We start from the raw sequence: 71,507 nt of genomic DNA on the forward strand, positions 1-71,507 counted from the left end.
CCAGTTCCCAGATGGTAAAACTAGAAGCACACAGCACCATCCCCACCTGATCTCTTAACTTCATGTCCATCAGCCATAAAGCCTGAACTCGTAGACCTCTTTGTACAAACACAATAAATACCCTCTTGAGAGTTAATGAATATTTCCCATGAATTAATTACTGTAAGATGTGCTCTGGGCATTTATAGACATACCGAGATAAGGGGAAATCTTCATCCCTTGAGCTTGCTGCTATGGCTTAGAACATGAACTGTGAGATCTTGGATGGAATCCAACTCTACTGCTTAGTGGTTTTGCTTCCTAATGTTGAGCGTGTCGAAACCTCTGCGAGTTTCATTAAAATGAAAGCGAAATCTAGCAGGGTCATTGTGAGGAATAAGTAAGTAATGTCTAGGATTTACTTTGTTGATTTTCCTCTGTAAGCATTCAATAAATTGTTATTAAACAACTACGGAGTTAAGAGCCGACTGTGAAGCTGGTTTCCTGAGAAGGAGCTACCTATCTAGGGTTCCAGCGTCCTCATCTGATCTCTGAAAGAACTGCTTATGGCCAAGGGTTCAGAGAATGTGTGGGGCCTGGATTCCACTCCCAGCCCCCACCCATCAGCCCAAGAATATAGTTGCTCACCCTAGGAAAAAAAAAGAAAAGAAAAGAAATTAGGGCTGGGACATAGGTCATAATGGAGTGCTTGGCAAGCATGTTCAAGGCCCTGGTCTTGATCCTGACAGAGGCTGGTCAGAGACTGAGAATGCCCCCAGGAGGCGTGGCTAACCTTTTGACAATGTTGTCACCTACAGATTTCACACTTGAGAACTGCCCAGTCTAGTTACAAATAAATAAATTGTGAAAAAAGAAATATCAATGTTTTGTGATTAGGATTTGGGCAGCCTGTATTCATACTATTCTTGGCTGCCTGTGGCCCTTGGGTCACAAGCTGGATGCTTCTGGAAGGGGTTTGGTCAGAATGTGATTAGGAAACTCAAAATCTTATTATCTTTCTATTATTTTTGTCTCTGTTGCTCTACTACCAAGTCATATCTCTGAGCCCAGAATCTAAACTCTTACTATCAAACTTGCCAAATGATGACTTCCACAGTCACATCTATTAATTAGCTGCTAGCAGATTTTCTCTTTTTATTCGTTTAACTTTCTCATCTGTCCTGAGAGCTCACTGTTTCCAGGCCTGCTTTAGTTTTGGACTTTATTAAGGAGCCTGTACTTTCGGCATATCTTCTGAGATGCTTGCCTACAAAGCTTTAAGAGAAAGCAGAATCAGAGAGCAACCAAGACACTTGCAAGTCACTGACTCTCTCCTCTCTCAGACTAAATCCTGTTAGTGATTTCTTAGGTTGCATGTGCCTAAGGTTGATTGTGTAAAAATTGACCATTGCCTTCCATGTAAATTATTAATTAAACTCACAAAGCCATCCCTGATTTCTCCCCATTAATTGTGAAATGAGTGTAAATGCTGCTTTGCATAGCACCCAGACAGTGTGAATATAAATTAATCATTTGGAAACAAGTTATAGATTCTAGGAGAAAAGATTGAAATTTATCAAAATCTTTGGTTGATATTTAACCCAACCTCCTGAGGAGTTAAACAGTTTTCAGAAGAAAATAATCAATATATGCTTTTAAGTACACATAGTTTTCAACACTGTAGTAGGCGTGTGGGAGATGTACAAAGCATTCCCCTTGTCTTGCAAAAGCTTGTATTATGGTAAGAGAAAGTTATTAACACAAATTGTAGCAGCCAAATCAACATGTACATTTTGGTTCTAAATACAGTAAAAGCATGATACATTATCACTGGGTGGTGAATGGAAACAAAAAGTGTCACTGGGTGGGTGACTCTACAAAGCTCTTAACCTTCTCAAGCTTTCACTGGATGAAGGATTGATTTCTCCTTTTCAGAGATGCAGGTCCTGGACCAAATTAGAACAAATAACAAAGTCCTTCTAAACAAATTCTAAAATTCTTGTTACTATATTGAGGAGGGCTTCAGGGCTTGTCACAGATGTCCCTTCTGGACATATGGTGGGATTATACCCACCATATGGGACCTAAACTCGGTCCATCCATGGATGAGTGGGCATGAGACACATTGTTCTGGCAGAAGCATCAGGAGTCAGTCCACGTATCACCTGGATTCCTCTTTCCCCTGTCACATCACATTCCTTTGATGGGGACTATTCAGTCCATCTTCCATCCTCAGATGAAGACAACACTCATCACAGTCTCCATCCAAACTTCAGTAAAAATGTAGAATGGGAAATAAGATGTTTTTACTGTAAGCACTGAGTGTTAAGATTTGGATTTTTTTGAAAGATTTATTTAGTATGTATATAGTGTTCTGTCTGCATGTGTCCCTACAGGCTAGAAGATGGCACCAATTCTCATTACAAGTGATTGTCAGCCACCATGTGGTTGTTGGGAATTGAACTCAGGACCTCTGGAAGAGCGGTCAGTGCTCCCAACCACTGAGCCATTCTCCAACCCCAAGTCTCAGATTTTAAATCTCCCCTGGGACTTGTGTGTTGAATAAAAGCCTTCAGGAACTAGGACTTACTAGGATATTAGGTCACTGAGTGCATGTCCTTGGAGTAGCTGTTGGGATCTGGGATTTCCTTCTCTTTTTCCAGGTTATAGCAAAGTGAACATCTTTGATTCATGACAGGTTGCCCACCATAATGTTCCTCCTTGCCACAGACCTGAAAACACTTCAAGCAACCCCAAAGGAACCTTTCCTCCTTAAAGCTGGCTTTCTCAGAGGTTTTTGTCACACCAGCATAAATCTAGCATGCTAAGATTTGCTCTGATTTTTGCTTGTTTTATTAATTTTTGTTTGTTTGTTTGTTTTGAGAGAGAGGATCTCCCTGTGAACTCTAGGTTGGCTTTCAGTGTTGTACAGGTCAGAATGGCCTTGAACTGGCATTCCTCTCGTCTCAGCTTCATGAGTTCTAAGATCACTCACATGACCACTAAACAAGCCCTATTAATTTTAGTAATTTAAAGCAACCAAACTTGACTTGTTGGGACTAGAAATAAGATACTTATGCTAGCTTGTTTGCTTTGTTTTGTTTGCTTGTAAAAATGGCACAGGCTAGAATCATCTGAGGGAAAAGAAAAAGAAAAAAAGCCTCTATAAGATCAAGCTTGGGTGAAGCCTATGGGGAACTTTCTTGATTAAAGATTATGTGGGAGGGCCCAGACCATTCCAGGTGATGCTAACCCTAGGCAGTGTTAGGTCTCAGGCTAAGACCTAACACACAGGTAGTCCCAGGGTATAAGGAAACAAACTGGGCAAGCCAGGAGGAGCAAGCCAGGAGACATCACTCCTCTATGGCTTTGCTTCAGTATCTGCCTTGAGCTCCTGCCTGACTTTTTTCAGTGATGAACTGCAATGTGGAACTCTAAGATAAAACAAACCTTTTCCTCCCTAAGTTGCTTTTCTTTTCTTTTTTTAACTCTCAGCAATAGAAACTCTAACAGAGACATTGCTGCTCTCATCCAGGCCAGCAAATCATTCTTTAATATGGCTCGGTGTAGACCTTCTATCATAGTTTGTAGGCCTCCAGTAACTGCAATAAAAGCAAGAATTAATTAAGGAAACTTATTGAAGACTAAAAATCTGGGAGAGACGAATTATGTTTGTCTCATAATTTATAAGGCAGCTATTGTATTTTACGATGTTACAACTGTAAAGAAGGGTAATAAATTGGTAGGTGTTGGTGGCACATGCCTTTAATCCCAGCACTCGGGGGTAGAGGCAGGGGGATCTCTGTGAGTTCAAGGCCAGCCTGGTCTACAGAGCTAGTTCCAGGACAGGCTCCAAAGCAATATAGAGAAACCCTGTCTTGAAAAACAAACAAACAAATAAAGAAACAAGCAAAACAAAAGAAAAGAAGTTGGACTCATGACTGAAGTTGACAAGGACTACAAGAAAGAAATGACTTTAGCAAAGACTAGCTCAGCTTCTCAGTTTTGTTTGTTTTGGTCTGGTTTATTTTGGATTTGATTTTTTTTTTTTTTTCAAGATAAAATCATGGCCTCAAATTCATGATCCCCCTGCCTCCATCTCCATACTGCTACAATCATATGCCACCATGCCTATCTACCAAGTACACTTTAGTTACAACAAAAGGGGATTAAGACCATACATTTGGAGACTCGATGGCAACTTTGTAGAGAAGGACTTGGAGAATAAAGTCTAATTAGACTGCAGCTTTGTGGTAAGATCAAATCACGTTGCTGGCCATAACCTCAGAGTGGATTAATATATTGCTCAACTGCCTCTTTCACTTAGATACTTAGATACAACGGCTTAAGGAATAGCTCTTCCATGAATTTTAGCGAGCCTGACATGCCCAGAACTAAATTGAGAAAGAGCTAAGTGATGCAAGGAAGAAACGTGGATGCAACTGTTGACACACAGACGTGAGAAATAGAGCAGAGCCTGACTACATTTTGAAACCATTGGCCTAGATTAAGAAACAAATCTAAGGCTAAAATAATGACTGTTGCATCCCTAATCTTCTGCAGTATAGAAAACTGGTCACTAGCCCAATGCCCAATAACAAATCAGTATGACAGCCTAAAATATGCCACTCTGGCACAAAGGTTATTTTGAGCTGAAGACGCTTGAGGAAAAGCAAACAGAAGACAACCTCTCTTCTCTCCCCCACTCCAAGAAAACATAGCTTCATTATCCATGAAGGATTTCCCTAACAGAAAGTGAAGAGTAACCCTTATCACCAAAGATGAACATAGCAGAATAGTCTACATGAAAAGACTCCCAAATAACCAAAACTATAGAAACGGTGCTACAAGAAAGAGCTACACATAAAAAAATTAATGAAATACTGTGCATCCTTCAAATTAACTGATTAAAAAAATCCGATAGTGCCAAGTCTTAGCTTGATGCGGAGTGTGACTCACTTTCTTTGATGGTGTTGGTGTAAAATGTTTCAAAAATATTTTTTTCACAGTTTGGCATTATCTAGCAAAATCAGATTCAAGAATCTGGTCCAGTCAAAGAAATAAGACCACATGATCAGTGAAAATAAGATATAATGACTGTAACAATATGAATGAGCATTAAAGTGAATTACAAGAAATAAAACCTAATACAAAAGAATACAGACCTTGAATCGTGTTCAGTGGTTATCACTCTCATACATATAAAGAACACACAAAATCAAAGGATCCATATCATCTGAAAGACTCATTTATTTACACCAAGTGCAAAACCATACCAATCTTCCATATTTGGAAACACATATGTGGGCACTGCAACTATATATGAACAAAGTATCACGATCATCAATGCCTCTGGGGGCTGGGGAGGGGTTTTTATGGATGAAAGACACACAGGGTCTGGGTCACCTGCCATCTCTATAGAAATAAGGAGTGATTTTTGCAAATATTCTCTGTACAATACCAAATCAGTGTTCAGTCCCTCTTCCTTTGAGAAAAGTAAAGTCTGGGCACCAGCATTAGACCCATGACTGTGAGTAATGTCAAAAATGTTATTTTTGTCAAAGGCTAATCTGTGGTGTTTTCAAGACCATAATGGGATCCAGGCATGGTGGTATAATGGAGGATGTCCTTCTGTATATATGCTTCTCTTATTGGTTGATGAATAAAAAACACTGTTTGGCCAATAGAGGTAGGAAGATAGGTGGGACTAGGAGACAAGGAGAATTCTGGGAAAGATAGGCAAAGAGACTCTGAGGAGACGCCATGTAGACCACAAAGGATAACAGGTCCAGGTATTCTCTGGTAAGCCAAGACCACATGGAAATACATAGATTTATAGAAATAGGTTAATAATTAAACAGAGCTAGCCAATAAGAATCCCTAGCCATCAGCCAACAGTTTAATAATTAATACAAGTATTTGTGTGTTTATTTGGGGCTAAATGGCTTTGGGACCAGGCTGGAAAGAGAAGCTCCAGCAATACTGGCACACACCTTTGATCCCAGGACTCAGAGGCAGGCATATTTCTATGAGTTCAAGGCCAGCCTGGTCTATAAGTTCCAGGACAACAGGGCTGTTTCACAGAGAAACCATGTCTCAAACAACAAAACAAAAATCACAATAATAAGGGAAAGAGGGAACCGAATAAATGGTCATGCTCAGAATTAAATTGAGAAAGAGCTAAGTGGTGTTCAAATAACATCTTTGTATTTTAAGGTGAAGTTCTTTGGTTTGTAACACATTTCCTTTAAGGGAAATAATAATAAATAATATTAACATAAGAACTATAAGAATACATGAAAATGACCTTGGGATGGGTTAGGAAACAAAGTGAGACAGGCTCTCACCATGCAATCCAAGCTGGCCTTAAACTCATGACTTTTTTCTTTTTCTTTTTTTCTTTCTTTTTTCTTTTTCTTTCTTTCTTTTTTTTTTTTGTTTTTGTTTTTTGTTTGTTTGTTTGTTTGTTTTTTCTTTTGCCTCAGTCTTCCAAGGATTGAACTAGGCATGAACCTAGGGACTTGTCCCTGTCAGAGCACAGTGTGTCCCAACCCTTAATGAACATGTTTTTGCTATTAAAATTTTATGTCATTTTCTCCTTGCCCTGATATTTATTTTTCATTTCTTCCCACTGGGAATGGGAGGTGCTTTATGTAGTCAAGTGAAATCTCTTGTTTCTCATGCACCATGTGTATAGGGTCCATGTCTGAATAGAGAAGTGGGCATCTCAGAATCTTATTGAATGGTAGGTTTCATAGCATCCGTTGTCTTTCCTGGGGTTGGCTCTTTGGGGTAAGGCTCATGGGTCATTAGGAGTAAGGTTCTATATGTTTATATGTGATGAGAGATGTTATTCTGTAAATATGTTTCTCTTATTGGTTAATGAATAAAGCACTGTTGGCCAATAGGAGAGCAAGATAGGCAGGACTAGGAGACAAGGAATATTCGGGGTAGGTAGTAGGAGAGTCAACATGTAAGACCAAGAGAGATCAACTCCGGACCCTCTCTCCAGTAAGATAAGACCACATGGAAACACTTAGATAGATAGAAATGGGTTAATATTTAGGACAGAGCTAGCCAATAAAAAACTCTAGTAACAGGCCAACAGCTTTTATCTAATACAGTGTCTCGGTGTGTTATTTGGTGCTGTCATGGCTCTGGGACTAGGCTGGTGGGAAAACTGCTCGTAACATATATGAGACATCATAAGTGACTAGAGTAAGGCTCCGAGAGTTCAAGTTATACTGTTGACATGTGAGAACTCTGGCTTTTGTTTTTTGGCTCTTTTGGATCTAGTCTCCACTTCCATCCTTCTCTGACACATCAACAAGGGCAGATCACCAACAAGGAGCAAACACCATCTTCTGCAGTTCCATAAGAGCAGAGAAGGTAGTGGCATGGCCGATTTGTCATAGTGTTATGGGATGGAAGCACAAAGGGTTCCAGTGACATTTTGGAGAGTGGAGGGAATGGTTATTAAAAGAAGTTCAAGGCCAGACTGTGACATCACTTGTCTGTCTTAGTTACTGTTCTATTGCTATGGGATGAGAAGAAATTGTGACCAAGTCAGTTTATAAGAGGAAGTATTTAATTAGAGGCTTGTTTACAGTTTCAGAGGGTGAGTCCACGGCCATCGTGGTAGAAAGCATGGGGTCAGATAAGTAGGTATGGCACTAGAGATGTAGCTGACAGCTCACATCTGATCTAAGTTTCAGGCAGAGAGAGAGAGAGAGAGAGAGAGAGAGAGAGAGAGAGAGAGAGAGAGAGAGAGGCTGGGCCTGTCTGGCATAGGCTTTTGAAATCTTGAAGCCCACCCCTAGTGACACTCCTCTTCCAACAAAACCACACTTCCTAATTCTAAATACTAGGAAGCATACATTCAAATATATAATTCAATTACAGCAAGTCCACCAGAGATGACCATTCAGACAGTTTGTAGCCAATTAAAATTCTTTATTGCTGTCAGCTAGGACTACACTCAAGTATTTAAGACCCTATTTAAGACCCAGGTGTAGTGCCTGGTGTTTACAGTAAGAACTTTTTAAAGATAAAACCCACAAACTGACATTTCACTGAGCAGCTACAGGAGGAAGTTTAGTGCAAGCAAGCAGTTTAACAGAAGCTAAGATAAGTTATCTGGGGCAGCTTGTCCTCAGCTTCCTAGAAGAGAGTTGGATAATTTTCTATAGGATTCTCCATCAAGGAAATCAAATTCCAGTTAATCTAAAGTGACCCCAGCAAGAGTTTAACATGAAGGAACCTCTGCTTTATCTTGCCCTGTTACAAGACAATGGGAGCCACCCTCATTAAAACTCCACAAGGTCCTTAATGGCAGGAGACAAGAGCCAACATCATTGGCAATACTTGATATCACAGGAGCTTAATGGCCTACAGTCTGGAAGATGCCAATTATATGAAAGGGTATATAAGGAAGGGCTGAAAAGGAGACTTAAGCTGATAGACCAAGAGAGAGTAACCAGAAAAGCAAGCTCCTGCATGTTCTTCCTGAGGGACCATCCCTCAGAGATACTTTGTCTTAAGTCAGATGTCTCTTCTGACAGCCTTTTAGCATCTCACGCTATCCCCAGACACAGCCATCTTCAGGGTCAAACAGATAACACCTAGGCTTTTGTCTGCATGTCAAGATCATGGTGGTTTGGGAGTGCTGCTCAGGCTAGAGAAGCAATCCTCAAGGGTATCAGGGGCCACTGAGAAGCTATTTAGCTAATTTGACCTATAAGTTACAGTAAGCATAAGATGCTGCTGATATGTGACACTATTTGCAGGGGGAGACATGAATGAAATGTCTAACTATCCCAGACAGGGAACAAACAACCTACCAACGTGTGGACACTGGTGAACCAATGAGCCTTATTGAGGTTACTTATAGAAATGGGCAAGGAGTTTCTCACAAGAGCGGAAATGATGCATAAATAGCTGCACCACAAAAGCCCATGCCTGAATCAGGAGCATCCTGCACGGCCTGTACACAGCTCAACAAGCTGGGGAATGTTTCCTTCAGAAAACTCATCATCAGAGCCTTTTCCAGGCAGCTCAATTTGTCTGGGGTCCAGTTCCCCACAGTATTTACAGATTATTTCCACTTGGGGAAGAGGCCTAGTGGATTTGGTCAGTTTCAGGGACTTCCTGAAGCTATAGAGTTGTTTGCTTCTTGAGTGTAACCAGCTTCCCTATAGCATCGTTTCCCTTCACTTTAGAAGGCCCCATGTCTCAAAGAGCTTCCTTCTGACATAGAAAATAAACTGCTATGCAACAGAATCCAGTCTGAGCTGGTTTATTCCAGTTTTTTTGCCTGCCACAATGCTAGTCCCACTCGGGGAGACATGAACAGCCCCTTAGTGTAAAATTAAGTTTATATTTTGTTATATTGTGTGAAATCTTTCCACTTACGATGTTTTATGCACATTATTTTTTACCATATTCTATGTATGTATACTTTTCTTGTATTCAAGACATTTTGTATATTGATACAATTTGGGATATTTATCATGCTGCCCTTTATAGTTCTACCTCTTGTCTTGACATTTCTATTCTACCTCTATTTTAGGGATTTATATGTATGTATATGTATATAGCTATATTGTGTAAGTATTTGTTCCTGCTTTACTCAGGAAAGTTTCAATCAGTTTTTTAGCTAAGTTCCTGAGTATTACAGATTATCTTCACTCATGTTTCCTGTACCTATGAGATTAGTCAGTTATAGATACTTAATCTTCAATCACTTCATAGACATGCAGAGCATGACATTTAAATGTTTTAATATTAGTACTCCGTTGACATGAGACACTGTTGCTCCTGACAGCACCGTGCACTTTCCCGAAAATATGTTGAACACTGTTGTTGCTCCTGTTGGAGTTCATTCTCGCCTCAGCTAATGGCCTGTTGGGCAAAGAATTGCCCCCACCTTGACCACTGATTTGGACATGCAGTCCTATGTGCTTGCAGGAGACAAATATAGAAGACTGCTGGACCTTGCCAAGTCAGGGTAAGACAGCCATTCTACCTCCCTGCTGTTGTTGTGGTCTGTCAAGTTCTCTTGGCCTTAGCCAAAACTGGGTGTACCAACGTTGCTGTGAGACCTAGGGTGACTGTCCAGGTGTCTTGCTGTTTCTGTCCGTGCTGCACCTTTTGGAAGTTGTCCATCCACACTTCCTGTCTACTCTAGTATCATTATTTTCCTTCTCAGGTCTTGATAAGGTTGAAGATTAAACTATCACAACTATTATTCTCTCTTCCTAGTTAGATATATTAGGTACTAGACTTACGTTTTCAAGCTTAGGACAACTCCATTGTAAACTCCGTTATGCCTTCACCCTAGGACTAGATATGTAGGTCATTTTGTTCTCGATTTTCCTTTTCTTAGAGCACACTTGTTATTCACTATTTTGTATATAGTTTTGTATTAAGCCTAAATCTTTTCTTTAGACTAAAAGGGGAATTGTAGTGAGATAGTCCTTCTGTGGCACTGACCACTCCCATTGGGGGTGGAGCCATGGGTGGAAGTGACCTGTGGAAGGAGGTCGGAGGAAGAGCTCTCTTGCTGGCGGGACTCGGACAGGAGAGCATCAGGTGGAATTTCCTGGTGTTCATCTGTCTAAGTTGTAAGTTATTTCTCCCTGAATAAACATCTATTCGGCCTATTTGTTTACCCTGATCCTTGTTTAACCGTGATATCTTAGGTCAAGAGATCCTGAACGGGTAAAGGAGGGGCTGGTTGTTAAGGAAAATTTGGATATCAAGAACAGTGAAGGCAATGGTACAGGTACTGGTCCATTAGCTTGTAGACAACGCCCCTAGCTGCAGAGCCTAGGTGAGAGCAATTAAGTCAGATTTTGGAGTTGACACACTGGAATTTTCTAGAAGGGATCCAGACTCTATGACTCCTCTCTACGAGGCTCATGATTGCATACCTTAAACTACCACCATTTATGTAGCAGGTTACCACAGCTTGGGGAAGTGGAGGGACTCTTACATCTTTGATTTAGTACGGCAGGTGAAGTCAATGTTTCTATGCAGGAATATCACAGATTGGCCCCCATTAGGCCCCCGGGGGCAAAGTAGCTCTGCCAGGAAAACTTCTTGCCATACAAGCCTGGTGACTTTAAGCTTGATCCATGGAGATCAAGTGAAGGTAGGAGAGAGAACCCACTTCACAAGGCTGTCCTTGGCCACTACACTGCTGTGGCTAGTTGTTGCAGCTCTGGAGTTTATTAAGCTGTTCATTCTGCCGAGCTCCAGTAGAAGGCCCTAAGTTGGGAGTTTTATCGTTTGTTTTTTTGTTTTTTTCCCAGTTGAGAGGTTTAAGATCTTGATAAGGTATATAAACCATCAGACTTACCCCAAAGTTAATTTAGAGATCTCCTCAATCAAAAGAGCCATAGCTGCCAAGTGCCTTGAGGCAAGGGGACCAGCCTGTGCTACCAGGTCTAAGGACTTGAGAAGATATGTTCTTAGCACAGGGAGTGCCCCAGAGTTTGAGTTCAATTCCCCAGTACTGTCCCTGTAAAAAGGGTTAGTAAGACCAGAAAGAGCAGCTAGAGTGGGAGTGAGCAAGTTCATGCTCTCCAGGGTGCCCAGAGCCAGGGTCATCGCAGAAGTCCAATCGGATGCTTCTTCCCCTGATCCCTTTAAGGCCTCATAGAGCATTAGCATCAGGTAAAACTGAGAAGTCTGGACTCTGCCACCATGCCCAAGAAGGTCTTTAGTTGTTTTGTGAGTAGGGTCCCCACAGTTAAAATGAAATCCTTGAGTGACTGGAAAGGCCCGTGATGCCTGTGGTTGGAATAAGTCCCAAGAACCAGACTCCCTCCCGCCTTTTTTTTTCTTCTTCTAAGCTTCTGAAATAGACAACCTATCCACATGTAGCTAGCTTTTGAAGTTGGGTAATATTTACTCTGGGTGGGATTTGTATGAACTACAGATTAATAAGTTATCGACAAACTGAGGGAGATTACTCCCACAGAGAATTCAAAGGAGGACAGGTCTTTAGAGAGGCCTGTCCAAAACAATAAAAACAACGGGTGCCATCCCAAAGGTGCTAAGGTGAGGCGGTCCATCTGAGATGCTAAGTAATCTGGGTGGAGGGGCCTGGTCAGGGTGGACAGGAATACAAAAGAAAGCATTCTTGAAAATAGCATCATGGCCAGGCAGTGGTGGTGCACACCTTTAATCCCAGCACTTGAGAGGTAGAGGTAGGTGGTAGTCTGTGATTTGGAGGCCAGCCTGGTCTACAGAGCAAGTTCCAGGACAGGCTCCAAAGCCACACAAAGAAACCTTGTTTCGAACCCCCCTCCCTGCCCCAGGCCAAAATCTAGCATAATGAATGAAAATGTATTAGCCCTCTCTGGGGAGCATCAGATCCCAATATGGCTGGTTGTCAACCACCATGTGGGTGCTAGAAATTAAACTCAGGACCTCTGCATACACAGAGAAAAATAATCATTTTCTAAAGAGATATTTTGATAGGAATGTTAAAATAGTAACAAACCATGTTTAAGTCTGGAGCATATGGGACCTTTCTCCTTTCATATATATAAACCTGCAGCTTTCTAGGACTCTCCTGAGAACCCTTTTCAGGAGACGATATTCCTTAATCCTAAAAAACCCTTCTGGCCTATGGTTGTACCTTATCAGACAGCATCTGATGTATGTGGGTTTCTATGTGTAGCCCTGGCTGTCCTGGAACTCCCTCCATAGACCATGCTGGCCTCAAACTTAGAGATCTGCCTGTCTCTGCCTTCCTAGTACTAGGATTAAAGGCATGTGCCATTGCACCCTGCTTATTCCTTGGTATTTTGACTGAACTGTAGATGTTAGTTAAGTCCATTTTATTTATAATGTCATTTAATTTCAGTTTTTCTTAATTCCCTTTTAAAAAGATATGATCTGTTTAAATATGACAGTGTAGTATTAAAGTTACCCACTACTACTGTGTTGGCATAATGTGTTATTTGAAACCTAGTAATGATTGTCTTATGAAGTTAGGTGAGCCTGTATCCAGACCATGTGTATTTAAAATTGTAATTTATTCTTGAAGGTTTCCCCTTGATCAGTATGTAGTAATCCTTTTCTCCCTTATGACAAGATTTGGTTTGAATCCTACTTTTCTAGTTAATAGAATTGCAGCACCTGTTGTTTCCTGGCTCCATTTGATTTACGCTCTTCCCCACTCTTTTGCCTTTAAGCCGTGTTTATCTTTGATGTGTTTCTTGAGGCAGCAAAAGGAGAGGTCCTGTTTTCCAAATCAATCTGTTAGTCTGTGTCTTTCGATGGGTGAACTGAGAACATTTATATTCAGCGTTATTATAGAAAGGTATGCATCGCTTCCTGTCATCATGTTCATTTTGTAGTGTTTGGGACTTTCCGAATCCCCTTTTGTTTAATGAGTGTCTTCAGATCATTTGGGTTTTTCTGCTGTCATCTCTTGAGTGTGTTTCTCTTCAGACTGTAGTATTCCCTCCAATATCCTCTGTAGGGCTGGCTTTGTGGTTACAGATTCTGTTAGCCTGATTTTATCCTGAAAAGTTTTCCTTTCACTTTCTATTATAACAGATAGTTTTGCTGGGTATATTAGACTGGGTTGGCAATTGTGGTTTTCCACAATTGAAAAGCATCAGTCTAAGACTTTTCATGATTTAAATGAAAAAGTCAGCAACTGCTGGGCAGTAGTGTCCCATGTCATTAATCCTAGCACTCAGGAAGTAAAGACAGATCTCTGGGAGTTCAAGGCTAGCCTGGTCTACAGAGCAAGTTCCAGGACAGCCAGGGCTACACAGAGAAATCCTGTCTCAGAAAACAAAAACAAAATAAAAGTCTGCAATTATTCCGATGAACCTGCCTTTGTCTCCAACTTGGTTCTTTTCCTGTACAGCTCTCAATACACCTTCTTTGTGCCTTTCTCTGTACATTAGTGTTTTAAGTATAATATGACATATATATGAATATAATGTGTGTTTCTTGTATCTGGATGGGCTTCTCTTTCCCTATAGTTGGGAAATTTTATAATATGATTTCATTAAAAATATTTTCTATGCCTTTCATGTGAAATTCTTCTCCTTGTATAATTTGTATAATTGGCTTTTTCATAGGATCTCAAAGTTCTTATATGTTCCATTCATACATTTAAAAATTTTTATGACTAACCTTGACTCAATTGTCCAATTCCTATATTTTGTCTTCATACACTTGCAATGGAATAATCCTCTGGTACACTGTAAAGATTTGTCACTCAAATTGGTTTAATACAATGCTGATTGTCCAGTAGCCAGGCAGGAAGTATAGGCAGGATCACTAAACTAAGCATGATGGGAAGGAGAAGGGCGGAGTCTGAGGAGTCGCCAGGCAGACACAGAGGGAGCAAGAGATAAGCATGCTATGCTAATAAAGGTGCCACTAGTGGCAGAGTGTAAATAAGGAATATGGGTTAACTTGAAATGTAAGAGTTGGCTGGTAGCAAGCCTGAGCTACCAGCTGAGTATAATTAACATAAGCCTCTGAGTGTTTATTGGAGTGTGGCTGTGGGACACAGAAACTTCCACTTACATACACTGATATTCTTTCTTCCACATAATCTATTCTATTAAAGGCTTTCCACTTTTATTGGACCTATTGTGTTTTTCATTTCTCTCATGATTTTGTTTTAGATTTTCTTCAGTTGCCTTCTTCAAACCCGCATGGCTTGGTCCTAGAACCCTGATTAGAGGTGTCAAAGGATAAAAAGAAAGGACAGACATATGTATAGAAAATCTGGGGTCAAGTGAATTGTGTACACTCCATCGGAGTGGTACTATTAGCACCACAGCCCAGAACCTCAGTGTGTTTACTGTGAATAGCACAGCGGGAGGTGTTAGCTGACCTCAATTGGTCTTAGTAGGCCATTGTTCTCAGGCTGTGAGGATTTGGGAGGAGGAAGTTGCAGTTTCTTCTTCTTCTTCTTCTTCTTCTTCTTCTTCTTCTTCTTCTTCTTCTTCTTCTTCTTCTTCTTCTTCTTCTCCTTCTTCCCTCCTCCTTCTTCTCCTCCTCCTTCGGCTCCTGAGGGAAGCTTTGCCGTCCCTCTGAGCCTCACCTGGGAAGACTCTGCCACACCCATGGTGCTGAGGTATTGGAGTCCTTGACATAACCATGCCTATGTCCTTGATAAAAATTCTCTCAGGACTTAACTCAGGACCTGCCCCTCTCCCTATAGTTAGTATTTCTATCTCATTGTTTTAGTTTTATTTTCATATTGTGGATTAACTGATACTTTCATTCAGCTATCTGAATGAGTTGTTTGTCCATATTTATAGTCATTCTTTGGAATTCTGCATCTGGAATTTTGTCCAGGTTGTTTTCTCTGAGGCTTGGTTGGTAATGTGGGGAGGGGAAAAGCTGACTTGATTTTTCATATTACTTTTGTTTCTGCAGGGAGGTCTGCCCATCAGTAAGTGGTTCCTTAAGGCAGAGTTTGTTGTTGTTTTGGTTTTTGCTTCTATTCCAGTTGTTTTTCTTCTTTAAATGGACATATTTGCAGTGTTCAGGACAGATGGGGTTGTAGTAATATTTAATCTGTTAAACTGATGTCCCAGGTACTATCTCCAATCTGTCCCTGTGGCAGCTGTCTGTAGCAGCAGTCAGTATCCGGCAATAATACACTCTAATAATAGGTGGTAGGTGACTTCTGTTAAAAATAGTCTTGGTGTCACACGAAGAAACACCCCAAAGTGAAAGTATCTCAAAAGACAAACTTTTACTCTTTGTCAAGAGGGTGCATTACCCACAAAAATGTGAGCTCGGCAAGGCAGGTTGAAACCTTGGTTTTCATTCTAATGCAGGAGGTGGCTCTGTTTTTTGTCTCTTGGCTGGGGCCTGACCTCACAGCCTTTCATGACAGGCTAGTTTAAAAAGAATCAGTTCAAAGGAAATTAGGGACAACAGGAAGGGGTTGGTCACTTAAGACCTGAAAACACTGCAGAGCCGTGGTGTAAACAAAAGCTTTGGAGTAGAGAGAGGGACCATTAAAATATTTGCATAAAGGTTTTATGGGAGGGGGGTGAATTCCTTGTCTAGAATCAAAGTTTTACAGTGTTTGACAGCAAAGACAAACACTTCAGGCTTCTTACACCAATTGTTAGAGAGTGAAGGGGCTACAATAATTTCTGTATATTTTAATAGGTTGATGTGAGCGGGGAGATAAGAAAACAAGTAAGCAGTCACGGAGAGGCCAGAAATAAGCATTATGTTGTTAGATGGGAAGTAGAGGAGAGGGATGGGCAAAGGGGGTGGGAGGTGACTGAGGCAAAGGGAAAAAACAGGGTGGGTATTCAGGGTTTGGGCTAATGGTAGTCTAAAAGGAAGAGGTAAAGCTTTGCATCCAGATTTCGTACAATAGGTCAGCCTCTGGGCTTTGGGAGATGTAACAGTTAAGAGGAACGGGGCATGGGGAAGGAGAAGAAAGAGAGTAAAAGGCATGGACAGCTGAGAACATCTGCTGCAATGCCTGCTACACCTGTGCCCATCAGGGTTTCTTGAAGAAATTAAACCGAATTAAACTCATATGGAATTTCAAACTGCCAGAGTCAGCCAGGCTATCTTAAAGAAGAATCATACAATTTGGTTCAGCAGATGAGGGTGCTTTGCCACCAAGCCTGATGGCCTGAGTTCAATCCCTGAGGCCCACATAGTAGAAAAAGAGCCCACTCTTAGAAATTGTCCTATGAACTCCATAGTTCACTACAGCGTGGACATGTGGACACACACACACAAATAAAAGATAAAAACTATAATACAATTATGCTTTGTGCATTTGTTTGTATTATTGATGCAAATCAATTGAAAAACAAAAATCAAGAAATCTTGCAAGACTCCCCTATTTATAATGAAAGTTAACACACTTGCTGGGTGGTGGTGGCACAAACCTTTAATCCCAGCATTTGGGAGACAGAGGCAGGTGACCCTCTGGGGGTTCAAAGCCAGACTGGTCTATAAAGAGTCAAAACAGTCAGAACTACATGGTGAAACCCTGTCTCAATAAAATAAAATGGATTCTGCCCGCATAATTCTGCCTCTGTGTGTGTGTGTGTGTGTGTGTGTGTGTGTGTGTGTGTGCGTACTGGGGACAGAATGCATGGTTTCAGACTTGCTAAGCAAGCACTCTACTAGTGAATTACATTGTCACTGTCATCCTCATCCTCAACACAGCCTCTGAAATAGTCTCTGACTCTGCATCTTTCAGATGTCCTGTTATTAAAGATGACTTTTTGAGGAGCCCCCTTGTAAAGTTTTTGTTAAAGGATAACTCTTAGCTGTAAGAAAAAACTTTGGTATCTGAATTAACTCCTTTGCTGTTGCTGTGATAAAACACACAAAGGCAACTTATACAGAGAAGGGTTTATTATTGGCCCAGAGGAATGAGTCCTTCATCTTCATGTGGGGATGATGGCAGGCAGACATGGATCTGGGGCAGCACGGTGGGGACTTGCATATTGGTCCACAAGCACCAGGCAGAAACGGTGAAATGAGAATGAGGCATGGATTTTGAAACCTTAAAGCCTGCCTCCAGTAAGGTCACAGCGCCACTGACTGGGGACCAAAAATTCAAATAGCTATACCTGCAGGGGACATTTCTCATTCAAACCGTCCCAGCATTCAAACAATACACAGAGCCAGATACACTGATAGCCTTTTAGAAGTTTTATTTTTTAGCCTAATCTCAAAGTTTAAGTCCCATCTTCCCCAGATTTAACCTCCAGGAGACATGCTCATCTTCCCACCACCACCTGCTCTCTGAGAGTCCCATGAATGGACTCTCTTCCACTGTGATCTTTCCTTGTGGAGTTCCCTGTGTGAAGGAGCCCCTACCCTGTTTCTCCTTAAGAAAGTAGAGTCTGAAGTCCAGACATTCGCACCCAGTAGCCAATCAGAGGCATTCCCATCCACTAGCCAATCAGAGAATCAAATTGTGTGATTGGATGGGGCAAAAGAATGTTCACAAGGTCACAGAGGGTTAACTCAGTCCCTTTCCAGCTTCGATCCTGAAAGGCAAGTGAAGAAACAAATGAACGCCAGAAGGCACGAAGGCCTTAATTTCCAAGAGCGCTGTCCTAAGAGCTAGGGCCCTCAACACAACATGGTTCTCACTCCTTCACGTTTCTTTTTCTGTCTACCCCATGAGTGTTTATACAATGAAACTGTATTATATAAAATAGGAAAAGTCCATTTTTTCTAAGCCAATAGAACAGTTACACAGGGAGGCTATGAAGATGGCTCAGTCAGCAAAGCCCTTGCCTTTTGACATAAGGAACATAAGGGTTCATTTCCCATAATCCACCTGCATTCCCCGTGATGGGAAGGTGGAGACAGGAGGGCCCCTAGGGCCCACTGGCCAGCCAACCTAGACTACATGGTGAGCTCCAGACACATGACAGACCATCTCTCAAAATAAATAAATAACTAGGTAGAAAGGTTGTCCTCTGCCCGCCCCCGACAGGAGGCAAATATACATACATAAAGACAGACATACAGACAGAAAGATATATATACCCATAGACACACCCTCACAATACACTCACAATCATACAGAAACCATCCCACAAATGCCACTATTAGTTTTTTTTCTGATGTGAACTATGGAGACATTGTGCTCTCTTCATGACTTTAGGACAGTGTGGCACTTGGGAAACTGGGGAAGGAGGTTTTCAAGTTCAAGGCCAGCCTGAGCCACATAGCAAGTCACCAAAAATAAAAAATAAAAAAAAAAAAGTTTCCAAAGACAACAACAGTATCCCAAAAGAGAGTTCTCTCCCTGGAAGGTCCGCTGCCCTGAAGTCCTCTTCCTTCTGAATGGTACCACCCCACCCTGAACTTGACTTCTTTCTCTGCTGGACTCACCTCATTCACAAGGATCAGAGTACTGAGCCATTGCCTGTTCATCTGCGAAATGAATTGACATGTTATTCTTGGGGGAGTTCAGAGGTGATGATCCTTCAGAGGTAAAAGTTCAGCTTTAGCCACATTCAGCCGTCTCCATGTGTGGGGAGTACATAGAGCCACAGGCCCTTTCAGTCCCTAACGCTGTGTGTTACAGTGAGTTATTAATGACATCAGAAGCATCAGCACTCATCAGTCCCCTGAGGACAGTGTGTTCCTTTGGTCTAATGACCACAGCATGGAAAATGCCTCTTCTGTAGACGAGCTTTTATTTATTAGCTATTGATTTTATTATTTATTTCATTTGTTTTGAAACAGAGTCTTGTATAGCCTAGGCTGGCCTCAGACTCTCTATGTAGCTGAAGCTAGCCCTTTCCGCTTTTGCCTTCTAAGTACTGAGATCACAGGCATCTACCACCATGCTTGGCCCCCTTCACTCCCACCTCCATCCCCAGTACTGGGATTGAACACAGGGCCTTGTGAATGCTAGTCAAGAGCTCTATTGGTAAGCTATAGCTACAGTTTTTTTAGACGGACTTTAAAAAAATGTTTTAGGTCATGTAATATGATTGCATGCTGCCTGTCTTAGGGAGGAATATGTGCAAAATTAAGAGCATGAGGTCATAAAAGTGAGATAAAACCGGGCTGGGAGATGCATGTAGGCTCCTCATACTCACCCAGCAGATAGTAGTCATAGACTTTGATGGTTGCAGGTTTCAGGTTGGTGACCAACACACTTTGGATGATGGTCAAAGTGTAAGTTTGAGTCTTCTTACTGAGCTGTGGGGAACAGATCAAGCACATCAAAATGAGGGGGCCAGAGAGGTGGCTCAGTGGTTAGGCTCTGCTGCTCTTCCAGAGGACCTGAGTTGGGTGCTCAGACACATGTTGGATGGCTCACAATTACTTGTCACTCCAGCTGTAGTGGATTCAAGGAACCCTTCTGGCCTTCAGAGGCACCCACAGGCATATCACACACACACACACACACACACACACACACACACACACACACACACACACACCCCACAGATCGGGCAGTAGTGGCGCTCACTTTTAATCCCAGCACTTAGGAGGCAGAGGCAGGTGGATTTCTATGAATTTGAAGCCAGCCTGGTCTACAGAGTAAACTCTGGGATGCCTAGTACTGTTACACAGAGAAACTCTGTCTCAAAAAACAAAACAAAACAAAACAAAAAAAAATCCCAAAAGTACATTTAAAAAAAAGACAGCTAAAAAGAACCAGGTGTCATGACAGCATGGTGACACACATCTGCACTCAGGAGGCTGAGATAAGAGAATCAAGAGTCCAAGCTGAACCTGGGTGATGCAAGACCCTGTTTCAAGGAGAAGGGGAGGAGGGAGAAGAGGGAGAAGAAAAAAAGTGAAAAAGGGGACAGAGTACAGCTCAGTGGTGGGATGTACAGCTCAGTGGTGGGATGTATAGCTCAGTGGTGGGATGTATAGCTCAGTGGTGGGATGTATAACTCAGTGGTAGGATGTATAGCTCAGTGGTGGGATGTATAGCTCAGTGGTGGGATGTATAGCTCAGTGATGGGATGTATAGCTCAGTGGTGGGATGTATAGCTCAGTGGTGGGATGTATAGCTCAGTGATGGGATGTATAGCTCAGTGGTGGGATGTATAGCTCAGTGGTGGGATGTACAGCTCAGTGGTAGGATGTATAGCTCAGTGGTGGGATGTATAGCTCAGTGGTGGGATGTATAGCTCAGTGGTGGGATGTATAGCTCAGTGGTGGGATGTATAGCTCAGTGGTGGGATGTATAGCTCAGTGGTGGGATGTATAGCTCAGTGGTGGGATGTATAGCTCAGTGGTAAGATGTATAGCTCAGTGGTGGGATGTATAGCTCAGTGGTGGGATGTATAGCTCAGTGGTGGGATGAATAGCTCAGTGCTAGAATGCTTGCTGAGCACATATGAGGCTGTAGGTGTGATCCTCTTGGCTACAAGTAAATAAACCAATGTGTCTTTCTGGAAGTTGAATGGGCTGGACAGAGGGTTGAAAATGGAGCATGGATATTCACAGTGAAAGTAAATTTTAATTTGGCACGCTCTTTTCTGTTGGCTATAAAACAAAGGTAACTTTATTCCCTGTGTGAGACAAAATTTGAGGAAAAGTAGAGTTGTATCAAAGTTTAGACTGTTTACTAGGTCCTTGGGAACTTCTAAGTTTATTGAAATAAAAACAAGTTGAATTAAAATTAATCTTAGTATTAAAATAAAATAATATGGACATATAACATGTATTGAGGCTCTTAAGTTTCATTTAAATCAACATGAAACATTTAACTTCTCATTTCAACGAAGCTCAAATTTGCCAAGGATTAGTAATACAATGCTAATTTTCATCATATTCTGTTTCTTTTCTTGCATGTGCCTATTAGAACTCTGGAAACATCTCAGGGCATCAATCTGTGGGAGGACATTGTCTGCAGGGACAGATTGCTTCGAGGGTACCATCGTGGAGCAGACCTCCTCTTACATTGTGCACTCCCAGGCCCTGCTGCAGTCTATGAGTAGAACACGAAGATTTGAAGGGAAGTCAGTGGATACACACATAATCTGGCTCTTTGGCTAGTTCTGAACACCTACCTCCTCCAAGTAAATGTTAAGTGTGTCTTTGCCGGACTCAACCTTCTTCACCAAGGGTTGCTGCAGAAGCTAGATTTTAAAAGGAGGAAAGAAAGAGGTTAGAAGCCAGAGTCAGGCTCTGTACTATCCCGGGGGTAAAGTATTTTATTCAATTTTAAACTCCCAACATTTCAGTTTTACTATGAGGTAAGTTCTAACAAGTATGTATTCTTTTTTTTTCTTGACTGAACCTTTGAATTCCAGCATGTTTTACATACTGTTGTACATGGCCAGCATGACCATGCTCTTTCTGGCCAATTTCAAGTGCTCCAGAAGAAAAATAAACAAGGCATGTAGGCCAAATGTACAGTATTTGCCTAGTATGTGCAAGGCCCTGGGTTCCATCCACAGCACAGGATAAGAATAGAAACAAAAACTATTACTGCATCCATTTTATATATCTGATATACTTCAACAGCCCTTTCAGATGGTCTGATCTTGAGCTGTGAATGTGTGCACATAGATATATAGGATGATGCATGTACATAGATAGATAGGCCAACTTCACCAGGTTTTGGATCATCAATAATGCTAGGCTCCCTAAGAGATAGTTAGAAGAAATAGTGGGAAGAAATAGAAGCCACCTACTAACTGCTTGGTGCCTTCTACGGGACTGAACCCAGACAGCATCTTCACCTCCACAATGGCCATGTTGGAAGAGCTGCGGCTCCCCACGTAACTGAGGGCAGGAAGAAGCAGACTTGTGTCAACGTATTTCCACTCTTGCTACACTCTGCACACACACACACACACACACACACACACACACACACACACACACACACGGGGGGGGCACATATGTACACCCCCATTCCACCTACCCTCTCCACACACAAATTCAGTTCCCAAGACCCAGGTGCACCCGTCTTCCTTGCCTGGTATGTATAGTGAGAGTCAAGGACCGAGGCCTAGTGAGTTTTTCACAGCTGTCTTTCCCGGGTTCCACTTGGAGGCTAAAGGTCTCTGGAATGTTAGCAGGGAAAACGTTGTATCTCAACACCGTCTGGGGAAAAGAGATAACCAAATCAGAATAAGGAAGGACTTCAAATTTTTGTACCTCAAATTGCTAAAAACAGAGAGAGAGAGAGAGGTACACACAGAGGGAGGGTGGAGAGAGGGGGAGAGGGAGAGAAGAAGGAGGGGGGGAGGGAGGTAAGGAAAAGGAGAGGGGAAGGGGAGGTACCAAAGGAGCAAAGGGAGAGGAGGGAGGGAGGGGGGAGTAAGTATCTGAGGAGAGAATTCTCTGATGCTGTTTTCCCAAGCACTCCATTCTCCTGGCCTTCTGCTTGCCTGCACGTAGACACAGCCCTGGCCCGAGGCCTCCACAGTGTACACTCCAGGGATCGTGGGCAGCGCCTCCTGCTGCAGGACCAGTCGGTTGGCACACTTTATGTTGAAAGTGCGATGGAAATTCTCAGTGGATTTTACAACCACGCTGACTTCCTCAGATGGCACGTAGGCAATTGCTGCATACTTGGCAAGTGCTTGGAGGGCAACTACAGTATCCTGAAGTAAAACAATTATAGTGTATTGGTTTGTGAACCACCCACATTAACCTGAAGGACTCTGTAACCAATGCCTGATAGCTGGAGCTAGCTTGAGTGACAGCACTCCTAAGTATATAGAGAACTGTATTCACCTCTTCTGGGAAAGCTGATAGGGAAACCCCGACAAAGCTGTATCGACAATCATCACCAACAAGTTGTTATTGAACAACATTAGGTCATCTGGCCATTCCGGTGAATTTATACTTAGAAATAGAACTTGGCTTCAAAGGGGTTTATTTATAGAATCAAGTGGATAATAGCTTATGGTACATTTCTTGTTGGAGGAATAGCAACTACTTGATCCCTCAGAAAGTTCATACCTTCTGCAGCCATTTATTCTGTGCTGGAGAGGGTACCAGGACCCTTGGATAATCTTTCCTTTCAGTCCAAGGCTTCTTAGCTACTGGGGCACATGGTATCTTTTCTTTAACTCTGAATAAGACAGACTGTCACTAAAGCACATTGCATTGTATAGCCTGAAGCTTTCCATTTCAAAACTGACACTTATATAAATTACAACAAAGAGGGAGAAAATAAGATGCCCAGGAAAACTGCTATATTCTGCTCTCTACTGTGAGAATTTCTACATGCTTGACATTGTCGAATACACATTACATAATAAAGAACCTCACTTTCAATATCCCAAAGCGACCAAAAGAACATGCATGTTTAGATAGCATTGCTGCCCTATGAAGTAGGAAGGTAGAGTAGCCCTGTGGAGGATGCAAACTCGCTTCCCCAGTAAAGCTCTGCTTCCCTTTGTGAGCTGGAGCCATTGTGTTACTGTTTCAACACACTGAAGCAATTACTTCAACAGGACATCCCATGGGCTGAAGATTCAGGGTGTGTGTGTGTGTGTGTGTTTGTGTATATATGTGATATGTGTATGACTGTGTGTGTATGTGATTGTATATGTATGAGTATGTATGTGTGTGTATGGTTGTGCATATGTGTGTGGGAGCTTATGATTGTGTGTATGTGTGTGAGTGCTTGTGTGTGAACACATGTATGTATTTGTGATTGTGCGTATGTGTGAGTGTGTGTGAGTACATGTGTGTGATGGTGTATATGTGCATGAGTCTGAGTATGTGTGATTGTGTGTGTGAGTGTTTGTGCATGTGTATGTGTGTGTGAGAGAGAAAGACTTTTTTTTTTTTAATCCATTAAGGATTTTAGTGAAAAAAATTCTGACAGGCATTTGTCTCTCATAGCTCTGAAGATTTCTCTCATTGTTTGCAGAATATTTATATATATTCTAATTACTCAGGGCTAGAAAACAAGAACTCTTTCCTGATCGAGAATGTCCCAGAGGAGCTGGGGTGTCGCCAGTGGCAGACTGCGCTTAGTAGGGACAAAGCCCAGGTTTCAATCCCCAGCAGCAAAATTAAAAATAAATAAAACCATTTTCAACCCCTACGGAAAAACAACAAAAGATGTCCCCTGAAGTAAGGCACAGTACCAGTTCTTTTTTTTAAAAACCCATTAAATTGGTTGGGTGTGGTGATGCACACCTTTTATGTCAGTGCTAGGAGGCAGAGGCAGGCAAATCTCTGGTCAGCCTGGTCTACATAGTGAGTTTCAGCACATCCAGGGCTACAGAGACAAACCCTGTCTCAAAAATAAAATAAAATAAAGTAAAATAAAATAAAATAAAATAAAGCAGTACTGGGATTAAAGGTGTGACTGACACTGCTCAACCTTACACTAACTTCAATAAATCAATTTATAATTCCCATGAAGACAATATATTTTCTTCTTCGTTTGAGTAATTTTCACATGTTAGATATTCATTTTTCAGAACAATGTACAAATGACTAACCACCCTGTTATAAGCTACACATATGTGTATGTGTGTACTTGTATGTATGTATGTGCAATGAGTGCACTGTGGATCAAACCCAAGGCTTTGCCCATGCTAGGCAAGTGTTCTTCCACTGAGCTACACCCTGAGCTCTAAGATAAGTTTTGATACATTCAAATTTACCACAAATTCTACCTTTCTTTATCTCCTCCTGTTACTTTCCTAGTTTAATGAAACAGTCTCTTGGTCCCCAAGTCTTGGTGCCTCTGTTCCCATCATTTCTTTTTCCTTTCAGTACCTTTCCTTTCCTACCAAATTTTTATATACCTGCTTACATCCCTCCCTTTAAACCACTGTCTTCAAAACATTTTTGTTTTTTAAAATCTGAACAAGGCATGTAGCTCAGTGGTAGTGTGCTTGATCCAATAGTCACACACACACACACACATGCATGAACACACATGCGCACGCATACATACAGACACATGATACACATACACAGACACATACATGCACACATCCAAACCACTCTTATCCTTCAAGCTGATGATATAAGTGCTTATACACACAGGCACACACAGTCTTTTGATTAATTTGATAAAGTTTGCATCTTTATGGTGTTTAATTCCAGATTCCCCTTCATTTATACGGTATTTTGAGACAGGGTCTGGCTGGTCTCAGACTCAGAGATGAGTTCTCTGCCTCCCCAATACTAGGATTAAAGATGTGTGTTCCTTCCTTTCTATGAAATGTGACCTAGTTTTCCTTCTATGGTGTAAATGTTTGGAGTAGAGATTATGTCTTACTAACTCTCCAATACCTGCAATAGTGGAGGGGAACAAGCCCATGAACCCTTGATTTTCATATGTACAGATCGCCTAATAGGCTTTATAATTTGCTAACATATACATTTTGCCATAACTATGGGTGTCCTATTCTTATTTACATGTTGTCCTAATTTGGTTTGTTTGTTTGTTTCTTTGTTTTGTTTTGTTTTCTCGAAACAGGGTTTCTCTGTGTAGCCCTGGCTGTCCTGGAACTCATTCTGTGGACCAGGCTGGCCTTGAACTCAGAGAAACGGCTGCCTCTGCCTGATGAGTGCTGGGCATAAAGGTGTGTGCCAAAGCCTGACTCAGGCTGCTTTCTTATACCACACAGGACCATCTGCCCAGGGTTGCCCTGCCCACATCGGGCTGGGCCCTCCCATATCAATCAAATACACTTGCCTACAGGTAATCTGGTGGAGGTATTCTCTCAGGTGAGGGTTCCTCTTCCTACATGACTCTAGCTTGTGTCTAGTTGACAAAAGCTAACCAGTGCACACATAGAGATACAAAGAAAAGACCAAGTGCATCTGATATCACTCACACTGTAACAGGCCCCCAGGTCTTAGCATAACTGATGGCATGTTACAGACACCATTCTGACCTTAAAACCCAGCACGTTGGCCCCACATACCTGCTGAAATAGAAATAAGACCTAATCCATAAAGACCTAGTCCACAGTTCCCGAAAGGTCCCTAAATGTACTGCCTCTGCTTCCCGGCTTCTGTAGTTCTGCTTCTTGCTAAGTATGACAACCAGAATGTGGTCGCTCAGAGCTGCAGGGTTCGGGCAAGGTCTCAGGACAGCTGCCAGCCAGCAAAACTTTCTTTTCCGTTTTACAAGTGTCCTTGTGGTAGTCTCTGGTGGGCTTATCTTAAAACATGTTCACATGACCCAATTAATCCCTCCATATATTTTTCATATGTGTCCTCTCCATTTCTATAAGATTCTAAGGACCCAGAGGGCAAGGGAGATATTTCTCTATCTCCACAGCTTACCTGGCTATATCAGACAAGCAGGCTACTCACCTGAGTGGAAGAGAAGCCCCCATATGCATTGCGTTGTTTAGCCAACCAAGCCACTATGCTAGTAGCCTTGGCTATTTCCTCTTGAGTCAGGCTGTTTTTGGTGAGGTGGGCCAACAACACATAGGCTGTAAGCTCTACATTCACCGCCTCAGGCTCAGACCAAGGACTGGTGTCTGAAATGCTGGATTTCTGCCTCCAGTGAATAGATTCTCCTATAGAGAAGAAAGCATCACTGCAGAGGCTTGCCAAGAACCAAGTCTTTCCCATTTTCACTTAGAAAACATCACACCTTAAAGTGGAGAAGTGGCAGCCAAGAATGAAAATACTTCTCCAAATCGGCGGATTCAATTAGCCCTGTTGGATTCAATTAGCCCTGTGTGTGTGTGTGTGTGTGTGTGTGTGTGTGTGTGTAACTCCCCAAAGTGAAGCTAAAAGGTCAATAAATGTTCCTGCTGCAGAAATGTGTGAGAATCATTCTTGTTAGTTTATAGGTTCTGATGCTAATGCAAATAAGTAGGTAAAAACTTCATAAGAATTTTGTGTGCTTGGGACATTTGTTGCTGCTGCTAAGATTGTAGTAATTTTTCATCATTTACTTCACTTATTCAAAGGCTGGCAATTTTGAAAACAAAAACGGTAAGGTAGTATATGGATGCTGGGAAACCATAGAAGAAAATGTACTGATAAGCATCGTGGTTTAATGAGGATCAGGAAAAACTGAATATCTCACTACAGATAAGGCAATAGGATAGAACACAGGGCAAAAATAAACCTTGACGATGGGTACCCCAAAGAAGAACACATGGAAATAAACAGTGGGAGAAGACTGTCCTTAAAAGAAGCTGAGACAATGAACAACTCAATGAGGTAATCGGACTGGAAGAGCAAAACAGAAAACATGTGGGCTGCAATTCAGGATAATACAAAAGAGACTAGCACAATAAATCAATCTAATGGGGAACAGGTGTGTCCTGCCCGCTCTTAACAAGCGTCAAGTACAAGACAAAAAACTATGCTGAGCTCACAGGAGAGGACAGTGTGGTACCAGTGGTACTGGTGTTCATACAGATGAAAGCTGAGATTAAATTTCTTCCTGGAAATATAATTATACATATATAGACAAAGAAAATGTACTGATGTTTCACTTACGACTCTGTTATAACTTCAAATATTATTCTAAATATGCCCAAATTAATCTTAGACCAGATTATCTCCACACCGGTTCTACGACACCAGTAGATCAACTTTGACAAATGCATTCCCCTGTTCAGAATATGCAATGGTGTCTTTTGAGGACTTAAATGGACTTTCTCTCAAAACTCTCAATGATGAGCTTATGACTCAACTTCTACCAAAATAAACCCTGAACATACGTGAGGCAGAGGATGGTACAGAAAATGATGGTTAACTCAGCGCACCTTCACAATTCCAAAGAATGCCTAGCATGACCAACACACCTGAGACAGTGGCCTGCTGATCTAACTTGTGAAGAAGAACCCTTCTGATTTCCGTGTCTCCAGCCAGAGAGAAGGTATAAGCTAACAGGGCCTGGGTGTAGAGGCTGCTAGTGGAGGTGACAGACTTCCTGAGACACTGCAGACCTTGTCTCACCATCGGGTCCTAAAAGGTCAGCATGATCAATTGAATTCATGGCATTTCTCCTAAGATGGGAAGCAATAAGGATATCATCAAATCTTCCTCGACTTTAACAGAGTGAATAGTGGGCCAGTGGGTCCATGGATAAACTCGCTCGCCACCAAGCCTGATGACCCGATGGTTGGACATCCAGAGCCCATGTGGTAGAAGTAGATAGCCAGCTCCTGCAGGTTGTCTTCTAATCTACACACACACACACACACACACACACACACACGAGCATGCACAGAGAGAATAAAATATAATGACAGGGTGAATAGGGAGAGAGAAGGATAAATGTCTCTAGGAACAGGCAAGACAAGGAGTTAGCAAACTCACATTGCCGGTCTTCCCCATCTCCAGCAGTGCTGCTGTGATGTATGCAGTCAGGGAAATCTCATCATCAACACCACCCTAGGGGGAAGCGGGGGCACAGGGCATCAGAGCTGCGGTCAACACCTCGAAGAATAATGTGTAGATTGCAAGAAGAAATCGTCTCCCCTGGAGCTTTCTGCAGCCCTGACTGCCCAGGACACACAGGGAAGTAAGTAAGCCACAGGAAGAGGCAGCCCGAGGCCACCAGCTGGGTGGGCACTTAGAAAATCTGAGGTTAGAGGTGGAAGAGTAAATTTCTCATTGTGAACCCCACCCCCTCCCCAGGGAACACAAGCCCAGCCCGTTATCTGGGAAATATTAAGTGTAGCCTTCCCTGCACAACACTGTTCCTAGAAAGAGCTTTGGAAATCTGAAAAACTATGGAATCGAAAATTTTCCTTATTCCATAGATAAGAAAATTAGTACTTCAAAACATGAAACGGCTTGTCCACAGCACAACTAAAACACCGTGAGTCTGGAATTTGAAGTCACAGAGTGTAACTGGTGTTTTTATGCCAAACCACTGAATTTGAAGTCACGGTGACAAGTTCTTATTGGGCTGTTTGGCTCTGGTAAGAAAGAAGGAGAAAAAACCAACCCCCTAGAATCTTGTTCTAGTCAACTCCTGTTGTGTACTTTGATGTATATGCCAACAGCCCCAGCTGGGCGTTGGAGGCCCATGCCTTTAATCCCAGCACTCGGGAGGCAGAAGCAGGCAGATCTCTGTGAGTTTGAGACCAGTCTGGTCTACAAGAGCTAGTTCCAGGACAGTCTCCAAAACTACACAGAGAAATCCTGTCTCGAAAAACTAAAACCAAACAAACAAAAACCCAACACCAACAACAAAACAACAACAACAACAAAAGCCCCCCAAAACATGCCAACAGCCCCCCCCCATAAAGGAGCAGGTCTTGAAGGCTTGGTCCCCAGCCTCTGGTGCTACTGGGATATCATGGGAACTTTTAGGGAGTGGGCTGTGGGAGGAAGTTCAGTTATTAGATATGCCCTAGAAGGCATATCTCTAATAACTGTTTGTGTCTCTGCTTCCAGTTTTCCGCTGTCCCACATGGTACACTCACCCACCCAGGTCTGAAGGGATGGGGCCGAGCAACTACAGACTAAAACCTCTGCGACTATGAGCCAAAAGAAGTGTTTTCTCCTCAACCATTTTCCATCAGTGGCAGAAAGCAACGGCTGCGGAGTATAGGAAAGAGGAGGGAGATGGGAGACTGATACGGTTGATGGTCATGACGATATGATTCCAGAGTGCAGGGTTGCTAGTCCAGGACTTGGGATAGCGATGGGAACTACTCCTCCAGGATAGTTCACGCAAATCTCTCTCTCTGGGTGTGCTGTGAAATAGGCAAGCATATCACATACCCGCACCTTGACCTATACTGGGGAGTGTGATAGTTAAACTGACAACTTGATGAGATACGTGATCACCCGGGAGAGAAGCCTCTAGGCATGCTCACAAGAGATTATCGATGTTGATTAAAGCAGGAAGAGCACCTGAGCGTGGTCAGTCCATGGGCTGGGGTCCTGGACTGCATACAATGAAGGGAAATGAACCGAGCATGAGCATGCCTCCCTGCTTTCTGATTGCAGATACAATGTGCCAAACTGCCTCCTCAAGCTCCTATGTCATGACTTTCCTGACACGATGCCATCAAACCGTGCGCTAAATGAAACCCTCCCTTCCTTATAAGATTTTTGTCAGGGGTTGTATCACAGAAAAGGAAAAGTCACTGACAGAGGCGTAGAGACAATGAGGAATGGGAAGGGGGGGGGTTCCTTGCATCTCTGGGCCTTTGTAAGTGAGATTAATAGCATACGGGTACTTAGCTCACTGATTTGTTGTAAACATGAAGTATCAAACATATTGAGAACAGGGCCTGGTACAAAAGACACTGGGAAATGGCTTTGTTTCAGGCCTGGGGCAATAGCATGGGACCGAGAGACGCCCTGGTCCAGCAGTCTGAAACTTCAGTTTCCAATGAGATCATCACAGGCCACCAGCTCTCACTCCCAGTTTCCACTCACTGTGTCTGGGGTAGGAGCCGGGATCTGCATCTCCGACGAATTCCCAGCTGGGGCTGATGCCCGTGATCTGAACACTAGACTAGACTCTGAAGACCCTTCTTGTTCCACAGACAAGAAAACAGAAGAGCAGACTAATAAGCACTTGACCAAGACCACCCACAGCAGGGCTCGACCTGAAAAGGCACTCCCGGGCACAGAGGGGCTGCAGGCCCCTGCAAAGATCCCCACCTTCATAGCTGTGTGCAGGAGCTTTCCCACATTGTCGTAACAGCCACTGGGGAGCTGGTTTCCTGCCATCCACTCGAGGGCATCCTGGATGTTCTTGTCATCGATGAAGATGAATTTCTGAGCTTGGCCAAAGCATTTTGTGACAAAGGCTGTCAACCTACACAGGTGAAGACAAAAAGCACAGCAAGAAGAGGGACTCTCCAGATGATGGCGCACGGTACGGTTCCAGTTTGTTCTGGTTCTAGAAGGGGGCCAAGGCAACGCGAAAAGGGTGAACTAAGGCCCTGGGGAAAAAGTGAGGGACTTGACTAGGAGCGAGCAAAACGAAGCGGCATCGAAGGGCAGAGGCTGAGAGCCACAGGAAGGGGATTGCAGGGAGAAATGGGAGAGAGGGGGTTGCTTCAAGGGTTAGGTTCTGGGGTGCAGAACCTGTGGCCAGCAGGCAGTGTTACCATGTGTTGCCATTTCCATCCTGTTCCCCAAAGGCGCTGTACGAGCCATTGCTGTGTTTATACATCAGTTCCTTCTGGTACCCTGAGGAAGCAAGATGTGTTTTTAGGTGCCATGACAACGTCAACTCCCATTATCAAGATTTTCAAGGATGTGGGACACTTCAGAAACTGAACTTCTCCATTGCTTATCACCTATTGTAAGCTTTCCAGAAGGGTGTCCAATGAAAAAGGTCTAACTTACCTATCTCCAGGAAGCCTACTGCCCGAGACCTGATCTCTGAAGTCAGCAGCCCTGTCTTCTCCAGATACTGCAACACGTAGATGATGGGAGCAAAAATGACCATGTTCTGCTCCCCACAGCCACTGGGCATCTGCACCAGACCATCTAGGTGTTGGAGGGCTGTGCCCATGATGTCCCCTGCGATTTAGATGGAGAAATAAAGGATGTGGTAGCTGTCCTGGAACTCACTCTGTAGACCAGGCTGTCCTTGAACTTAGAGATCTGTCTGTTTCTGCCTCCCAAGTGCTGGGATTAAAGGTGAACACCACCACCTAGTTGAATACAGGGATTTTAAGTGGAAATGTAGCCAGAGATGTTACAAGTGACATAACAAAACCACCATACTTAGCCTTAATACCTAAGCTCCTCAACCACACATAAACTTACCCCCAAATGAGTGCATTCCTCCCAGACACCCATAGAATGGATACTTTCTCCAAGTCACACTTACTGACACAGCATCCACCCCCCACAAGCTAGCTAGCAGGATACTGTGACTCAAGTTCAAATCTACAAATATGTACTCAATATCAACTGTGTTAGAGGAAAAAGACACAACCCACGTTCTCAGAGTGAAGACGGATCTCATATGGGTCAGCATTGGCGGTGAATGCATGCAGTGGCCGAGTTACAGAGAGGTCATGGTCACAAAAGAGAAAGTGATGTCATGATCACAAAAGAGAAAGGAAGGGATCTTGGCAGGGGTGAGAGAATAAAGTACCCAGCGGTACCCAGCTCCTGGCAGGTGCTAGATACTGTGGTGACAACTCTATATCACAGGTCTTAGTCCTATGTCAGTCCTGAGAGGAGAGGAGGTCACTATCACTGTTTCACAGAGGGAAAGGTCATCTGTGACCCTGTTCGGGTCGTGTAGGGGTTCAGTGGCAAGATGAACGTGTCAAACTCCATGTCTGCTCATTTCCACCATTCTCCCTGTGGAGTAAAGTGCACTGCACACTCTCTGTGTGAACGTGGCTGTTGTTACCTTCTGAACTGAACACAGACGCTTCATTGTTAAATGGCTGCAGCAAACATTTTATCGTTTCTCCACCCAGGTTATAGATACCTTAAACCCAAATACACAGCAAACATCTGTAACAGCGAGCTTCCTCCTGCTCCAACACCTCCATTGTTCATTGTTTAAAAGGTTTTATTTTTATCCTGCCTTGATTCCTTCATTTTTAAAAAAGATATTTTGTTAGAGTGTGTGTCTGTGTATGTGTGCGTGCATGTGTGTGTGCATGTGTATGTGTGTGTGCATGTGTGTGTGTGTGTGTGTGCGCATTCATGTGTGTGTATGTGGGGTACCCTCAGAGGCCAGAAGGAGTGCATTAGATCCCCAGGAGTCATAGTTACAAGCAAGTTTGAGTGGTCTGACATGGTTGCTGGATCCTCTGGAAGGGCGGAATGTGCTCCTAACCTGCAGGTACTGACGCTGCCTTCATTCTAACCTGCATTTGTAGCCCCGTCTGGGCCATTGCTCTCGTACAGGACTGCTTCCCTTCTTTCACCCCCTCACACCTCAGACACTTGCTTTAGGTGCGTGTGATGCGCATGTGCTGCACCACTGCACCCCTGCAGCTTCTGGTCCACTTGGCCCTTTCCCAGCATGCCGCTTACCCAGAGCAGTAATGTGAGCTCTGGCCGAGTCAGGAACAGCATCCACAGGGAGCTCCAGGGAGACAGAGTCTGAAGCCGCCACCTCTCCTGTGACCACAGAGAAGAGGTGACATGGATGGTGGGATCCTGGGATTCTGAGTCCAGTTCTGTGACTAAGAGATTTCTACACCTGGTGTGCCCCAGTACTTCCGATAGGGTGGCATGCAGCTGGGTTTGAGCCGATTCACAGTGATTTTTGCAGAAAATAAAGCTCAAGGAGTCATATGTGGGCTCCTTAGATTTTTTTTTTTTTTAATCCTGCCCTTCATTCCTTGGTCCCAGCAGGATAACAACCTAGCCTCGCTTCCCCCTTCCAGTCTGCACACTCCTCTGCCTTGTTTGTTCGTTTGGTTGCTTGGTTTGGTTTGGTTTGGTAACAAGGTCTCTCTTTATGTGGCCCTGGCTAGCCTGGAACTCCCTGTTTAGACCAAGTTGACCTCAACCTTGTGGTGATCCTCCTGCCTCTGCACCCAACTGGGATTACAGGTTGCACCACACCCAGCACCTTCCTCCTTTTGTGCGTGAACATCCCCTGTTGCCCAAGGAACCTCTCCCCAGCCACCCTCTCAAGCCCACCCACCTTTGGGACACAGCAATGAGCTGTGAGTCTTCTCCACAAGGACACCTTCAGGCTGCATGACACAATGGAGTGAGCATCAGATGAACGGCATGATGGGAATAGAAGCAGGGAGGACAGGGACGAGGCCCTTCCCATGTTCCCATGCTTCCCTCGGAATGTAAGAAAGGGAGATTTTCTTTGAAGGACCCTGTCTCGATCCAGGGATGGCCTCTTTCATAAACACCTACAGCTAGGGGAACCTTTAGAAAAGTTTTTCAGAAGCAAGGTTAACAATAGGGTTTGTAATGGGTTAAAAAAGCAAATGTTGTGGTCATGCGTTTTGATAAGGGAAGCTAGCATTCGTTTGAATATTTGCAGTGAGCCTGGTATCACATTGAGCACTCCCATGGGCCAATGGTGTGGGTTAGGCAAATAGCTAAGACAGAAAGGCCAAGGAGAACACAGAAACTTCCAGACGGGAGGTAGAGTGTGAGGGCTGTGGCACTGACTGGCAGGGTGGCACTGAGCATCCTGTGTAGTTGTTGTCTCCACCTGATGCCAATCCTGAGAGACACTCACCTTGACAAGAACTGGCTTGATGAGCGTGTCACTCTGGCCTCTACTAGGGACAACCCCCTTCCGGTCCCCACAGAGTTCATTGCTGTCTACAATCTTGGTACTAATAGTGAAGTTGACATGACCTGAGGGGAGATAAAGGAACAGGAGTATCAGCATAACAACCAGGGGGCTAATGAGGCCTCTTCCGCTTTAGACTCTCAAACTGGCATCACCTGGGACCTTGTCACAGTTCAAGTCCTAGCTCAGAGGCCTGGTGTGCAGCCTGGATTCTGCACATCTTAGATACTCCTGGGTGATGCGAGGCAGTGTGGGAGGTGACTTGTAAGGGTAAGGAGCCCTGTGTTTTGATGGTTACCTCCTTTGGGGTGTGGGCTGGGTTGAATGACTCCACTAAGTAGGGTAGGGTGCTTGGCTTTTTTTGGGTTTTTGTAGTATTGGTGCTGAGGATGGAAACTAAGGGCCTATGACACATACTAGGCCATCAGTCTGCCATTGAGGCAGGTCCCCAGCCCCAGTGACTCGAGACAGAGCAGAAGCAATGGACTAGGTCTTCTGATGCTCACACAAAGGCTGCAGGTTCCATGGGCTGTGGAGAAGGACAGCTGCTTTGTGACTGCCCAGAGCAGTGGAATAAAGGCTCCGGCTTACAGATGAAGCTAAGAATGTGGCATTTGGACCATGAGCCTGCCAGAAACAGGACCTTTGAAGTGAACTTGGAAGCAGATCTTCTCTCAAGCCTTCAGGCAAGACCCTGACAGCTTCATGACAGACCCTAGTGTCACATAAATCAGGTGTGGTCACACATGACTATAATCCTAGCTCTCAGGAGCTTGAGGCTTGGATCTGAAGCTCAAGACAGTCCTCAGCTACATAGTGAATTTGAAACCAGGCCGGAATATATGTGACTATGTAGAAATAAATAAATGTTTGTTCTTCCAACCCGCTAAGTTTTCTAATAGTTTATAATTATTAAATGCAAGGCCATTTTTTGATTACAGGGATCTATTCCATGAGAGACAGCCAGTGGGTTGGTATGAAGAGCAAATGAGTTAGTACAAGGGCTAGAAGGATGGCTCAGTGGTTAAGACCTCCAGCTGCAGAGGACCCAGGTTCAGTTCCCAACACCCACCAGGAACTGATGTCCTCTTCTGACCTTCACAAGCTCCTACATGCACATGGTGCATGGATGTACACTCAGACACGTACACATACACATAAAAAATAAATCTTTTCTAAAAATAGGTTAATGCATTAAAGCAATTGGAATAGTGCCTGTCTCATGGTGGGTCCGTGTCCTGTTATAAATATCAAAGCTCTTCTTTCATACTCGGAATATTCTAGATTGGATACATTTGTTTGGTCGTCTCTTGGAGCCTTCACTTATTGACATATCACATATCACGTGACATATCCCCTTCCTCAGAAGGGGAAGGGTAGAGGCAAACAAAAAGGAAGAAATTAGAGACAAGCCAGTGCAGCAGGAAAACACAGAGGTCCCAGGTCTGTCAGCTTCCCAGCCCACGGTTCCTCTCTTACCCAGCTTGACAGCTGTGATGTTCCAGTGGAAGGTCTTTGCTTCATTGGCACCCAGGCATCTGGAGGCCTGATAACCTGCCCCTGACTCCACATGGTACTCATCTGATGGGGCCAGGTGAGTCTGAACCTGCATGCTCAAGAAATAAAAGGTATAGTAGTGCAGGCCTATAAACCCGGTCGCCTTGGAAGGCCGAGGCAGGAGCTCAAGCTCAATCCCGGTTGGGCTACAGAGTGAGTTCAAGGCCAATGGAAGCAAATTTGTGAGCCTCTACCGCAAAACAAAAAGTAAAAAGCAGTCTGGGAGGTGAATGAGGTGAAAGAGGATAATGGGAGGTGGGAAGGACAAAAATGCATTCATGTGTGGAACTGTCAAAGGATAAATAAACAAACAAACAGACAAATAAAAAGAGTGCTGGTCTGTAGCTCAGTGGTCAAGCATTTGGCTACAGTGCTTGAAGCCATGTGTTCAATTCACAGTGTGAAGGAAGGAAGGGGACCTAGAACTCAGGGCCTATGACTCTAACCGGCATCTCCCAGGAAACCTGGTATGCTTCCAGTTAGAGAGGGCCTTGTGGCGGGCCTAAGGCCCCAGGGCCGCACAGCCTCGGGCATCCCACTCACCCTGATGCTGTCCTTTAGGTAATTGAAGACGGTGGCTGTAAGGCGGAAGGATTCTCCACGAACGACTGAGTAAGGCAGTATCAGATCAACAAAGAACGGCTGAAAAGCGGTCAGCCCAACAGTAGATGAAAGGCCGAAGCCTCTGGCCTGGGAGGTGCAGAATGTCATAGCCTTCCACTCCGTGATGGTATCGGGAACTGTGACCTGGACCGCCTTCTTTCCGGAGTTGCTGTGAACACAAGAACCCAAGTGAGGCACGGGACCAGGAGCATTCCAGAAAGTAGAGGCGCTTGCACTGGGTGTGAACCTCGGAGATGTGCAGAGGTGGAGAAGGGGTGGCGCGGTTATGTGGCTCGTGGCTTGCCAAAACGGGCACTTTCAGTGGCTCTAAGCACCGGCGTGGACTTGGGGCGGGCATGCAGTGTGCACTACGTGGGTGTGAGGCTTTGGGACCCCGGGGGAGGAGTTCCTGACACTGAGAGTCTCGAAATGACGGTTCTGGGTTTTCTGCAGACTCTGCTCCATCACTTACCCCACCGGAAACAGTTCCCAAAGCCAGGTCTCTGGAAAGTACTGGCGGACCTGAGAGCCCTCTCTCTGCGGCGATGGCGACGCCAACTCTGTGTTCGGGGCAATACCGCCACCTACTGACGAGGATTAGAAGACAAATTTGGAAAACCAAAAACTCATTATGAACGATGCTGCTAGTAAGAAACTCAGAGCAAGCCACAGAACTAATCCAAAGCAAAGGACCGCCAAGGAGAGGAGAGGCCAGAAAAGGTTGTTGGCAAAGCACGGACCAAGAGCTGTGGCCAGGGACCCAGACTTCAAAGGCTGTTTGCTGGAGATAACTCGGGAAACATCTGTCTGAGGCGACAAACTCAGTCCAAGGCTAGAGGAAGTGTCAGAGTCCCGGGGCCCAGAGCATCTTACTTATCTTACCACCGCCCATGGTAGTGCTGTAGTGTGGACGGCGATGACTGCAGTCTACTGGCTTCTTGATTTTGGCATTTGATAGGATTTTCAAGCCCATATCCTGATAAGCGCCAAAAAAGACCAAGAAATGAAATGTGAAGGTGTCTTTACCCTGAGATGTAAAGATGCCTTTACCCGGCAGCCAGACCCACAGCCAAGGTTTGAATCAAAATATGCTTTTGCTATTCATGGTGAGACCGGCGGTTATCACCCCACATCCAGCCACAGGGACCGGACTGCTTATTAGGTCACTTGTGGTCTGGGTGTGCAGCTCAGTGACAGAAAGCTCCAGTGGCATTCAGGGCCCTGGGTTCCATCCCCCAAGCCACAAGGGAAGGAAGATAACATTGCATGAGACTTCAATGTGACTAATGAGGCTTAACTAGCTCAGCCTTAAATTCATTAAAAATAAAGATGTTTACGCTTCTCAAAAATGTCACTGTGTCCTCAGGATTTGGCTTCTGAGGGCAGAGACCATACCAGTTTAACCAGTCCTACAAAAATACGAGTGTTACAGAAAGGCAAGAATTAGAAAGAACACACGGATGAAGAAGATATGGCCTCTGACTTCAGACATCTCCTGGTTAGACCTGGCTCACACAGCATCCCAAGCCTTGCTCTCTCTCTCTCTCTCTCTCTCTCTCTCTCTCTCTCTCTCTCTCTCTCTCAACTCCCCTACCCTCCTCCCCTCTCTCCTTCCACCCTCTCTCCTGCCCCCCATTCTCCCAATTTACTCAGGAGATCTCATCTTGTTCCCCATCCTAGACGGATCCATGTATGTCTGTCCTCTTTGTTACCTGGGTTCTCTGGGGTTGTGGCCTGTAGGCTGGCTGTCCTTTGCTTTATGTCTAATATCCACTTATGAGTGAGTACGGATTACCCAAGCCCTGCTCTTAAAACACGTATAAACTGTTGTAAATGGCAATGCAGACATCTGGGTTACCTCCCCCACTCTTCCTTCTCGAGTCGGACAGCCTCACCCAGTGGTTCTGTCACCAGACAAGTTGTCCAGGCAGAAGAGCCTAGTCTCACACGTCAGAGCCTCTCCGGAACTCCTTCCTGCCAGTGCCCACGAGAGCCGCGCTCTGCTTTCTCAGATGTGTGTTTCAAAAGCACGAAAGTGTCAGGGTACCCACCTGGAAGAAACTGAACAGGTCGGCGCCTCCAGGGAGCCAGGGTCTCCAGATGATGGAGTGCCTGCTCAGTCCTTCTCTGGGCACAGGGCCAGTGAGGGGCTGAGGAAAGTCCCACGGGCTGAAAGCCGGGCACTCGTCGTATTCAGCCACTTGGTAGGGGTAAGAAGTGTGCCAGGATGGAAACATCCCATAGACCTGCGATGAGGGCAGGAAGAGAACAAGGCTGACTCAGTGCAGCGGTGGGAACCACTCCCGTTCTGCTGCCGAAGCCCATGCTGTCCCACTTCACTCGTATAGATTCTTCTGCTTATTCCACGGTGACCTCGGCGGCACTTCCAGAGCCTCATCCCTCCCCCCTCACTCGGCTTTTTTCCCAGCATCCTTACCTCTCCTTCCTTCCTTCCTTCCTTCCTTCCTTCCTTCCTTCCCTCCTTCCTTCCTTCCTTCCTCTTTCTTCCTTTCTTTCCTCACTATATAGCCCAGGCTGGCTCTGAACAGATAGCCTCAGCCTCTCCAGGGCTGCACTACAGGTGTGTGCCCACACACAGGGCTCTGCTTTCAAATGACAGCTCTTCTAGCACCCTTCCTATCAGGGGATCACTTCCCTAGGACTCCTGCCCACTCCCGTATCCAGATGCAGTTAAACTGTTCTCTCCATCATCTCCTATGCCCCACCCCAGTTCCAGACCACTCACAGAGCTATTGCTTAGCTCCCTCTCTGGCCTGAGGAGCAGGACACTCTCATCCACAGCCCGGACCGCACACAGGGACCCAGGCGCCGCCTGCAGCTGCAACTCCACATCTGTTCCTGGGAGCTGCTGGGAAGGCGAGAAGCCAATGGAAACCTGGGAGAGATAGGTATATGGTGGGGATCCTGTCTGCCAGGACAGCAGGAGAAGCAATGAGCCCTGAATCATCAGCCAGCATGCCTGTGCCTGGGATCCAACCCATCCCATCAGCGCTATTTATAACATATATTTTTATAGTCACATTTTAACTAATGTATGCTAATCAGCCTATTAACTAACATTAATATTTAACTAACATAATATTTATAACATTTTAATACTAGAAGGTTAGCACAGAGATGGAAAAAGTGGGGGAACTGATAAAGTTAGAAGAAAAACTGGGGGCGGGGGATATGTGGCCAGCTGTGGTGGCACATGCATGTAATCCAGCACTCGGGAGAGAGACCGGAGGGTTGCCACGAGCTTAAGGCCAGCCTGGGCTACATAGTGAGGCCTAGCTTCAAAAATAAAGAGAAGAGCATGGAAGGCGGTTGAAAGGGAGGGAGAAGGAAAATGAAGGAAGGGAGAGAGTAACAGAGAGGTGCAGAAACATCTTTCTGAGATGCTCTAACTATAGTTGAGAACAATCATCTTACCCACCCCCAGCTCTGCTGTGACTTTAGGGGGGAGAGGAGGAACAGGGGGAGCAGGGAGAGAGGAGGGGAGGGGAGCAGGGGAGAGGAGGGGGAGGGGAGCAGGGGAGAGGAGGGGGAGGGGAGCAGGGGAGAGGAGGGGAGGGGGGGCAGGGGAGAGGAGGGGGAGCAGGGGAGAGGAGGGGGAGGGGAGCAGGGGAGAGGAGGGGGAGGGGAGCAGGGGGAGAGGAGGGGGAGGGGAGCAGGGGGGAGAGGAGGGGGAGGGGGGCAGGGGAGAGGGAGGGGGAGGGGGGCAGGGGAGAGGAGGGGGAGGGGAGCAGAGGAGAGGAGGGGGAGGGGAGCAGGGGAGAGGAGGGGGAGGGGGGCAGGGGAGAGGAGGGGGAGGGGGCAGGGGAGAGGAGGGGGAGGGGAGCATGGGAGAGGAGGGGAGCAGGGGAGAGGAGGGGGAGGGGAGCAGGGGAGAGGAGGGAGAGGGGAGCAGGGGAGAGGAGGGGGGGGGGAGCAGGGGAGAGGAGGGGGAGGGGAGCAGAGGAGAGGAGGGGAGGGGGAGCAGGGGAGAGGAGGGGGAGGGGGAGCAGGGAGAGAGGAGGGGGAGGGAAGCAGGGGAGAGGAGGGGGAGGGAAGCAGGGGAGAGGAGGGGAGGGGAGCAGAGGAGAGGAGGGAGAGGGGAGCAGGGGAGAGGAGGGGGAGGGGAGCAGGGGAGAGGAGGGGGAGGGGAGCAGGGGAGAGGAGGGGGAGGGGAGCAGGGGAGAGGAGGGGAGGGGAGCAGGGGAGAGGAGGGGGAGGGGAGCAGGGGAGAGGAGGGGAGGGGAGCAGAGGAGAGGAGGGGGAGGGGGCGGGGAGAGGAGAGGGAGGGGAGAGGAGGGGAGCAGGGGAGAGGAGGGGGAGGGGAAGCAGGGGAGAGGAGGGGAGGGGAGCAGGGGAGAGGAGGGGAGTGGAGCAGGGGAGAGGAGGGGGAGGGGAGCAGGGGAGAGGAGGGAGAGGGGGCAGGGGAGAGGAGGGGAGGGGAGCAGGGGAGAGGAGGGAGAGGGGGGCAGGGGAGAGGAGGGGAGGGGAGCAGGGGAGAGGAGGGGGAGGGGAGCAGGGGAGAGGAGGGAGAGGGGGCAGGGGAGAGGAGGGAGGGGGCAGGGGAGAGGAGGGAGAGGGGGGCAGGGGAGAGGAGGGGGAGGGGAGGAGGGGAGGGGAGCAGAGGAGAGGAGGGAGAGGGGGCAGGGGAGAGGAGGGGGAGCAGGGGAGAGGAGGGGAGGGGGAGCAGGGGGAGAGGGGGGGAGGGGAGCAGGGAGAGGAGGGGGAGAGGGGAGAGGAGGGGGAGGGGGAGCAGGGGAGAGGAGGGGGAGCAGGGGAGAGGAGGGGGAGGGGAGCAGGGGAGAGGAGGGGGAGCAGGGGAGAGGAGGGGAGGGGGAGCAGGGGAGAGGGGGGGAGGGGAGCAGGGGAGAGGAGGGGAGGGGAGCAGGGGAGAGGAGGGGGAGGGGGCAGGGGAGAGGAGGGGGAGGGGAGCAGGGGAGAGGAGGGGGAGGGGAGCAGGGGAGAGGAGGGGAGGGGAGCAGAGGAGAGGAGGGGGAGGGGGCGGGAGAGGAGGGGGAGGGGAGCAGGGGAGAGGAGGGGGAGGGGAGCAGGGGAGAGGAGGGAGAGGGGAGCAGGGGAGAGGAGGGGGAGGGGAGCAGGGGAGAGGAGGGGGAGGGGAGCAGGGGAGAGGAGGGGAGGGGAGCAGGGAGAGGAGGGGGGGGGGGGGCAGGGGAGAGGAGGGGGAGGGGAGCAGGGGAGAGGAGGGGGAGGGGAGCAGGGGAGAGGAGGGGAGGGGAGCAGAGGAGAGGAGGGGGAGGGGGCAGGGGAGAGGAGAGGGAGGGGAGAGGAGGGGAGCAGGGGAGAGGAGGGGGAGGGGAAGCAGGGGAGAGGAGGGAGGGGAGCAGGGGAGAGGAGGGGAGTGGAGCAGGGGAGAGGAGGGGGAGGGGAGCAGGGGAGAGGAGGGAGAGGGGGGCAGGGGAGAGGAGGGGAGGGGAGCAGGGGAGAGGAGGGGAGGGGGGCAGGGGAGAGGAGGGGAGGGGAGCAGGGGAGAGGAGGGGGAGGGGAGCAGGGGAGAGGAGGGAGAGGGGGGCAGGGGAGAGGAGGGAGGGGGGCAGGGGAGAGGAGGGAGAGGGGGGCAGGGGAGAGGAGGGGGAGGGGAGGGGGGGGAGGGGAGCAGAGGAGAGGAGGGAGGGGGCAGGGGAGAGGAGGGGGAGCAGGGGAGAGGAGGGGGAGGGGGAGCAGGGGAGAGGAGGGGGAGGGGAGCAGGGGAGAGGAGGGGTTGCAGGGGAGAGGAGGGGGAGGGGGAGCAGGGGAGAGGAGGGGGAGCAGGGGAGAGGAGGGGGAGCAGGGGAGAGGAGGGGAGGGGGAGCAGGGGAGAGGAGGGGGAGGGGGAGCAGGGGAGAGGAGGGGAGGGGGAACAGGGGAGAGGAGGGGGAGGGGAGCAGGGGAGCGGAGGGGAGGGGAGCAGGGGGAGCTGGGAGACCAGTAGGGGAAGGGGGAGGATCAGAGGATTTCAGCATAGATGGAGACCACTACAGACACAGGTCCAGTGTGACAATCGAGTTCCACACGCTCTCCAGATTGCCCTGGACTTGCTTGTCTCCAACTCCATCTCACACGAGAACTTTCTCTTCACCCAACTCATTTCTCAACTGCCATCTTACCTGATTGTCAAAGCACATCTCCACAGAGAACTGGATTTTGTCAGCTATGACACCTCCGCTGGGAAATACAGTGTAGACGATGAGGGAAGGAGAAGGCGCCATTCTGGAGGTGAAGGTCAGCGAGAGGGAGAAGAAGCCTTTCGATCCTGAGAAAGAAGAGGTCAGAAGAGCCAGGCTGCACGCCCACCCACGCACGCACACATGCTGTTCTTAGAAAGCATGCATTCTCCTCCAGCTGTCTCCCTGCACAGGAGCTCTTCTCTAGGCTTCTCCCACACCTCACATCCCGGAAGCATGTGGACTCACCTTTTTTGTTAAACTTTAGGCGGTTCTGCCCCTCTGTCTGCAAACTCCCTTTCCCTGTTACCTATCGAAGAGAGACAAAAACCAAAAGCTCAGCAGTCACGTTCTTTCCTCTGGGCCCTACTGGATGAACATGTCTGCATCCCACCAAGTCTGTGTCCCCACAAAGTCTGTGTTCCCCCACGTCTGTATTCCCCCATGTCTGCATCCCTATCAATCATGTCTGCATCCCTATCAATCATGTCTGCATCCCTATCATGTCTGTATCCCCCCATGTCTGTAATCACAGCATGTCTGTGTCCCCACCATGAACTCCAGCTCTTTGCACACATCGAGAGCCTGTCCAGTCCCTCAGGTCCTGATGGCTCATCTCCAAGTGGAGGCCTGGCTGAGAGCCAGAATGAGGGTGGAAGGAAACAAAGGACAGACGGAAACAAACAAACAAAACAAATCCCTCAGGTAGAAGTCCGGGACTTCTCCAGGATCTTCAAGTTTCACTGTTTTACGATTCTCGTGGCATAAAGTCAGCTAAAACCCCATCCTCACAATCGTGCTTTGTTACAGCCGGTGGAAGCGAATCTCACACTGTCGGGAGGATCTGACATCTGGCTCACGGGAGGAGAACGCTGCTTCCCAAGCTCTTCTGCCTGCTCTCACTTGAACTAGAACCCTGTTCCCACCCAGTGCTCACTGCCAGTTCTCAGCCACCACCTGACTCTCAGAGCTCCTCAGGCCCAGCCCCCCCCCCAACCTCACCTCACACCCCTGTCCTGCGGACCCTGTCTGTATTCCCACTGGGACTTATTTTCTGCACGCTCCTCCCCATTCTGCTGGGTCAAGATGGTTGTTTATAGCTTGCTGGAGATGGTGAAATGACAGAAGGGACCAGAAAGATCCAGGGGAGAGAAAATCTCCGAAACTGAGAGCATAAGGGAACAAGAAGACTTTCTGGGCCATGCCTCCTAATGCTTATGTGAGTCTAGTTCCTTCTGTGGCCATGAGTGGCCAGTAACTTGCTTATTATTACACACTGCTTTCTGTCCACCAATTCGGGATTTTGCTTTCCCACTGAAGCTGCTGTTGATATCAATTTTCAGTTTATAACATTGCTGTGAATGTAGTCCAGAAGCCGGGCAGTGTGGCGCACGCCTTTAAACCCAGCACTTGGGAGCCAGAGGCAGGGGAATCTCTGTGAGTTTGAAGCCAGCCTGGTCTACAGATCTAGCTCTGGGACAGCCAGGGCTACGCGGAGAAACTCTATCTCAACAAACAAACAAACAAACAAAGAAATAAAGAAATAAAGAAAAGAAAACAGAAAAAAAAATATAGTCCAGGGCTGGCAGGATGGATATCTCAGTGAGTATAGAAGCCTGTGAAGCCTGGAGTCTGTGTTCAAGCCCCAGAATTCACAGAAAGGTAGGAGAGAACCAATTCCACAGAGCTGTCCTCTGGTCTTTGTATGCTCACTATAACACACACACACACACACACACACACACACACACACACACAGAGTAGTATGTGTGCACATATGTATATGTGTTGTGCTGATGGTCTAGTGGTACAGCTCCATAGCAGACTGTTTGCTGGGTTCAATCATCAGCACCATCAAAAACTCTAATTGAAAACCAAGCAATGAAATACAGAGTGGAATCATTTCAGAGTCCCACATTCTCTTCCTTTCCCTTCCCACTCATCTACCTTGCTTCAGCCCTGGCTAGCAACATTTTCTCAGTTAATGTCTCATTTTGTTTTCCTATATAGTTACCGTGGGTTTCCGAAAAAACTAACAAGCAAACAAAAAACCTCTCTGTCTTCAATTCCTCATTCCTTGCTCCATTTCAAGATGGTGCAATACAGTTGCCAGGAGATATGTGCAAATTCTGAATACATCCAGGAGCCAATGATTGCTAAAATGCAGTGGATTCTAACTGACGTAGGTACACTGTAAGATTAAATGTGTGTTGCTTCAAAGACTTAGTGGAGAAAGGACTGTAAATACTCTTATTCTTTTGGCTTTTTAAGACTGGGTCTTGTTGTGGAGCTCAAGCTAGCCTTGAACTTGCAAGCAATCCTTGTGCCTCTGCCTTCTCGATGCTGAGATTACAGGCATGGAGACCACACGCCTATCTGGATTTGGTTGGTTGCTTGAGATGGGATTTCATGTCGCCCAGGCTGGCCTTGAACTTCTGACCTCCTGCTTCTGCCTCCTGAGTGCTGGGACTCTAGGTATATACCACCATCCCCGACTTTTGGATGTCTTAACTTTTTAAATGTGTCTCTAAATTTCGGCAGTTATACACATGTCCTGTATCATATCTCCATCCAGGCATCTGTCTCTCCTCTCTGGCTGACTTTCTCTCAATATCATTTCACAAGCCCCCAATTCCCAACTCACATAGTAGGAGAAGATGACTTCTTGGACTGGACTTGCATCCTCTGGATCAATGGAATAGTCCACTAGAACCTCTTGGGTCTGGCCGCACCTCATCAGGCCACTTGGCCGCCGGATACCCAGGAAACTGCGGGTGGTGTTGTAGAAGGGGCGCAGGTGCAGATAGGCATTTTGGTAGTAATGAGGCACTTCCTCTGGATTATATACCAAATCTTCCAGCTGGAACTTGCCCTGGAAAAAGAGATGAGATGAAGAGAGAAGAAATGAGGAGAGGAGAGGAGAAGAGAGGAGGAAAAAGGAAGGAAGGAAGGAAGGAAGGAAGGAAGGAAGGAAGGAAGGAGAGATATGCAGTTCTTTTTCTCCAGTTCTGACTTACTGAAATGACAAATGACAAGTGGGGATTTTCCTAGAGGCCCAGACAAGGACAGATAGGGAGTCTACAAAGTGGTGTGTGTAGGAGCATTGTGATATAGAAGACAGGGTTAGGAAGGCTGAATTATAGCTGCCAAGTAGTGTGCATTGGGAGGGCTATGTCTTCTGAAGACTGGTACCAGTTGGGTAGATAAGCATGACCAAGTTTATATTTCAGGGAGAAGAAAACTAGGTATAGAGGATGAGGAGGTTGAAAAATAGTTATTTCTGAATGGGGTAATTGACTGAAGCCGGGAATAAATACCTAGTTAAATTAGCTACAAGACAAATTGTTTGTGCTTGCTTAAGTGCTTGCCGAGTGACTGCCACAGTGGCTCCAGTTTGTCACATTCCTGTACCGATATTTTCCACCAAGTAATTGTATTGTAGCCTACGTGCCTGCCACATAACTCACTGATGGCCGAGATATGTTAGCATATGCTAACCAGTGACCTTTCGTGGGTCCATAGAATGCCAGTGTGGGGGCTACATGCCGAGGGAGAACTACAAAGAGACGTCTTGAGTCTCTCCTCCAGGGGAGGCCTCTCATCTGGGATGCTGCCTCCCCAGGGCTCACCTCCAGAGAAATGTCTGTCGAATTCCAGGTGACTGTATCCAGCGTAAAAGGAGCAAGGCCATCACTGTCGGTAGTTAGCGTCTGCTTGGTAGTTCCATTTTTGCCGTAAATCACCAGGAATACCGGATGATTCTTGAGGGGGGCGTCATCATGGCCTCTAACTCTTACCTGAGGGGTGAAAGTTACTGGGATTTTAGAGTTAGGTTAGGAGGAGACCTGGGAAGGAGGCCAAGGGAAAGGACAGCAGAAACTCCAAGAACACATTTCAGGAAGAAGCCAAGGAGAAGACAGATTCGACCCAAGCTTTGGGAAACACAGAAGTTGTTGGTTTATTTTGGTTTTGAGAGGAGGCTTTATACATCCTGGACTGGCCTTCAGTTCATTGTGTAGCCAAGAGTAACACTGAACTTCTGTTCCTGTCTCTACTTCCTGAGTGCAGAGATTAAGCAAGCACTATCACATCCGGTTAAAAAGATTCTGGGGTTCAAGCCACAGCTGGGTTTGTGCATGGTAGCCAAATATCTGACACCTGGGCTATGTACCCAGGCCTGAAACACAAAAGTAAATAGCAGGCTGGTGTAGAACTCGGTTTGCTGTGTAGCCATGAGACTTTGTAGCCTTTCACTGGCACAGGCCCCTTCTGAGGCTCTCTTCGTTGTTTTGATTTCATTTAAATGTTCGTTTATTTATTTATTTCTATAGGTTCTGGTTATGTAGTCCAGCGGGCCTCCAACGAGGTTCTCCTGACTCAACTCTCTTTTTTCTTAAAGACAGACTTCTTTACCTCCCCAGTTATGCAATCTTTAAGGTCTAAAAACAACTGGATCCATCCTTGGTGTGGATGAGACGACTAAGGAAACAGTGAGTTTAAAGGTGCACAAAATTGTGTGGTCATTTTGTGAAGAAACAATAAAAGATACCCGGGTGATGGTGGCACACACCTTTAATCCCAGCAGGGAAGCAGAGGCAGGTGAATCTCAGTACATTCAGAGGGCCAGCCTGGTCTACAGAGATAGATCCAGGACAGCCAGGGTTATTACACTATTACACAGAGAAACCCAGTCCCAGGGCGGGGGTGGGGGGTGGGGGGGAATGGGGGATGGGGGGGTGGGGGGTGAGGGGGAGGAAGATAAGCAGTTGGCTGTGGTGGTGGTCTGTAACCCTAGTATTTAGGAGGCTGAGACAGGAGGACTCAGAGTTCAAGGCCAACCTGGGCTAAGCATCCAGATTCTCAAAACAACAACAAACAAACAAACAAAAAACCAAGAAGAACAAAAAAGGGGAAGAGAGGGAGGAGAAGGAGGAGGAAGAAGCCTCCCAAGGGAGTGGAAATTCAGTCAGATCTCTAAGGGTAAGATTAAAGATCTGAAAATGGCTCTCTGTTGAGAACTCTGGTGTTGATCTTTCCCAGACACTGGAGCACCCCCCCCCCCCAAGATGCATTGTGACTCCTAAGTTCAAAGATCTGGACATCAGGAGAGGAGACTCTGGGGTTTGTAGAGAGGGCTCAGCAGTTAAGAGCACTGGCTGCTCTTCCAGAGGACCGGGTTTCAGTTCCCAGGACCCACATGGCAGCTCACAACCATATAATCCCAGTTCCAGGGAATCCGACATACTCTGTGGTCCTCCATAGCCACCAGGCACACAAGTGATGTATAGACACACATGCAGGAAAATCACCAAAATAAATTAATAATAAAGTTTTAGAAAGAGGATGATGACACCACCTCTAGTCTTAGGAAGGGCCTAAAATTTCAATCTGATGTTGAAGGCACCAAAAAAGAAATTAAGATGCTCACTGCAGATGGATTAATCATAATGACTTAGCAGTGAGGAGCCTATAGAAAATCACTTACCTTCTCTTGCCTCAGTTCTGCCATTTGTAAAATGGGGCCAAATGACAGTGTCAACCTCATAAGAGTATTGTAAAGATTAAATACGCAAAGGGACGCAAAGCGCTTGGGACAGCAGGAAGGGGGCGGGAACGGCTCATTCAGCTCAGTGTATCTGATGGTTGTTGCTTGGTTGGTTGGCTTGTTTGGGTCTATGCGAAGACAAATTAGCATACCTTCCCACTGAAGGGGAAACTGGGGTAATAAAAATTATTAGTGTCTTCGAAGGTCATGGATCCCATCTTTGAAGAAATGTAGATGTCCCGGGTGGTATTGGCCTCCAGTCCTGCAGAGGGAAACAGATGTGTCAAGTCCCAAGTCCTGGTAGCCTCATCTTCCTGTTGAACATAAAATTCCAGAAACGATGGTGTCACGGGAAATATGAAGCTGATCAAATGTCAAAACAAATCAACTCTCTCTCCCCAAACTTTGGGGGAGGAGGGAGAGGTAGGCAACAGATGGCAGGAATGGCTGGGATTTCCCTGCACTAAGGACTACGAGCAGGGTCCCCCCTTTTCCCTGCTTCTCCTACGCTTCCTTCTCCTCCTTTTTCTTTTCTTTTTTGTTATTTATTGGCAGCTCACATCTTATTTATTTACTTAATTTGTGTGTTTGTGTGATGTTGTATGTGCGCCATGGTGTATGGGAGTTGATTCTCCCCTTCCACCATGAGGGCCTCAGGGATTGAACTCAGGTCCCTGGGCTTGGCAGCAGGCCCCTTTATCCACTGAGCCAGCTCACTGCTCCCCCTGATTTCTTCATGAGTCGAGCAGCACCCCTCTTACCTGCCCCTTCCTCCACCACTGAAGCCACAATGCTAATGCTGTGGCTGTACATATATCCAGTGAGGTTGAAGGTAGACATGTCCACAGAAGCGGAGAAGCACCCTGCTTTGTCAGTCTGTGGAGGGAATCAGAGAGAGACAAACACCCTAAGCCCTGCTTCAACTCTACAATGTGTCATAGAAGCCCTTGGCTGATAATCTCCATGCCTCTGTTTCTTCAAGACAGAAAACTCTTCAGGGACATGAGAATATACCATTGCAGATCTCTGAGTTCGAGGCCAGCCTGGTCTACAAAGTGAGCTCCAGGACAGCCAGGGCTACACAGAGAATATATACAGTACACAGGCTGTCGCACAACATCCTTGCAACTCCCAGTTAGGAGAAGAGGAAGGGAACTGGAAATGTGAATCTTTCGGGGTTGAGGCTAACTTGCTGGCTCCAGTGCAGACTGAGAAACTGCATTCTGGTGAGGAGTGGTACTTCTCGACTAGAATCTGGGCAAAAACACCACCACCACTACCACCATCACCAACACCATCACCACCAATAACACCACCAACAACAGCAAAGCTTTCACTATGAACTTTTTTATGCTGGTGTTTACTGATGCTGTAAAAGACACCTGGATAAGCTTTCTCTTCAATCCAGTTGCTCACCTGTCCTGAGAGGTTTCTGCATTTGTCAGGTAGCTGTCCCTGGCCCGCTTCTCCGTACCAGTAAGTGTATGCCTTCTGACACACGGAGACCTTAACTGCCCCTTGAACAGGCTTTCCATATGTATACCTGATTTAAAACAAACAAACAAAAACCCACAAGTACACAGTTTTGAAACTCCCTGAGATACATGCACGCACGCACGCACACACGCGCGCACGCACGCACAGGCTTCCATCCCACACTCCCGTCTCAGACTCTGTCAGTCATTCCAGCTCCTTTCTTCCCTTCCTTACTCAGAGCCTGAGTGTTTCCATTACCCTCAAGCACATGGACACAGAGGTCTCACTCTCCTCCCTTCCCCCCTCCCTCCCTGAATCTCTCCCTCCTTCCCCTCTTCCCTTTCTTTTGTGGTACTGAGGATTCAACCCAGAGCTTTGCAAATGCTATGCAAGCCCTGAACCGCCACTGAGCCACCCTCTCCCACCCGCACGCAGCTCTTCCCTGTTTCTTTATGATGAGCTTGGGACAGCTTTGAAATTTCTCTGCAGCAAGCCCTGGCTGACTTTGAACTTTCAATCTTTCTGCCTCTGTTTCCCTAGCAATGGAGAAGACAGACCTGTACTACCAGACCCAGGGCTCCTTTCTTTTATTTCCCCAGGGGAATCAGTGTTGTGTACTGGGTGCAAAGTAGAAATTAAATCTATAATCTTGTCTAAATTAATAACGGAAAGTGAAAGGACATGGGTGGTTATAAAATTTCCTGGATGAATCCAAGCCACATCAAATCACCTACATAAGCCCTCCTCCCCCACCCCCCACCTACATAAGCCCTCCTCCCCCACCCCCCACTTACATAAGCCCTCCTCCCCCACCCCCCACTTACATAAGCCCTCCTCCCTCACCCCCCACCTACATAAGCCCTCCTCCCCCACCCCCCCTACATAAGCCCTCCTCCCCCACCCCCCCTACATAAGCCCTCCTCCCCCACCCCCTACCTACATAAAGCCTCCTCTCTCATTCAGCTTCATCACCAGCGCCAAAGCTTGAGAACTTACCTGCCACAGATTTTTACAGAGAAGACTTCATCCATGGTCGATAATTGCTTTGGTTCCAAGACATCTGCCTCGAACCTCGGCAGCACTGGGGAGAGTAGAAAGAAACACTCCAGGTCCTGGCATAACTAGTAAGTAATACAGCAGTGTGGGAATAGCAATAATGTAATTAACTAGTCAATTACTGGCGTGCTGTTTAAAGTTAATGTTCTTGAAGTTAGACTCAGCACGGATGAAAACCATGAACAATCCCTTCCCCTTGACGTTACCTTTACTGATTTTGAACCAAGACTGTGCCTTTGTCCCCACACCTACCGTATTCCTCCACACTAAACGTGCCGAAGGTCTTGCCCTCAGCCACTGTCACCGTATAGGTGCCCAGGGTTGCCTCTGGTGCCAGCTGAAAGGATAAGTCTACGATGCCTTGCTGGGGTGCCACTTCCAGCCACTGTGCAATCCTGTTGTTATTTGGGTCCTGTGTCCAAACAAAGAGAAGTGGCACATGTGGCTGGCTCCTTGGCTTCAAGGTCTGCATGGCAAAAAGCGGAAGAAATCCTACCCAGGGCTCATCAGGCTTCATCCAGGAAAAAGAGGCAGGGTTTGGAGAGCTGGATCATCAGTTAAGATCACTCACTGGTTGTTCTCCCAGAGGACCCGGGTTCGGTTCCCAGCACTCACACGGTGGCTCACGGCCATCTTTAACTCCCATGCCAAGGGATCAAAAAATAAAGATTGTTTAAAAAAAAAAAGTAGCTCTCTGTGTGATTTATGACTTTGTTGTTGTAAATCCAGCCTCATTCACAAGAGAGCCTTTTCTCTTTGAGTTTATGTAGGCTTAAGAAACTAGACAAACTTCAAAGCCCCACTCCTCAGGACTTGCTCGAGTTTAGTCTTTCTTAAGAAACAAGGCTGAGGGAACGGATTGATTGGAAGCTGCCTAAAACATGGGTGATTTTGTCTAAAAACACAATTTCTTTACATTGGCCTTGCATCTTGGGACATTTCTCAAAGCTGTTTGAGTGGTCATTCAGCTACTGAGTTTCTGTCCGAAAGGTGTTACGACCTGAGACAAACAGGGACAAACAGCTGTGTGGCAGAGTGGATGTTGCACACAGAGGGGTCAGGGCAGGGCCTGGTGTCCCTATAGATGGAGATTTCAGTCTGAGTGCACAGGTCAGGGGACATAAGACAATGGGAAGAGTGTGGGTGGACCTGTGGCTTCCTGGTGCTGGGGCACAGTCTAGAAACTCTGCTCCAAGCATGCATAGTTCCTGCCTTCAAGTAGTTTCCCCAGCTCCCAGGAGAAGGGCTGTTCTGCTTACCTGCAGCTCCACCATCGAGTACTAGAAAGGGAAGCCAGAGAGCACAGGTTAGTAGGCTGGCTGCCCCGTATGTTTCCTAAAAGCGCCGGGGACAGAGGACTCTTCCCCTTCTGAGGGTTACCTGTCTTCTACCTGGTTATTTTGTACCCTGAGAAGGGCAACACTGGGGTCAAAGACTCATCCCGTAGAGAAAGAGAGACCCTCTTTCTCAGAGGGTCACCAGTCCTAAAAAGCTTGAAGAACTGCAGCTCCAGTCCCTGAAGGGAAATGTTAGCGCCCAGGACTCCCCCACTTTAAGCCCCCTCTTGGGAGCAAGTCATTTCCTGTCACCTTCTTTTGACACCCAAAGCCTGTGGACAGCAATGACCTCACCTTCACTAATGGTCAAATTATTTTAAACAAAGGTTTAAAAGTGGCCCACTGAAAGGTCTTGTGCAGTTTCCTCTGAAGGTTGATAAATGGATGCTAACACTGTACTTTTGTAGTTGTGGGCTCAGAGAAGGCATTCAGCTATTTAAAAGACGCCAGTTTACATCTAACTCCGAAAATTGGGTGAAGTCAAGACAGTGCATGCCTTTGATTCTCGGGTAAGTGCCATGTGATGCTAACCCTCCCTAAACACATACATGGATGACATAAGCAAGGAAGAGTTGCAACTCTGCAAAAGCCAAAATGGGGCGGGGCAGGGCGGGGCGGGGGTGGGGGGAGGCAGGCAGTGAGCAGAGAGATGGTTCAGTGTGTAAAGGCTTTTGCTGCCAAAATTGAACCTGAGTTCAATTCCCCAGAACACACGAGGCAGAACAGGAGAACTGACTGACTCCTGTAGCCTGTCCTCTGACCTCCACACATGTGTTGTGGCTTTCACATGTGCACACATAAAATGTAATTTAAATACAATTTTAAGAGCCAAAAGACTAAGAATAAAGCGACACAGACCCGGAGATATTTAGACAGCCAGGATACAAATATCACTCTTATTGCTATGGATAGCTACAGGTCCCAGAGAAAGAACACCATCAGATGACAAAGTACTTTCTTAACACAGGGGCCAAGAGTCAGGAGGAGGCCAGCTAGCCAGAGGCTTCTGGGAGGGATTTAGTGGAGCAATCATCAGTTTGCCTTGGCTATATTTTCTTATATTTACGTGTGTGTGTGTGTGTGTGTGTGTGTGTGTGTGTGTGTGTAGAGAGAGAGAGAGAAAGAGAGTGTTTCAGAGGACAGCTGGTTCTCTCCTTCCACCATGTGTACCCCAAGGACTGAAGAACTCAGGTCATCAGCTTGGCAGCAAGCACCTTTACTCACTGAGCCATCTCACTGGCCCGTTTCCGCTGTACGTTAGTAGGTCTAGGTATAAATATTGCGTCCTTTATTTATTTGAGGGTGGAGGAGGGAGATGACATCTCATGTAGCTCAGGCTGGCCTTCAACTCACTATGTAGCTGAAGCTGGCCTTGAACTCCTAATCTTCCTGTCCCCTCTCTACCTCCCAAGTGTAAATCACTATGTTCTTTAAACTTGTCATTCTTGGTTAAAAAAAAAAAATCCTTTTGTTAATGTTAGTTCTCAACCTAGAAGGACCTATGTAAATGGGTTAGGGAGGGTGGAGGGAAGTCATTTTAGAAGAGAAATCAAGCCTTATAACAAAAGCCACAATCTTTTCAGCAATCTGGGTAGAGGAAAGGAAATGTGGCAGGGGTAGCTAATGAGATCAACCCCCAGGGGGCAGTAGAGTCTAAGCACCGGTTGATACAGCACTTGCAGTTTTGAAATCAATACCCACTAGTATCCCAAACTACAGAAGGGTTACTGGTGGTAGGAAAGAGAGACTAAAAGGCTGTCGGGAAAGAATGTGGTTATGGCTGCCAACCTGTAACAAGCTGTAACACGGGAAAAGGGACCTCTGAAGTCACAGAGACAGAAAACAGAAAGAATACCCTTCCTGCATTTAAGTCCCACGTGAACACACAGGAAGACTGTAGAGAGCATCAAAGAGTAAGGACCAAAGCTCATTAAACAAAACAAAGCAAAACCCAAGATCAAACCTGTTATAAAAGCTTATGACCAGAGTGTGGTTCCTTGGGGGAGTGCTTGCCTAACATTGGTCAGACCCTGGGTTCCGTATCCCACAACATGAAAAATAAAGACTTTAGGAAAAGACATGATATGGTGTTAAGGATTGAGTTGGAGGAATATTGGGGTGTATCTGCCAAGTGTTACCACACTTTCAATTTTCCACTTTCAATCTTGCCAGAAGGAAACTGACTACTTTATAAATTATCTTATTTATTATCTTGCCTCTTAAATTTTCTTGTTTTTGTTTTGGAACTAACTCCATAGACCAGGCTGTCCTTCAAACTCAGAGATCTGCTTGCATCCGCCTCCTGAGTGCTGATATTAAAGGCATGCACCACCATGCCTGGCATTGCCTCTTAATTTTTAAAAAATAGTAGAAGTGGAAAGTCTTATTTTTTCTTTTTATTAAGTATACCCCTGTTTTACCTCTCTCTCTCTCTCTCTCTCTCTCTCTCTCTCTCTCTCTGTGTGTGTGTGTGTGTGTGTGTATGTGTGTGTACACTCTGGAGACAAAACCCAAAAGCCCAGCCACTGAGCTACATCGACAGTCCCAATGTCTTAATATTTGAACTACAAAGGCATTTGGTGTCATCCCTGAAGAAAAATCTTTCAGGTTTTCTCCTTTAGATTTATTTGTTGTATGTGTATGAACATTTTGCCCGCATGCATGCATGTGCATCACGTGTGTGCACATTGCATGCATGCAAGTCCTGCTGAGGTCTGAGTATGTCAAGACCCCTGGTACTGAAGTCAGAAGATTGTGAGCTACCAGGTGGGTGTTGGGTATTGAACCCTGGTCCTCTGGAACAGCAACTATCTCTTAACCACTGAGTTATCTCTCCAACCCGAAAAGTCCTTTTTGTTTGGTTTGGTTTTGTTCTGTTTGTTTCTCTGTGTAGCTTTGACTGTCCTAGAACTCACTCAGTAGACCGCCTGCCTCTGCCTCCTGAGTGCTGGGATTAAAGGCGAGCGCCACCACCGCCCTGCTATGAAAAGTCTTTTTAAAACAAACGCAGCCATCTCTCAGGAATGAAGTCATGCTAACAGGCTTGTGGACCTGCGGCTGAAAACCAGTCACCTTTGCCGTTTCCCACAGACAGGGCTGGGCATCTGTGGACTGGTGCCCGAGGCTAGGATTACTTCCTGAATGTGTTCTGCAGCCCTCAGCCCCTTCTCTTCTCCGTTCTCAGTGACTGGGCACCTTTACCTCCTCCGGCTAAATTCTTACCTTGTCATTCACTGGGATGAAGTCGCTGTTCATGGTGACAATTCTGAAAAACACTAGGAAGAAATGGGCATAATTAGCGAAGAGGGTTCCCTCCCAGAATCGATCCTCCACCCGTTTTATTTCCTCAAACGTATTTCTGAGTTGGGGAAAACCCCATTAGGTTGAGGAGAGGGCAGGATGTTTTGTTTCTCATTGTGAGAGAAAGGAGAAGATCACAGTGTCTTAGCTTCTCTCCAGTCCTCAGAGTGGAATGACCCACAATGAAAATCGACAGGAGAACAGAGGTTCAAGCCAAACACTGGCCACTTTCTTACCCACAAGAACCATTAACCCATCTGCACCTGACACCCACACACCCACTGGGACACACAGGACCTTTGTTTTAGACACCCAGAAGCATCAGCGACTCCATTTACGCTCTTGCTAGAGTGAGACTCACAATCAGGCCAGAACACTTCCTTGCCAGACTTCCCTGTCCTCTCCCTCCTTGTTCTGTAAGCTCCTGGTCTTGCCTGTCCCTAGACACGAGTGTCTTACCTTGCTGGCCCGGGATGTAGACAGGTTTGTCAGTCTGCACAAACGTCCCGCTCCCTTGCCTCTGAATTAGAACCTTTTTCTCCTCCTCGAACCCGAGGCTCTTCCCAACTCCTGACACTCGGATGGAAGCCACTTCCTCCATGCCACCAGCCGGTGGGGGGACCTGGGCAGGAGAGCAGAACTCTGGGGAGGAGTAGGGTATTGGGGGCCGTAATCAAAGGTCTTAGCCCAGCAGTGGGAGAAGAGATGGAGAGAACCAAGTCAAATGGGGGTAGAGGGGTCCTAAGACAACACTAAAGAAGAGAAGCAGTGTTACCAGAGGCTAAGGATGAACTCAAAGAGGCGGGAGGGCAAAGGAATTGTGGGTAAACTCGCACCCAGAACTAAAGTTTAGCGGAGACCAGACAAACGCAGCCAAAGCACCATAGCAGAAACCATACTTGAAGTTGGACTTCGGTGAGCATCCTGGGAGGAGACCAGGAGCTTTAGGGCCCAGTCAGCACTTACTGAAAATGAAATACAACGGAAGTTCTTCTTGTTCAATCCAGAATGTTCTAGCAACTTCTGTGTCTTGTCCTTGGTCTCCAGGGTGATAGTGAATTTTACATCACAGTTCCCAGGGCTCAGATCCAGACAGACCTTCTGTGTGGAGGGGAAGGCAAGCTGGGCTGGTATTGTCACCAAGTACTTTCTATTGAGGGAGAAAAAGAATTTCAGAGCACTGATGATTCATCCTTCAGTGAAAAGCTAATCCTTTCCCTTAGAAGCAACCAGCAGTACTAGCCAAGCAGAGCAAGCCCCTGCCTTCACGAAACTTATTTTTTGTTTAGTTATAATAAAGGAGAGAACAGGTCTCAGTGTCCTGCCCTAAGCCTCCCAGCTTCCCCAGCGACTCCACTAAGAGCAAAAGCCTGGCTGGAATATCAAGGACGAAGTTAGGCCTGTCACAGAAAACAGGATACGAAGAGCCTACACATTTTCCCATTGTAATAGTATCGCATTGCTGTTGTTAAGCTCGAGTCTAGTGTCTCAGCTTTTCATTCTAGCAAAGCAGTGAAGGGGATACAGAAAGCAAAGGAACCCGTGGGCGTGTCTTCTCTGGTGCACGTTTATGCGTGAGAAAGACAGGCAAAAAAAAAAAAGCCATCGGCCCCAGTCAACTCTGATGACCCCCAGTCAACTCTGACACCCTTAACTCACGGACACAGGCCTGCTGCCCCTGGCAATAGTGCCAGCGTTCCCAGGAGGAGTAGAGCCTGCATCTCTGTGAGTGAGCCAGATTGCCCAGGATCGGGAACCGGGAGCTCTGCTCCTGGTGTTCCGCTTAAATCAAACACCCAGGTGGTGTGTGCAACAAGACTGAACACTGGCCAATCAGTTACCATGCCTCAGGCTGAGGAGGGAGAGCAGGGTAGGGCCACTGCTCCCTTTCTTGACTCTTTCTAGAACATTCATACTGGTCCAGCCAGTCCTTAACACTAGTTTTGGGAGAGGCTGAGTATTCCTGGAGGTGAAGTTGCAGACACCCTGGACTCCTCCTTTAATTTCTGGGTTCATTCCCAAGTCACGCTCTCCTGTGATCTCCTCCGCTTCTTCGGCATTCTGCTAAGCACACTGGGGGACATGGAGCCCTGCAGGATCAGTGCAGGACAGCCAAGATGGCCCTGTATGGTGGCTGGTGCCAGAAAACCCAGCACTTTTAGGGACAGGCAGGATGATCAGAGATTTAAGGGTGGCCTCAGGTGAGTTGTGAACTTGAAGCCAGCTCGGGCTACAGGAAACCCAGTCTCAAAAAGGAAAGAAAGGGGAGGTAAAGGGGGTTGTGGAATATTAAAGAATGTGTCACATCCGTCTATGCTGTGGAACATTTTTTTAAGAATGCAAAGATGTGTTGCATTCTTTTATGTTGCATTTGTTTAACTCAGTGAAGCTGTGTGACTTTTCCTGTCTAAAACACCTGGTCTAATTAAAGAGCCGAATGGCTAAGAAGGAGGAAGGCTAGGCGGGGGTGGGGGGGGTGGGGGGGTGGGGGGGTGGTGCTGGGTGGCAGGCAGAGAGAATAAATAGGAGAAGAAATCTGGGGAGACAAGACCAAGGAGAGGAAAAGGAGGAGAGGAGGGTGCAAGGGGCCAGCCACCCAGCTACGCAGCTAGCCACGAGCTAGCCACACAGCTACGCAGCTAGCCACGAGCTAGCCACACAGCTACACAGCTAGCCACGAGCTAGCCACACAGCTACACAGCTAGCCACAAGCTAGCCACACAGCTAGCCACGAGCTAGCCACACAGCTAGCCACGAGCTAGCCACACAGCTACACAGCTAGCCACGAGCTAGCCACACAGCTAGCCACGAGCTAGCCACACAGCTAGCCACGAGCTAGCCACACAGCTAGCCACGAGCTAGCCACACAGCTAGCCACGAGCTAGCCACACAGCTAGCCAAGTAAAGAAAGCTATGCAGAAATAGAAAAAGGCAAAAGCCCAGAGTCAGAAAGTAGACGGGATAATTAAGTTAAGAAAATCTGGCTGGAAACAAGCCAAGCTAAGGCTGGGCATAAGAAAGAATAAGACTCTGTGTGTGATTTACTGGGGGCGGGTGGTGCCCCCCACACAAGAGTCAAAGAGTCAAAAAAAAAAAAGCTACAGAAGAGAGTGAGAGACATAGGGAGCGAAAGAAGGAAGCGGGGAGGGAAGGAGGAAAGGGTGGAAGGAGGGAAGGAAGGAGGGAAGGAAGGAAGGGAGAGGGAAGGAGGGAAGGGAGAGGGAAGGAGGGAAGGGAGAGGGAAGGAGGGAAGGGAGAGGGAAGGAGGGAAGGAAGTGGGGAGGGAAGGAGGGAAGGAAGGAAGGAGGGAGGGAAGAAGGAGGGAAGGAAGGAGGGAAGGAGGGAGGGTGGAAGGAGGGAAGGAAGTGGGGAGGGAAGCAATGATCCTCTAATTAGGTACTTCTGTCTTCTTTTGAGATGCCTGCATATGTGGTGCTTGGGACCCAACCCAGGCCTCTGTGCACGTTAAGCAAGCACTCTATGGACTAAGCTAGCTTCACCCTCCAGGTCCTAATTAGGAGGTTGGGTTTTTTTGTTGTTTGTTTGTTTGTTTTGTTTGTGTTTTTGTTTTTTTTAAATGCTATTTAGTATTGGTGTGACTGTGTGAAAATAGGGATATATGTAGATCTAGAGAAAAAAAATAAATTTTGTGTGTGTGTGTGTGTGTGCTGAGAGCAACTTGGCCACAAGCAGCAAAAGCCTTAAAGGTGTGCCTCTGCATCTTTGCCTCTGCAACTTCTAGTCTGGAATGCATCTTATGGGGAGGGAGTAGGAAATGCAGCCACTTCATCTCTTTATAATATAGGTTATGTGGGCTATAAATCAGTGAGGATGCTTTCTTGCACAACGATCAAGCTGTATCAAAACAACTTAAACAAAAAAGGCTTCCAGTAACTGGGGCACCTCAGACATGAAGAAAGAATGAAAAGAACCAGAACAACTGAAGACGATTAATGATCTGGGCTTAGGCTGACAGGCCTCGCCTCTCCAAAGTTCCTACTCTCAGGCCAGACTGTTTTATGCTGTGCGCTCAGGCGTTGCACGAAACCTAAAGAAGATGGCGGCTGGGTCCACAATGCACATTCTTGTAGCTCTGTGGCTCCAACTGGCAAAAGCTCCGTTCCTCCGCTTACTCGTTTCGTTCTCCCTGAATCAGTCTTTGTAGCCAAGGTGCTGTTCTGAGCAGGGCCCGTGCCTCCTGCTCACCCCAAGGCCAGGCCCATGGCGTACTAGGACTGGCAACCCAGCTGGACACCCGTGGAGCTGGCAAGAGACAACTCCCCAAAGGACGCAGAGACAAATTGGATTACGATGTTTAGAAAACACAGAGTTCTGTCTATACAGGGCCCAATAACACAGATTTGGTTGAGCAAGCTGTCATCTTAACAGGTAGCAGTATCCTGTAGCCACTGAGAAAAAACTAAAGCTCCTTGGGCTGGGGAGATAGGCTCAGCAAATAAGGGAGCTTGTTGCCATCAAGCCTGACAGTCCGAATTTAATCTCCAGAGCCCATACAGTGCAGGCAGCCGGTTAACTGCTAAAGCCTGGCCTCTGGCCTCCATCCATGCACTTTTGCAGACCTGCATATGTGTGCACACACAACAAGTAAGTAAGTGTAAAAATAAATAGATAAATAAAAACTTTTTTGTAACAATAATTTCAAAAATGCTTCTTAGGCCAAGTGTGGTGGCCATACCAGCACTAGGAAGGCTGAGGGGGAAGGATTTCAAGTTCAGGGTCATCCTGGGCTACATAATAAGACACTATCTCAAACATTAAAAAAAAATATTAAAGTCAGAAATACTGTTTTGTAGGACTGGAGATCTGGGTCAGCAGTTAAAAGCTGCTCTTCTAGAGGACCAGAGTTCCATTCCAGCAGCTACGTGGTGGCTCACAACCATCTGTAAACCCAGTTCCTGGGGATCTATGTTTACCAGTCTGACACCAAGCATGCAGGCGACACACAGACAGACTTGCAGGCAAAACGCCCATCCACATAAAATAAACATTTTAAATGTTAAATATATATATATATATATATGAAACAAAAATACATTTTGAAAAGAAAGAATCATACACTGTGCATCTCAGACATGTAGTCCAAGCTACTTGCCAGGCTGAGCAAGAGGGGCTGCTCATGGGTACAAGTTCGAGGCCAGCTGGGCGGCAGGGTGGGACTGTCACAAACCTAAAAGTGTGTGCTCAGTGGGTAGAATGTGTGCTTTCCTTGTGTGGGCTAATCCTGGGCTAATCCTCAGCATGGGAAATAGTAATAATATTGTTCCATGTTATTGATTGAATGGAATTTCTCTGTTAATAAGACACAAATCAACAAATATGAAGTTCCACTGTCACTCAGAATCTAGAAAAACGTGAGCATTACTCCCTCCCTCTTTGAGATTAACACACACACACACACACACACACACAGGGGCTGGAGAGATGGCTCAGTCTTTAAGAGCAGGTGCTGCTCTTCCAGAGGACCCGACTGGATTCCCGGCATCCACACAGTGGTTCTCAAATGTGGAAAACTCCAGTCCCATGAAATCCGATGACCTCTTCTGGCCTCTGCCTCTGCTTCCTTCTTCATAGTGAAAACAGCAATTGTCAAAGTCCTAACCGCACGCCTCTTACTGGTAGGCAAGAACATGGAGAGAAGCGCCTGTGTGTACATCGTGTATACAGCGAGGCCTGAGCTCCATGGAGCAAGGGTGTTGAGAAACCTGCATTCCCGACACCGCCCTTGGCATAAGACTTTGTAATGGGAGGCTTTGCTTCAGTGGAAGCTATCCTGGCCAAATCTCATCCCAGCACACCTTTTAATGAGGCTGACTCAGCCTCCTGCACTGTCTACCTGTGGAGAGATGTGTTCATTTCCAGGAACCAGTAATGTCTTCTCCATTTTGTTTCAGTTCACACAAGATGCCATATAGTCAATCAAAAACCATAACATCCAAGGGCCGGGCTGTTGTTCAGTGACAGAGTGCTTGTCTTCCTTGTATGCCCAACATTCAATCCCTAGTGCTGGGGGAAGAATGTAAAATGTGCTTGGGGTGGTGGCAGATGCCTGTAACTCCAGTGACTCTGGGGGCTAAGGCACAAAGGACAATTTCAGGTCTCAGGCTAGCCTGGAAAACACAGGAATTTTTTTAAATTTTTATTTATTTATTTATTTATTTATTTATTTGTATTTTGGGGGAGCTGGGGGAGGGAGCGTGTCACAGCATGTTGCCTGGAGTCAGGACAACCATCAGGGGTCAGTTCTCTCCTTCCACCAAACGGACCTGGACATTGTGCCCAGGTCACCAGGCTCAGCAACAAGCCGTCCTACTGTCTGAGCCAGCTTGACTGCCCCCAAATACAATTTTCAAGTGGGGAGATGGGGTTACCTCAGAGATAGACAGCTTACTTACCTCTCATGTGCATGGCTATGGGTTCTATCTCCAAACCATGCCAAAACCAAAAACAAACAAAATCATAGCAGGCAGGCTGCACTTTGAGACTCTGTCTCAAAAAGGAAAAAAAAAAATGCACAAAAACAGTCTAAAATGTAGGAAATGGTGTGTAAGTGGTTTAGTGTACTTACTGGAAGCTTGGAGGAGAGAAAGAATCAACAGAAAAAAGGTTTAGGGTCTGGGATGCAGCTCAGGTGGTAGAGTGCTTGCCTAGCATACAACCTTGGGTTTGATCCCAAGCCTAGGGTGGAATGGGATATGGCAATGCCAGTACTCAATCCCAGCACTCAAGAGGTGTAGGCAGGGGGACCAGGGGTTCAAAATCATTCTCTTTTACTTACATGGTGAGGTCAAGGCCAGCCTGGGATTTGTGAGGTCCTGTCTATAATAAATAAATAAATAAAATGTTTAAAGAGTAAGAATCTTCAAAATGTGGTGAAAGATGTCAAACCAGGTCAAGAATCATAGAGACTTCCAAAGATAAATATCAAAATAAAGTATACCACTGGGCATTGGTGGCACATGCCTTTAGTCCTAGCACTTGGGAGGCAGAGGCAGACAGATTTCTAAGTTCAAGGCCAGCCTGGTATACAGAGAGGGTTCCAGGACAGCCAGGGCTACACAGAGAAACCTGTTAAAAAAAAAAAAAAAAGAATAAAACAAAGTAGACCTGAATGTGCATTCAAACTGTTAGAAATGAGAGCTAAAGAGGACACCTTGAAGGTGACTAAGGAACAGAGACACTGCTATATAAGATAAGAAAGAATTCAGCCATTTCATGTGGCTAACTACCCAATGTCACCATGTTTCGTGAGGAACCGTACACCAGAAAAATGCACTTACAACATCAAAATGCTTAAAGAAAAGCATGGAAATTCAAAACTCTCCATCGGCTCCCACAGACTCTCTTGACAGTGTTTGTGTTTGGAGCTCTTGCTTGGTGAAGAGTTTATGAATGCTAACATGGGAAATGTTCATTCTGATAACTGCCAGTAGATACTCTAGATTAGAGAATGTAGGGAGAATGCGGCTTTTGTCTCAAAGAATTTATTAGTGATGGAGACATGGCACATGGAGAAACACATATTCCTAGGTCCCGGTGCCAGGGTCTGTGATCCATTGCTCTGGGGTGGGGCCTAAGAATTTGGATACAAATGAATCAAATTCTCAGGCGGAACTGCTGTTGCTGGTCCAGGGATGGTGCTTTGAGAATAGTGGCCAGAAAGGCCTCCTGGAGTTTAGAGCAGAAGCTCTCAGAAAGCCCAACCTATCTCGGCATCTCCTTTTTCAACAGCCAACAGAGAGAGACCAGGAAACTGTTTTCAGTCGGTTCCTCCCAGGATGTCTCTGAGCCTATTATCCCTATTATCAGCAATTTTAGATTGAGACTGTGCTCCCCAGGGGAAGATGAAAATAGCAACCACGTGGGGTGGAGGGAACAAGGTACCAGGTTAATGAGCCCTCCATGGAAAGAATCCAGATGCAGAGAGTTACTTCAAAACTATGAAGGCTTGTTTCAAGCTTTTATTGTGTATAGACTTTCTTTTAAAACACACCCCTAGAAGCAGTGATGCATACACAGTAAAACAATGAATGCTAAGTTTAATCCCTACCTTAAGGGTCTTTGGTTTGCCCCAGAAGGCCCAGAGTATGATTCAAATCAACATTCTTGCAAAGCTTTCCTCTGGGCAATGCTCAGAGCCCAGACAGACTGTGTGTAGCTGATTCTGTCTCTCAAGATTTGTATGGTGCCTGGAAGCTTTCAAGCAATACTGGTTTAACTGTGTACACACATGCACGTATATATCATGTACATCTCTCTCTCTCTCTCTCTCTCTCTGTGTGAGTGTGTGTGTGTGTGTGTGTGTGTGTGTGTGTGTGTAAGCATAAGACTGGTTATAAATGGTTTAAGTGTTCCTTCAGAGCCTAGTTAGGGAAACTCTGGGGAACTTGCTTCTATAATCCAAGATAACCCCTTGGTTTTGTTCTTTATTCCTCTGCCACATGCACACAACGGGTCGAGCAGACGTGCTCGGCCAAGCACTTTTTACTAAACATGGAACCCCTGAGAGTCTCCCTGGAGGCTTGGATTAATTTGTGCACAAGGGAAAGTTTTGATATACACCAAATAAACTCTCAAACAAATAATTGCTTCCTACAAATAATTCTTATTTGTAAACTTATAGAAGGTTTCAACACATAGATACACATATTATGTATGTATGTATGCATATGTGTGCAAGTGTGTGATCTAGTGGAAGAAAGTGCAGTTATTTGATTTGGGGTAAATCTTTAAAAGCAATTTATGACCCATCTCTTCTCTGCTGCTTTTGCTTTCTGACCACCATGTTCTGGGCACCTGTGCTTAACCACAGGCTTCCCACGGAGACAGGCTTCCCACAGTGACAGGCTTTCCATAGAGACAGGCTGCCTCACCCCAGGTTCAAAACATGGACTGAACAACCTCTGAGCCCATGGATCAAAATTAACTTTTCCTCTGGGTAGCTGGTTTTCCTCGTGTATTTTGTCACAGCCATTGAAAACTCACCGACGCACTTACGAAGTGTTCTTTTTACTATCTGCCCTTCTGGGGTGTTTGCATGACTTTAGCCACCGGAGAGTGCCAACCGCACCTCTTACAGTTAAGCGCTATATTGCATGAATTAAATCCAGAACTTCCAATCAACTACATTTACTATCTGATTAATACCTGCTTTGATTTTAATCAGAGAGCCCCTCCTCATCTGCTTTCAGTTTAAATCAGACTACAGTAGAAATAAACTCCAGAGCAAGAAAACTCCAGAGGGCCCATTAGTGAGGGTTGGTTGTAACACCAGCATGTGTTGGAAACTCATGAACGATCACTGGGTCATCTTGCTTTTCTCTGTCCCACCACTCTGCCTGGGGAAGCACTGCACCCAGGCCCAGGAACACCACCTCCTCTGTAGGAGACCAAGTGGCCTCCAGTGGGAGCTGCTTGTCCACTGTCACTTACACCAGGCAACTGATCCTCTAATTGTCTCCATCTCCTCTGATCTACTCTATAAAGTCTCTCTTTAAATGCAATTATCACCCAGATTATCTGCCTGGAATTACTTTGTAACCAATCACCTTGTGTCCCATGCATGTATGCTGATTGCGGTTTGTCCCTATAAAAAGGAGCCTGAACCCTTTGAGGGGTGTGCAGCTTTCCCCGAGATTGCTTACACCTGAGTGCACTTTGTTCAATAAACACCTCTTGCTTGTTGCATCTCCTGGTTTTGGTGTTTGTGTCACGGGGCTCTCCCATTGGCCCATCAGGACCCCGGATTTAGGGTCTTACACCGTGAGTCACAAACAAGCCTTTCCCCCCCTTAAACTGCCTCTGTCAGGTAGTCTGCCACAATGATGAGAGATGTGTTTGGCTATGAATTCTTACGTTAGAAAATCAGAGCTAAAGGAACAATGTAAGGGTATACCCTAAGCCTTAAAAAACAAGAGCAAGCCAAAGGCAGCATTAGTCCTGGAAAGTAATGGTCAGGGCCAGGCTAGAGAGATGGCTCAGGGGTTCCAGAGTATGCAGTGCTCTTCCGGAGGATCTGGGTTGATTTGATTCACCTGTAGCAGACAGCTCACAACAGCCTGTAGTCCAGCTCCAGGGAATCTAATACCTCTGGCCTAAGTGGGCACCTGCATTCATACACACATTCCCATACACATGATAAAAAATGAAATGGTCAGGGCATGAATCAATTATATAGAGACTAAAAGAATACAAAGTCTCAAACAAAGCAGAACTGGTTTTTTGAAAAACTAATCAAGGTCAACAAACCCTTATCCAAACTAAGCGAATGAAAGGAAATACCCAAATTAAGTAAAAGTAGAGATGGGAAATGGGACATTGCCATGGCTTTGGGACTGACCTGATTGGGGCACTGGGGGATGAAGACATCACAGACATGCATACAAAGAAATCAGAGGCCTGGCAGTAGTGGTGCACACCTTTAGTCCCAGCACTCAGGAGGCAGAGACAGGCTGATCTCTGTGAGTTCGAGACCAGCCTGGTCTACAGAGCAAGTTCCAGGATAGGCTCCAAAGCTACTCAGAGAAACCCTGTCTCAAACAAACAAACAAACAAAACTAAACCAAACAAGACCTCTGTGTATTTGATATTTTGCTCTAAAGCATTCGTATATGCCATTGGTTGCATACCTGCAAATATTCTCTATGATGTGATTTCAAAAATCTTCCTAATCCTCATCACTTGGTGACACCTCAAGAATATCCTGGTACCTTCTGCAGGAGGTGGGGGTGTAGTTCTTGGTAGCTAGGTTTTTATTCCGGAGAGACCAGAAAAGAGAGGCCTCTTTCTGTCTCACTCCAGAAATGCTGACTCAAGACTACATCTGGAGAACTGGAGTTACAACAATCACAATATAAGGGAAAGGAAAGGAGGAGCCGGTGAAGCTTGGCCACTCTTTGATCCCTCTGTGTCCCCTCCACCCCTGACAAATTACAGGCTCAGTTCCATCGCCCTCTTCTCTGCAATGTGCCAAAGCTCACCAATGAATTCATGGAGTCAAATGAGACGGCCATTAACCCCACCCAAGCTTAGATGGTGGTATGAGTATACAGTCCACTCCCTCAAATAAGAAACAAAAGAAAGTTTGTGTTAAAAGATGGAAAGAGAAGCAAGGAAATCATGTGCTCAGGTTACTCTATGAGACAAAACACTTTGTCAATAAATTTTCCTTGAACAGTGGTGTGGGTTAAATTATGTTTCCTTCTCCAAATTCATGCTGAATCCTAACCCATGGTTATCTTAGAGTACCCCTGTACCTGGAGGCAGGTTCAGCCTGGCAGCTTGTCCAGCAGACCAGCCTTTTGTGCCACCACACACAATCTGAGATTGTCTCTCCTACATCTGTAAAATATCACCCTGGAGTTTTTATTGGGATTGCACTGCATTTGTAGATTGCTTTTAGGTAGAATGGCATTAATTTTTCCAATTCATGAGCACAGAAGTTCTTTCCATCTTCCAGTCTTCCTCAATTTCTTTCTTTAGTGTCTCAAAGTTTTCATTATAGAGGCCTTTATTTGTTTAGTTAGGTTTACTCCTGTGCATTTAATTATTTTAGTAGCTATTGTGAATGGGACTGTTCCCATGATAGATCTTGCAGTGTGTTTGACATTGGTTTATGGGAAAGCTACTGATTGATTATATGTTAATTTTGAATCTTACCACTTTGCTGAAAGTGTTTATTAGCTCTAAGAGTTTTTGGTTGCATCTTAGGATCTCTTATATATAAAATTATACCATCTGCAAATGGGGATACTTTCCCTTCTCACCTCTTAATACTCTAGCTTAGACTTCAAGCATTATATTTAATAGGAGTAGAAAGAGTGGATGCTCTTGTCTTATTGTAGCGCCCACGCTACCATCTCTTTCACGAATCGGGCGAAGGCCTAGAGATTGAAATAAAGACAAGACAGCGGGTCATTCGTTCAACGGCAAAGTCTTTCCATCTATTGCTTTGGATATTGGTTTTTTCTTGTTTTTCCAAAGCCTTAGGTGCATCATTGAGTTATTCATTTTAGCTATCTCATTTTTTTTTTTTAAATGTAGGCACTTAACATTGTGTTTTCCTCTTAGAACTGCTTTCATTGTTTTCCAAAGATTTTGGTATGTTGTTCATTTTACTCATGTCCAGGAATTTTTTTTATTTCTTCAGTGACCTAATTATCATTCAATAGTACATTGTTTAGTTTTTATAAAGTTTTTTTTCTTTTTGTGGTTTTTATTTCTGTTGGTATATGACTTTATTCTGTTGTGCTCAAATAGAATATAGGAAGTTTTTTTAATTTTCATGTATCTGTTGAGATTTTCTTTGTATCCTAATTTCTGATCAATTTTGGAGAAAGTTCCATGGACTGCTGAAAATAATGTGTGTTCTTCAGTGTTTTGGTGGAAAGTTCTATCTACTTCTGTTAGGTTCATTTGGTTTATGATGTCATACATCACAAATAATTTATCTTTATTTTCATAAAGAACAAACAAACATTTATTTGTGTCTGGGAACTTTTTTTAACAGTCATGCAAGACAGCTGAAAGATTTTTAATAATGTTCACTTAGTATTCTTTAAATTTGTTATGCATATATATGTGTATTGTATTATTATTTTATTTCTATAATATTATACCCAAAAACTTTTCACCCTGGGTTTATAATCAAATGTTTTGGGGGAAAATATGAAAAGACACAAACACATCACTGGGAAAATAATGTATTAGAGTAGAATAACAGGCATTAAGAATTGACATAGAGAGCCAGGCATTGGTGGCACACACCTTTACCCCAGCACTCGGGAGTCAGAGGCAGTTGTATTTCTGTGAGTTCGAGACCAGCCTGGTCTACAGGGAGAGTTCCAGTACAGTCTCCAAAGCTATATATATATATATATATATATATATATATATATATATATAAAGAGAGAGAGAGAGAGAGAAGAATTGATACAGAAACGCTGTTTCAAAAGAAAAATAAAATTTACATTTTGTTTTGTATTGGCTTGGTTTTGGTTTAAGCAAACTTGAAAAGCATTCTCCAAGTTTCTATTCATACTTGCAGCTCCCAGTGAAGTCTGCTATACCTTTAGACAAAACATTTTTTACATGATAAATCAAGTTCTTGATTTAAAAAAAAAAAAAAACTAACTCTAGTGTCTCTCTATTTTTTGTCTGGACAAGCTGTCAATAGTGAAAGGGAGTATTCCCTTCACCCACTATTGCTGTGTTGAGGTTAATCTGTGATTTTACAATGAGTACTCGTTTGTTTTATGAAATTGATGCACCTATGTTTATTGCATGCAGTATCATCTTGGTTTATTATTTCTCTAATGAATATGCAGTAACCTTCCTTTTCTCTGTTGATTAGCTTTGGTTTGAAGTCTATTTTATCAGACATTAGCATAGCTATCCCTACATTCTTGTTTCCATTCACTTGGAATACTATTTTCCAACTTTTATTCTAAGGTGATACAATTTAAACGAGGGGGCTCACTAACAGTTCCAGATGTTCAGTCCATTATCACCACGGTACGGATGCACAGTGGCATGCAGGCAGATGTGGTGCCGGAGCGGAAAGTCCTACATCTTGCAGGCAACAGGATGTCAAATGACAACCTTGGCAGTATCCTGAGCATAGGAAACCTCAAAGCCCACCCCCACAGTGGCACACTTCCTCCAACAAAGCCACACCTCCTAATAGTGCCACTCTATGAGATCGTGGGGGCCAATTGCACTCAAATCACCACAGCTTTTTCTTTAGGTTTGAGAACCTTTCTTCTATGATTTTATTTAAAATACTCTGTATACCTTTAATATTTGGGTTTTTTGAGCACATCCCAAACCTCTCCATGTTCTTTTCACATTTCTTAGTAAATTTAGCGTTTTAGATCACTTGGTAAAGGTCAATGATTGGAGGTCAAGCGATTTGATTCCTGTTTTGTTTTCCACCCCTGACACTGTTCCCACATGATCTGTTATATATGAAGCTGCACAATGAGGACCATGTGTGTTTTATTGAGATTTTTTCATTTCCAGCATCTCTTCGATTTGGCTTTACTCCAGTAATTCTATCTCTTTCTGGCTTGCCTCAAAGCCAGCCAGAGATCTGTCTGTCTCGCCTCCTGACTGCTGGGATTAAAGCCACTGCCTGGCTGTTTATGGATCCTGAGTGGGCCACCCTACTTCATTCAGCTTGAGTTTTACTCTCTGGTGTGTACTCCTATCTTCTTTGAGTTGTTTGAGCACAGTTGCAATAGTTTTTTTTTTTAATTCTTCTGAAGTTCCTGCAGGTCGTTTTCCCTGGGTGCACTACTATGGAGTTAGTAATTTTGGGGAGGGACATGTTACTGTCATTTTCCTCGTTGCTTGTGCTGGGATTTGCACATCTGGGGGCACTTTGTTGGTTGAGTCCTTTTGTTCAAATCACTGTTGTTGTTTTTTCAGATTTGAAAAACTTGAATCATTTGCATGTGCTATCAGAGACCAGAGAGGGTGTCAGGTCCCCTGCAGCTGGAGTTACAGGCTATTGTGAGCCACCCAGTATGGGTGCTGGCAACCCAAATCACATCATCTGTAAGAGTAGCACATGCTGTTAAAGGTTAAGCCATCTCTCCAGCCCCTCACATCCCTTCTTTCCATGGGGCTGTATAGAGAGGACTGAGTGGTAGGGTGGCTGAGATGCTGTTTTCTTCTGTGTGACATGTGACTGAGTTGCAAGTTCATCTTTTGAGAGTCCACTGCCTGCCCTAAAGGTCACTTTCCAAGGTCAGCACAAACCTGGTTCTCTCATCCACTGGACTGGCATGACTCTTCAGTCAGCTCTGCCATGATCCTCAGTCCATCTACCTCTTAAATCTGGTGCAGAGCTCCAAAAGCCTAAGCATCTAGGGCTTTCCCCAGCTCTTAAAAATCCAGCCTGTGTGCACCTTGTAACCTACCTGTGTGGTTCATTACTTTTTTCATCCAGAATGTACCCCTCCCCTCTCTGACCTTCTCCCAGAGTCTGTGTTTTAATACACCTTTAAACTTGTTTTCTTGGGCCAGACTGTATTAGTTTATCAGACCATTAGTAGTCCTTTGGGCAGAATTCCAATCAGCGGACTGTTGGAAAATGAAACATAGGACTGTAGAAAACTTTCAAAGCTATTGAGAGTCATCTCTTCAAAGCACTGTGCTAGAAGCTCTTTCCTGGCCTGGCTGATAGTTCTTGTGAGTTAACAAAATATTTGGCCCTCAGGCTTCTGAGGAGTCGAATCTCTGTAGGTGAGGTGTATCACATGAGTAATGTATGCTACTTCCATTTTGAGGGTGTGACTTTATACTGCCCTTGATTTTGAATTATTAGCAAAGAGAAAGCATTGGGCCGAGGTAGTGGCTTGCTGCTTCTTTGGCTTTCAATCCTCCTTTTTCAGTGGGTGGGTGGGAATCTTTTGTTTTTGTTTTTCAAGACAGGATTTCTCTATAGTTTAGGAGGCTGTCCTGGAACTTACTCTGAAGACCAGGTTGGCCTCAAACCCATAGAGATCCTCCTGCGTCAGCTGTGGGTGGGAGTCTTAAGCCACCACAGGAAAGTGTATCTTCCTTTCTCTAACCTGATTTCTCATGACGTTCCTAGAGAACAAACATACAGGATTCGGCGTGGAAGCAGGCCTGGAAGATGCCCATGAACAGACCCCAGGGTATTACTACTCCATTTACTTTCTCAGTCTGTTGATGTCAGGCCAGGTTAGGCTCTCTAGATCCCTTAATCATGAGTAGGTAATGTTCTTGATCCCTCCCAGCACCCACATGGTTAGGCAGAACCATCTGTAACTCCAGTTCCAGGGGAGCTGACACCCTCTTCTGGCCTCCTC

The 71,507-nt window shown here is 45.8% G+C and overlaps 1 protein-coding gene across 1 annotated transcript; it reads right to left on the reverse strand.

The window, feature by feature from the left end:
* Window positions 1-17,904: 17,904 nt before the first annotated feature.
* On the reverse strand, window positions 17,905-59,876 carry A2ml1 (alpha-2-macroglobulin like 1). The gene is made up of 36 exons (XM_051203539.1): window positions 59,860-59,876; window positions 56,620-56,803; window positions 56,113-56,275; window positions 55,576-55,628; window positions 52,276-52,296; window positions 51,269-51,428; window positions 50,957-51,041; window positions 49,901-50,027; window positions 49,246-49,360; window positions 48,637-48,746; window positions 46,569-46,736; window positions 45,584-45,811; window positions 43,189-43,249; window positions 42,883-43,028; window positions 39,528-39,677; window positions 38,833-39,027; window positions 37,667-37,757; window positions 37,254-37,368; window positions 36,722-36,950; window positions 36,101-36,227; window positions 34,565-34,686; window positions 34,007-34,058; window positions 33,388-33,474; window positions 31,729-31,905; window positions 31,488-31,569; window positions 31,036-31,192; window positions 28,729-28,803; window positions 28,212-28,374; window positions 26,755-26,966; window positions 22,845-23,060; window positions 22,430-22,557; window positions 22,143-22,233; window positions 21,516-21,584; window positions 19,581-19,683; window positions 18,865-18,906; window positions 17,905-18,008 (listed from the first exon to the last, which is right to left on the reverse strand). Exons 1-35 carry the CDS (start codon window positions 59,874-59,876, stop codon window positions 18,866-18,868), a joined length of 4,320 nt encoding a protein of 1,439 aa, XP_051059496.1. The 3' UTR covers window positions 17,905-18,008; window position 18,865.
* Between the last annotated feature and the right edge of the window lie 11,631 nt (window positions 59,877-71,507).

This window comes from Phodopus roborovskii, unplaced genomic scaffold (assembly GCF_943737965.1).
Source record: "Phodopus roborovskii unplaced genomic scaffold, PHOROB, whole genome shotgun sequence".
NCBI lineage: Eukaryota > Metazoa > Chordata > Mammalia > Rodentia > Cricetidae > Phodopus > Phodopus roborovskii.

Coding starts and splice junctions, on each gene's coding strand:
- A2ml1 (XM_051203539.1), bottom strand. Junction 39,028..39,527: donor GGGAGCTAAGCAATAGCTCT/GTGAGTGGTCTG, acceptor CCCTCATCGCAG/GTCTATGGGATGTTTCCATC. Junction 33,475..34,006: donor CTCATTGCTGTGTCCCAAAG/GTGGGTGGGCTT, acceptor CTGTGGTCACAG/GAGAGGTGGCGGCTTCAGAC.